Raw genomic sequence first — 60,948 nt, forward strand, 5'->3', positions numbered from 1 at the left:
AAAACGCCCATTGTATGAAGTCATGGATCATTCTTCACTCGCCTTTGTATTGTCATTTAATCAAAATTGATCTATTTTGGTATTTTACAGTGAGCTATGATGTGCTGCAAAATTTAGATTTTTCTATTTCTATCTAAATCAAATTTTTCATTTGATTTAGATAAAAAAGAAAAGGATAATATATTTCTACATTTACGAAAGAGAATGATTTCTTTACAACTAAAAACACACCATATGCGTATATCTTTCAATTTTTATTTACTGAAAACGGCATGTGATATATAGGAAATATATTATTAAATAATTCTAAATCGTGGCTACATACGTATCCTTGACATACTGAAACAACTACCATTATTGGTATCGAACCAATAGCGATTCATACAAGCTAAATCATGTAATTGGGCCAAAGAAATAATTTATATTTAATTAATTTATTTAAATCCGTATTAAGACATTTGTCCTCATTTAAAAATTATTCAGAGTTTCTTATGTTGTTTTTGTTGCAAAATACTATATTTATATTCATAATATCCGAATTATAAGAGTTGAAACAAATTAGAATTCTCAATTCTCTACGATGTCTAGAAGATAGAATATTTTTAGGAACAAAAAAATTATAATGATCTTGATCCCCATTCATAAATATATTGCCATGTCGTCCAATGGTTTTTTTTTTAATTCTTCTTATCAATATTTTTTTTTCTTTATATATTTTCTATTAATTTGGTGTTTTCTTTATATATATTTGATATAGAATGAAATTTCCATCCTTTCTTAAAGATAGACAAATTGGTTTGATAATTAATATTCCCCTTTTTATTAATTCTATAAGAGCTAGATCTTTCAGAATCAGCATTACATTTAGATGTATCTCTCCTCTTTGAATCGAGAATATAGCAATTTCCCTTATATTTATCAATCTAAGTAAGAGACAATATATCATAACATTATTAATCATTTTTTTATTCAAGAGGTCATCCCATCTAAATTGAAAAATAAAATATTTTTTCAGGAACAAATCTAGTTCTCTTTCCTTATTTTTCTTAGATTATTTTTTTTTACCTTTTTTAATGTTTGATATCGTGTAATCCTCTTCAGGATATTTATTTTGGTTTTGTTTTTGTAGATTTGGTACACGATTTTATTGACCCTCTTTTTCTTGGTTAGAATTTTGAAATTCTATTTTAACGAAATCATTGATGTTTTGATTTTTACTATTATTATTTTGTTTTCATATTTACTAATATTTTATTAATTTTTATTTTTACTAATATTTTTTATTTTGATTTTTACTAATATTTTTCAATTTTGATTTTTACTAATATTTTTATTTTGATTTTTACTATTTTTTTTACTAATATTTTTTTATTTTGATTTTTACTAATATCATTTTCATAATAAATATTAGAAAAAAGTAAGTTGATTAGTATGATCCACGGTTTAATCTTATATGCATCAAAAGGTAACACAAATTCTGGGAAGAACCAAGGTTCCAGATTTAATATGGTAGAATAATTTGGATTCATTCTCATCCAATCAAAATTTTTTTTTGGATGAGTCTTAGTCTTAGTATTTTTATCCATTCCTTCCCATCCAATCAGAATAATTTCGTGCGCCACTAGCTCGACTCCTTTGATGAGTTCATCAAGAACACCATGCAAGAGATCATAGACGAGTCCACCGACATCGAGATACACCCCAAACGCCAGCACCAACCCGGTCGCAAGCCCGACTCTGACAAGGTCCCCCTCTCTTTTCCTCGTTGATTGGAAGTGGTCACGATTGATAAGTACACATGTTTCTTGGTCGATTGATTAGGAACATCGTGCTTTGTCGCTTCTTGCTGTGCGATATATCAACTTGAATCGAATGATCTTTTCTCTCGAATTTATTTAGGAAAAGAAGTGTTTCCCTCTTTTGAGTTGTGGCCCTATTGACATCCTCACCGGACAGCCAGCCCAAGGGCGATCTCGATATGGTGGGCTTCGATTTGGCGAGATTGCTCATGGTGCTGCACACTGGCTCAAGGAGTTGCTGTTCAACCAGAGTGATGCTTGCAGGGTTCATGTGTGGTCTCATAGCTATTGTCAATCTTCAGACGAGTTCTTTCGAGTGGAAAGGTTGCAAGAACAAAATTGACATTGTTCAGGTAACATTTTTCCATCTTCTTTTATTGTTCTCTCTCTTCCTACGTGGTTGGCAGTTTAAGAGCTTAACCAACAACATATATATGCTTATTTATTCAGAATAACATTTCGTAATATTTTCAGACATACCTAATGGTAATTATCAAGCCACTCCCGTCATCATTCAGTCTTGTTTTGATCCCTTGCTTCCCTCGAACATAAAATGCCATGCATACATCTGTCCGTTCCATTATTTTGATATGTCATGCCTCAATTTTTTGAAATGATAACACCGCTAACATGTAATGAAATATCATCATTTGTAATTGACATAGGTGCACATTCCATTTGCATTTAAACTGATGTTATAGGAACTGATGGCTATGGCAATTGCTCGTAGACGATCAAAAGAAGTGATGAGAATCAACTTTTGCAGTTGTAAAACATGCAAGTTTTTAGCTTAGAAGCACTGCCCTTGGATGATCGAACCATCAAGCCTTTGACTAATATATATATATACCTCTTTCTTTTCTTTTTTTGTTTTTTTGGAAAGGAAGGCTGTGCTCCCTATACAGGCGTAAGCTAATGAGCAGCAAAAACTTGCCGAGGATAGAACGTCTTTTAACCCTTCATAAAAATCTCTGTAATTGTTGGATGTACCATGGTCTTGAAACTTTAGTATGGTAATTGTTCATGATGATTTGTTGTACTTGATAGAATTTGAAAGCTTCTTAATTCCCCATTTGTAACATATGAAAGAGAATCGAAATGTGTGGTGACAGGAAAAGTATGCATTATATTATCGACTCACCCAATCACGATGGTCTATGTTTTTTTAACTCATTTTCTTCCTCCCAGAAAACCAAGTATCCTTCGTTGTGTTAGCTCATCTTTCTATAGTGGGATCTAGTCATTGGAACTGTTAAAAAAGTGCAACCGAGACCAACTCACATGAAGGATGAAAACGATGGAAGACAACTTCTTCTAAGTCAATACTAACTAAACATTAGTACAAGGTGTCAGCGTCGTGGGAATTCTAACAAGAATCAAACTTATAGTGCTTATCAACAACTACTATGACGTCCCAGGTGAAGCTGACTCCTTTAGGAATCACAACAAGGTCTCCTGCGCCGAACTCCACGCACTGAGACGAACCCTCGTTGTAGGCTTTCACCTTCCCTTTGAGAAGATAGCACGTCTCTTGTGCATCAAACCTGAGAAGATACCTACCCGGAGAGCAACCCCACCTATCTAACGGCGATACGATGAACTATTTATCCCTCAGAAACAACATCGACCCCAAGATGAGCTTGACGGTGGAGTTGTGTACTCACTTGGGCCATGACCTGATTCCCAGCTCTAACAAGCGCCACTTGGGTGGGTCTCTCTCCACGACGATGGCGAGGTTGGCAGCGTCTGTTCACGGCGGCGCATCCCCTGTCGATGACGTAGCCATGAAAGAAGAAGTCGCAGGTGAAGTAGTAACCTGCAGAAGCACGAGAGAACAAAATTGCAGCAAAACGAGAATGGCCAGCCTTAGAAGACAAAAAGGATGGGTTGTTATATAGAAGAGGAGCGCAAGTCGGTTGGTAGAAAACTTGCGTGATTGCAGCATTTGGAGAAGACAGATTCCAAGGCCGCTCAAGGGGGGGGGTGCCATGTGTTTGCTCTATTGCTGGTCTCGTCGACCTCAGGACGTCTTGATGTGTTCTAGGAATAGATTCCCTGTTCATATTTCTGGCACCTGCAACACTAGTTATTATCTGAAACTATATAACAACAGCAGCAGCAGCAATAACTATTATCTGTAACTATATACTGACAAAAAAAACAAAAGGAATACGTAAGGCTCTATTAGTCTTCGATAGCAGAACCAACAAGAAGAAATATCAAGCTATGGAGATGTGTGCATCAGTCAATTAACATGAAGAACCTTGTGCGTTTGCAATTGCATCTTTGCAATCTCGTGACCTGTTGTGGGTGAAATTATGTTTATTTTGGATGCTATTGTTTCTTCTTTCTTTTGGACATCTACTTGCATTTCCAAGTTGCTTCGTTCTTGTCATTCTTGTTAGTCGTGTTTCTTAACACTGGAACAAAATGCTTCCTGATGTGTTATTCTCTTTTTCAGCTTTATTAAGCCGAAGCTCAATGCTTACAACTCTGTAGCTGAAGGAAAAATACCTTCCTAATGGCAACTAATGGGGAAAGAGGATGACAGATTTAATTTATGTGATGTTCTCGTCGTTCATCCTGGATGACGGCAGTTGGTTAAGTCTTAGACATCTGTATAGTAAATTCCATTGGGAGGTTTAGTTTGATGCCATTTGTTTCTACAATAAATTGCTGTTTTCTTTGTTCCTGTTTGGAATCATTTAAGTGAGAAATAGTGCTTCATTTATTGTACCAAGTAACTAAGCTTCAGTTTCTTTGGATCAAGAAACTGGACCGGATTAGAATCCAAAAACTATGACCATTTATCATTAGTTGTACATCTCTTTGTTCAGATATATTCAAATTGCACGAGAGATGCGGATGCTGTTTATTTTTCCAAGTTGTTTTTCAACCAAGCAGAGGTTGAATGTGCAAGTGGGGATTCCACCACTTGGAGACGACCAACGGCACAAATCAGCTTCTCCATTATCATTGAAGCAAAATAAACATTAGATTTCTTTTTTTCTTTTTGCTCATAATTTGAATGCAACATCAATCAATTTCGGGTGCCGAAATGTGTTTTCTACAGCTGATTTCAGTTATATGGCCATCTTTCTGGTTATATTATCTTGCTTTTAGTTGTGTTAAGGTTTCTAAATTTCGGACATACTATGATATAAATGCTGCCATCCGTAGAGACTTTGCGATGCGAGATGGGATTGACCATCCATTCTGACTCGTGCTCGCCAAACTCGGGACTCGGGTCTCCACCTTAAAATTTTCCCACAATGAGCGGACGAACAAAGAAGGAAGCCAAAAACACAAAAAGAGAGTCTTTCGCCCCCCTCTTCCTCTCTCTCTCCCTCTCTCTCTCTCTCGCTCTCTCTCTCTCTCCCATCTGTCTTGTTGATCCAACCAATTCAACGTACGCTTGTCCACCATTCCCCCAAATCTTTATGTCATTTGATGTCATTCTTCTTTCTTTCGTTATGAGTCCGAGAGAAGGGAGGAGGCCACGGATCGATCGGTGGTTTTGAAGGTGGAGCCTCTCTAGTCTTTCTTTCCTTTCTTCTTTACCCTCCTCGGCGGTGATTGATCAGGGGTGATGAGATCGGAGAAGGAGCGGCAGCGGCCTTCTCGAGGAAGAATCGGAGGAGGAACGATAGGGGTTTGATTGATGTTAGGTGAAGACGTCGGCGCCGGCGTGGGCTGGGAGGCGAATCATCATCTTCTCATCGATGGAGACGTGGTGGTTGCCGAGGAATGCCGCTTCTGATGCTTCGCTTCCTAATTCTACCCGACTGTCCTCTCAGATGGAATGGCAGATCCGGTCAATTATGGGAACCCCGACCGTGACATACAACAAGTAGGTTTTGTAGATTGAATTCTAGCTATTTTCAATCCCTTCCGGTGGGCACCTTTAGTATTTATTTTAATTTGTTATCTTATTATTATTCGCTTGCTTCTTGTGTCGTTTCGATGTAATGAATATTTGGTTTATGAAGATAATATCAATTTTATTTTCTTTGTTCACGATTCCGGGATGCATCAATGTGTGTGAGAAAAAATAGCACTATGTTAGTTTTGGTATATGTCAACTGTGAGATTAGACGCTGAAAAATTGACGCTAGGCAAAAGAGAGATTGATGAATGATATATTCTGCATCCAAAGTTTAACCATGACTGGATTGATAGTTCTGTTCATTTCTTCAGTTTTTTAATAAAGAATATTAGCTTGTTTTCTTTGGAACTTTTCCACTACACCTTAATAATAATAATAATAATCCTAGGTCTCCATGAAGGTGGTTCCTTTGTTCTGTTTTTTTTTTCTTTTTCTCTCATTAGGTTATGTCTAGACATTGTTCATTTGCTTCTTTACAGTATGCTCCACATAGTCTTCATATTTTTGGGTCCATTTAAGATTTCTGAGTTAATATAATAAACATCACAATTATAGAGTTACTCCTTCCTCTTTTTATTTTTCGGAAGTTGTTTAAATAGCATGCGTTTAGAATTAGAATAAAACACTTTATGCATCTAGCTTCTCATTAGAATCCTAGTCCTCCTCTTCTTCTTCTGAGAGCTAGCTGAATGCTAATTGGGTGTCGGTGCAAGATCATCTGGCTTTATCAAATAGTTAATTATATTTCCAAAGTGTTAATGTTCCTCATTGTCATGCTTGTCCCCTAAGTAATTAGTAATTTAGAAGAATAAATACTTTTTTCGATGTTAACCAAATAGGGATGATCTGTTGTGTGGAACTGACATCTGAATTCTTTGCATCAAGAAGGCTTTTACTAAGCTGTGCTAAGCATCTTTTTGTATCTTTAATCTATTTGTAGTACATCAACAGCTCATTTTTGATAAATGAAATTTGAATTACTTATTTTTGTTGGATAAATTATGTGGATGAATCGTTCCACCAGATTTCTTATGCTAGAAACACATGTAAGTAAAAACTATATGAATATCATCCATTCTTCACAGGTAATTGATATTTTGAAGAGGCAAGAGTGTGTAGTACGACAACAAGAATTGTCATCATAGTAATTATTACTATTTGATGGAAGGGGAGCAATGCCTCAATTCACTGCATATGATACAACATCAAAGCTGTAGATAGGATACAAATACATATCCAGGTCAACTGCAATTGATGATCACAACTATCAACTAAAGGTTGATATTAGAGCTGGAGTAGTGCAAAAAGTGTAAGACACTTTAGAACATGTGATGTTTGGTGCTAGTCATTTGCATATATAAGTTTTATCTAATTTTTCTGATATACTGGATCCACCTCGATTTTCTAGATCCTAAACCTTTTTCCCTGAAAGATTGTAGGAGATGCATTCCAACAGAAGCATAATATGAACAAATAAATATTTTCACATTTATGTATATGGTAGATGCATTGAATCTTTAGGTTAACAAAGAGCACATAAATGCAGCTCTGGAACCATTTTTTTCATAACATTGCTACATCTAGAAACAATATTTGCTATCCCAATTTTGTAGGCTACTACAATTACTTTGTTGATGTTTCATCATTTTGTTTTAAAGTTGAAATATTTGCAAGCCAAGGTTGTGTTGGTTTATTCTATCTTCTATTGCACCGACTTGGTGGTAAATTGACGTTATTGTCTTTAGCATAATAATGATTCTAAATCTTGCCTTATGTTGGAGATATAATGCATGTATCGAGAAGTTTTATTAAAAGAGTATTTTGTGCCTTGATTTTATATTTAAATAACAAGTATATGCCAATAGGAGCTTAACTGTTGCTTTTGGTATGAATTATTAAAGAAGAATGTGTATAATTAAGATCATAACTGATTTAATTATGTAAATTTTACTTTTTTTGATTGATTTTTACATGATTCAACCATGATGTTTTGAAAATTCTATTTCCTTAGATCTGTATTGCAGACATTTCTATAAAAAGATGTCTTGATAGGAATGGTACTTTCTTATTCATAAGTTTTTTTTTTAAGGCACTCGTTGCATTGAAGAAAGGCACCCAGTTAATTAAGTATAGTCGGAAAGGAAAGCCTAAACTCTGCCCCTTCAGAATTTCTAGTGTGAGTTACTGTGCTATCATGTTATGTATGATTCCTGATATTTATTTATTTTTATCAAGTTATGTTTTTGTACCAGCACTTTATGAAATGGAGTTCGGGCTCTGTATCCCAAACCTTGCTAATAATTGGATGCTGAATTTTTGCGGAAAATATGTATTATTATTAATTTCAGACTAAGCTGAAAATCCTTGCATTCATCCTTGTGTACATAATCTGGAGTTGTTGGAGCATGATTGTCTAGTCAATTGTAGTTCTTATATTATTTGCCCATTACTATATGGGTATACAGACATCAGAAACAAATTTACAGTATTTGTGACTCTCACATTACTGTAGGATCTCCTCTGGTACATAAAAATACTTAGTTGGATTCAACCGTAGTTAAAAGAAAAATAAGCACTTTATACTAGTTTAGCATCAATAATATTTATCATCAAAATTATTGATTTCAGTCATTTACCTTTTTCTTTCATCTATGTTTTGATTCCTGTTGGATGGTAGAAGGCATCATAATCTTCTAGGTTTTTGGAAATCAGGAAAAGAGAATCATGTTTTCGGCATAAACCAAAGGAAAATAAAGTAACTCTTTATTTTCAATTCAACTTATACAAAAATAAAATTAATTGCCAGAAAACTATATGCATATAATTAACTTTCACTAAAAAAGATACAAAAAAAAAAATCTGAACCCTTATCCTTGACATTTTAAGTGATGCGGGCTCCAAGTAGGAGCCATTAGAGGATACCTGCTCAATGATAACATCAACTCCCATACAGCAGCCTTGTCCCATCCACATGAGTTTGGCTACATAGACTACATGAAATCAAAATATTCCATTATTTATTTTAAATATTCATGACCAATTGTCATGTCAACCATATTGGTGTCTGTATACTTGTCCAAAACCAAAAATTTCAAATAATGAGAGCAATTTAGATTCATAGACTTGGTAGCAGCCATCAGATACCATCATAATTACAAGTTCTGACATAAGAAGCAAATTGTATTTAGAAGGCATAAACATCCAGTGAAAATGATTCACCAATTCGAGAAGTGGCAATAGAAAAAAAAACAAATAATTTACAAAACATTGTAAGACTCCTATCCTAAAAGCTATGTAAAGGTTTAAGGAAGCAATAAAGGTATCATAAATGATTCTAATCTTATGAGGAGTTTGCATGGAAGTCAATTTCAAAATTCTGAAACTTGTATGGAAACTGAGCTACATCGACGGTGACTAGATTTTATTACTATTTCTGGATTAAACTGTTAAATCATCCATTTTAGCATGATTTCAATTTTGATTTTAAACTTGTGGCCAATAGCATGAGAACCTTAGACATACTACAGTATCAAATTTATTCGTTGTGCTTTGTTCAGGTATGTTGTCAGTATTATGTTTTTCTCATCATATGTAGTTATCCACATTCTGCTTAGCGTTTATAATTGGCATCTAAGATTTAATTACAACTAAATAGAAATATGAAAGTTAAGTGAAGTTTACTGTTCTAATTAAGATAATATGATGTTTAGATATTTTGCAGATAGAATACATTTTATTATCAGATGTTTCAATTGTCAAACACACAAACACACATGTATATTTGTGTGTTCTGTAATTTTTCTCATCTACTTCTTCAGCCTTTAGTTGTTTCATTTTACAAATTTACTTTTTGTGATATATGTTTAGAAAAAATTCCTGATATTATTAAGCATTCACAGGACGAGACAACACTGGTTTGGTTTTCTCATAAGAAAGAGAGGGCTATTAAATTGGCTTCTGTCACACGAATTGTTCCTGGACAGAGAACTGTAAGTTTTACTTAGTTTGGAACTGAGTAATATTCCATTAGTGTTCAAAAGATGAAGCAGAATTTGCTGGCAAGAAGTCATCATTACCAAAGTCTAATTTTTCTTCATTATTGACTTTAACAGGCTGTTTTTAGGAGATACTTGAGGCCTGAGAAAGACTACTTATCATTTTCTCTTATCTATAACAACGGTGAAAGATCTCTTGATCTGGTTAGCATACAAGACAATCACAACTTTTCGATTGTCATCTGTTAGCCTGTTACGTAGAATGTGACTCTACTATATATCTTCCTTCTGCATAGATTTGCAAGGATCAAGGTGAGCTAGAGGTGTGGATTACGGGCCTTAAGGCTCTGATATCTACAGGACAACATCAACATTCTAGAACTGATAGCCACAGTGATGGGGTTTTCTTCTCTGATGTAAGTTTGTATCTTTACAATAAGCAAAAAGTCAGGCCTGACTCTTTTTTTTCTGGTTTAATATTGATTTTTCATTATAAACAGGTTTCTTCAACTTATGCTACCACAACATTTTTACTTCTACTTTATATGACATGAGAGCTATGTACCTTTAGCTACCAATCCTAGTGCCTGTCTTTTGACTTTAAATTGAAGAAAAAACCAATTTGTTTGGTTTTCAAATAGTACTCTGTATTATGACAAGATTCAAGAACAACCACACTGGAAAAAAATACATTGATTATATTTATTTTGTTTTTATTGATTAGATGGTTAGCTTTCTACCTGTACAATGTTAGCCAAAATTTTCAACAATTTTTACCCACACAAAAGTGAAGTGGTTGCCTCTAGCCTTTTCTTTTTATAACACTTTAGCTGTAAATTAGATCAAAGCCCAATTAAATTAAGTCAAAGTTCTGATAATTACTTTTGGGATGCAAACTTAGGTACATATATTACCGGCTTGATTTTAGACTATATAACTACAAAAGAAATTCTTATGATATGAAGAGTAGATATTCTGTTAAGTGGACTAGACTTGCTCTTATTACTATCAATATAGCTTTGGCAAAGAATAGATAGATCTTTTTTCTTGAGGAATCATAACTAGAACTATGCTAACTGTTTCTTTTCTTCAGGATGGAGACTCTGTTTCAAGTGGTCATCCTTATGGTGTAACAGTAGAAAGCACTTTGAGCATATCCCGTGGCTTTAGCACAAAATTTCATAATCGTGATACTTCAGCGAGTTTACCAAGGTCAGATGTGGGGTCAGATAATGCAAATATGCAACTAAGAGCAAGTAACGGAGATGGTGTACGACTTAGTGTTTCAAGTGCCCCTAGTTCTTCCAGTCAAGGTTCTGGACCAGATGATATTGAATCTTTAGGTGATGTTTATGTGTGGGGGGAAGTATGGTCTGATGGAGTTTTGTTAGATGGATCAACAAACTCAATATGTTCAAGAACTGATGTTTTAATTCCAAGATCCTTAGAATCGAATGTAGTTTTAGATGTTCATCAAATTGCATGTGGTGTTAGACATGCTGCACTTGTTACAAGGCAAGGGGAAGTATTTACTTGGGGTGATGAATCTGGTGGGCAACTAGGCCATGGAAATGACAAAGATGTAAGTCGGCCCCGTCTTGTTGAGTCGTTGGTACTATGGAATATGGATTATGTTGCATGTGGTGAGTATCATACTTGTGCTATATCCACTGGTGGTGATTTGTTTACATGGGGAGATGGCACCCATAATACTGGACTTCTTGGTCATGGCAATGATGTCAGCCACTGGATACCAAAAAAAGTTTCTGGCCCTCTAGAAGGACTTCAAGTTCTATCTATTGCATGTGGTACATGGCATTCGGCACTAACTACTTCCAATGGAAAAGTATATACATTTGGAGACGGAACGTTTGGTGCCCTTGGACATGGTGACCGAGAGACTGTAGCATGCCCTAGGGAAGTGGAATCTTTGAGTGGATTAAGGACAATCAAGGTTGCATGTGGAGTGTGGCATACTGCAGCCATCGTAGAGGTAATGGGGCAGACTGGTGTCAATGTCATATCTCGTAAATTATTTACTTGGGGTGATGGCGACAAATATCGTCTTGGTCATGGTGATAAGGAAGCACGTTTGGTCCCTACTTGTGTTCCTTCACTTATTGACTATAACTTTCATCAGCTAGCCTGTGGGCATAACATAACTATTGGCCTCACCACTTCTGGTCATGTTTTCACACTGGGCAGTACGTCTCATGGTCAGCTTGGAAACCCACAATCTGATGGCAGGGTTCCTTGCTTAGTACAAGAAAGACTGGTTGGTGAATTAGTTGAAGAGATTGCTTGTGGAGCTTACCATGTTGCAGTACTAACATCACGCAGTGAAGTATACACATGGGGCAAAGGTTCTAATGGCCGACTGGGACATGGTGATACTGAAGATCGGAAAACACCTACCCTTGTTGAAGCTCTTAAAGATAGGCATGTGAAAAGTATATCATGTGGTTCAAATTTTACAGCTTGCATTTGTATCCATAAATGGATATCTGGTGCTGATCAGTCACTTTGCTCAGGTTGTCGACAAGCATTTGGTTTTACTAGAAAGAGACACAACTGCTATAATTGTGGATTGGTACATTGCCATGCTTGTAGTTCCAAGAAAGTGTTGAAAGCTGCACTAGCACCAACTCCAGGCAAACCACATCGTGTATGTGATTCTTGCTATTCAAAACTTAAAGCTGCTGAAGCTGGTACTTTCTTGATAGGTAACAAGAAGAATGTAATTCCTCGTCGATCTATTGATATCAGGGAAAAGTCAGACCGAGGGGATATAAGACCTTCAAAATTCCTATTATCATCTAATACAGAACCACTCAAATATGTTGAAGCTAAATCAATGAAGACTGAGACTAAATTAGATCCTTTGTCAATACTGAGAGCTCCACAAGTTCCCTCGCTATTGCAACTGAAAGATCTCTCTTTTACTAGCTCACTGAGCGCACTTCAAACCGCTTTAAAACCAATTGTAACATCGACACCTCCACCTCCTGTAAATTCCAAGCCTACATCACCCTACTCAAGAAAGCCAAGCCCTCCACGCACTGCAACTCCAGTATTCTCCAAAAGCATTATTGATAGCCTCACAAGGACTAATGAACTACAAAACCAGGACCTCCAAAAGTTGCAAGCCCAGGTATGCTGCAAAAGCAAGCTTTTAATTAGTATGAAGATGTTATTTCATTTTTGTTCTTTGCAACCTTAAGAACATCTTTGTGCCCTTTTCCAGGTCAAAAATTTGAAAAAAAGATGTGAAGTACAAGAACTTGCCTTGCAGAATTCAGAAAAGAAAGCTCAAGAGGAATCTGCCAAATTCAATGCTGCAATAGAAGTCATCAAGTCTCTTGATTCTCAGGTACCCTTATAAATAACAATACATAATATTTTTGTAAAGATGAAAACATGTACACCATTCTTTCTGTAACCTATACTCTTTAGAAAGTTGTAAATGTTCCAATGTTTTTATTGATATCACTGTCTCATGGTATAATTCATGGTATTGGATGCAAATTCACTTCCATGCTCTCTTGTTATCAGCAGTCAATTCTTAGTAGGCCTTTCTAATGACTGCAATTTTCTATGGTTACCTAATTGATGAACAAAAACCCTTAAGAAGTCTGAATTCACATTTGTTAAATGACTAATTTTATTATCGACATATTATGTCATGGTTAACTAATAAAACCCTTATCAAGACTTCTCAGAAAAGTTGTTTATTAACATGCCTTTGGTTTGCACTTATCTATAGCTTCTTTATTATGTGAGGGAGTTTTCTCAAGGAGAAAGGAGCTTATGTTATTTATGTTGTCCACACAGAGATCATGCATGCTATTGATTCAAGCTTTCACAACCCCCATCTAGCTAGTCATCTATGAACATTTCACTCATATGCTTCATATTGTTATTAGACCACAAAAAATTGATATATCGAATTGCAAATTGCACAGAAGGATCTAAACTTAGTGGTTATATCTATTTTGCTTTCAATAGAACAGTTTTGGCAAATTCCTATCTCTTTACAGCCAGACTGTTAAATAAATAGTTGCTAATTAGATCACAGAATGTTGTAACTTATCTAGTTTCCACCAAATTTACTATTTTTAAAGAAACCACATGTTTATTGTAGCTTATACAAAATAATCACAATACTTTGTTGTATTTATCATTGTTATGGTTTTTCTACTGATTCTTGTTGTCATTTTTATTGGCTACTATTTTCATTTGAAGCTGATGGACATAGCAGAGAAACTACCTCCCGAGTTTCGTGACAGCTTGGGCGTCATGCATGGTCAAGCAGAAACATTCCTTAAGCATAGTGAACATGTCAGATCAGACTTTTCATCTTCGACAATGGATTCTTCATCTAATTTTCAATCTCACCTGACAAATGAGGGAATTGACACTAGGTATGTGTTGGAATTATCACAGAGTGCTATTGAAGGTGGTGCTCAAAACAATAGTAAGTTAGGTGTTCCTGATAACAGAGAATCTACTTCGCAACATAGCATTGACAATGGCTTAAAATCACCTCCAAGCTCTAGGCAAAGCACTGATGGAGAAGCCGAATTGGTTGAGCAGTTTGAGCCTGGTGTATACATCACTTTCATTCAACTAAAGAACGACATCAAAATGTTCAAACGGGTTCGATTCAGGTACGCCTTCTTCGCATTGGAAACCATGCAACACTATTTAAGCATGTCACAAAAGACACATATCCATCTCGTTATTGTTTTAGAAAAAATACTCTTCAACAGTTGTATACTCATCAGCGAACATTTTTTTCTTTCTTTTATGTTACAATTATCTTGGTAGAAAACGTCAAAGGTATGTTAAACAAAAAAAAAAAAAAAAAAACTTGCAACATGGTGTAATCGAGATGAATGAACAAGTATAACTTTCATTCTTGAAAAAAGAATCCGAAGAAATTCTCCATTATTGCATTCACATTTAGCATATCTTTCATGATTACTTAAAACATGATTGATTGTTCTAGTCTACTCTCTCTCTCTCTCTCTCTCTCTCTCTCTCTCTCTCTTTGTGGTTTCTTGCTGCATTCTGACTTTTTGATCCTTGTGTAGCAAGAGAAGGTTTGCCGAGCAACAGGCAGAAGACTGGTGGAACAAAAACAAAGAAAGAGTATTCAAGAAATACAGTTATCCAGGGCAGGCCACTACCACATTACCCACGAGTGCACCAAACGAGGAGGAAGATGCAACACCATCCTCCTAGACTTAGCTGTTCTCGTTGATAGTAAGGAGCAGTGGTGAGAAGAGACAAAAGGCACGAACTGACAGTGCAAGCTTCATGGCTTATGGAAGACTTCCTATTTAGTTGGCAATATTCTACTGCTAATCAAGGGCTAGAGCTTGTCAAGGGATAGAGATGGCAATCTAGACAAGAAGCTTTGTTTAGTCATATTTTTCCACCATTGTTCTTTGTAACAAATCTTCTACTCGTGGGTTGTATCATTGTATAGGTTCATTCAACTTATCATCCAAAAGTTGCATTATATGCATCACAAAAATGTAATATACTGTATTCTCTCCCTTAGGGCAATGAATGATGATAAGAATGTGCATAGAATGTCATAGATTATTTGATTATGTATTTTTTCCCTTTGTAGAGAGGACCCTTCATATAGTGATCGAGCATAATGATGTTTTTGATGAGGCTGAGCATGTCAAACTAAAACTACTTCCCTGTAAAGGAACACACGCACTTCTCCCTAGGAAATCGATAAACATTTTGTTTTTGATATAATTTTGTCTTTTCTAAAGGTCTATGCATTTATTATTTTCCTTATCTTGTCGTGAATGCTCGAGTCTCCACACTTAATGTATCCCTAATTGTTCTTTTCTTTTTCTTAGATTCTTATTCTAAGGACGAGAATAGAGCTTGGAGCGAAAATGATGTGAGATTACTTTCGTTGGTGCTTTATTCATACGTAACATATACATAATTGTGGGTGGTGAGGACCCATATATCCTTGCATGTGAGATATATTTCCACCACATGAAAAAGGTGATATGTGAAAAGTCCAAAAATACAAACAAGAGTTGATGTTACACCCGAGAGTATGAACAACAATATGTGCATCAACATTCATACTATGTTCATTTACAATCCACACATCATCATCTTATTTGAAGGAGACTGATGTTTGCAAGCTTCAACAATAAACACGGATAATCCATCCCATAACAATGGAGATTTAGCATGAATGCCCAATTTATCCTAGTTCATGTAGATAGATTCATGAATGCTTTTTGTCCGATCCCCTCGTTCGGACTATGCAAGTGACTTAGGATATGTTGTGCTTGTAAAGCAGGATATGTCACAGCCCGAAACTCCATTTTACAATGACAAATTTGAATAATCATAGAAGAATGAGGTTAAAGATCTCATCCAAGAAATGTGATAAATTTGACATTCATCTTTTCTTTCAAAGAAAAATACTCAACCAAAGACACAAGACAGCAATAAGAAGCTCAGATTTCGTATCTTTTCCTTTGTCCTGGGTGTTTCAAATTAAGCAAGTGCAATGAGAGGTGGCATGACACCTTCTTGCAGTACTAGACTATAAAATTTCTGACTACTCAAACACAATTGCAACAAAGTTGATGCTATGTTTTCCCTTCCTCTTGCAGAGCCTGTCTCGACGATATCTAACGAATAATGAGCTAACGAATCTCCTTCTTTTTGCTATTGGACTTCCCAATCGAATTCATTGTAACACTCATAATTATCAATTTTACGAATATCCTATTGTGTTCCAGAAGCTCGTAACATCGATCCTGATAAACCCCAATTTATTGCTTCCTCTCCACCAATAATGCCCACTCCTTCGACTCACTCCAAAAAAATGGGATTTCGCATAATGAGTTTTTGATATTCAACAATTCCTGTTAAAAAAATAATCATAAAAATCCAAGCATTTATCTATCCAGCCATAAGGTAGATCGACAGCTACTCCTCTTATGAGAAAATAATTATGCATCATTCACATACTTGTGGTGGCTTCAAATAAATCATATATCAATTCTCTCTCTATGAAAATATAGAAAAAGGGAGTTTGCATACTAATATCCGCCATAAAAGGCCCAAGCCATAACAAATGAGAAGCTATACGGCTCAGCTCCAACATAATTACTCTGATATAGCTAGCCCTTTTAGGTACTTGAACATTTTCCAATAGTTATAGTGCATTTACCATTATTGCCACTGTGAACATAGTAGCTAAATAATCCCAATGTGTTACATAAGGCAGATATTTATAATTGTTCGATTTTTCACTATTTTTTCCATCCTCTATGTAAATAGCCCAATATAGGTTCACAATCAATAACATCTTCACCATTAAGAGTAACGATCAGTCGAAGAACACCATATGGGTGGTGAGGACCCATATTAACTATCATGAAATCTTTTTTTAGCCGATACAGTCATATATTTTCTTCCTTAATTCATTATTCCATGAATTCCTCAAAAAAGTAGGAGGTTCATCAAAATAAAAAATCTAATAACTACTATACTAATTCAAACGATTTAATTAACGATTTTTCGACGCCCAAATTTTCAATTGGTCAATTAATTTCTTATAATGCGCTCTATTTTTCTTTGACAAATAAGCCAACAAATGTTGATGTTTTCTCAAAAAAATTTGTAGACCTCTTTGTGATAAAAAAAAATCTCTTTTATGCAATTCCAAATGTGAAGTAAGTCTTCGTATCTTATTGGTGAAACTTAATACTTGAAATTTAACAGAATCTTGGTTTTCATCTTTTTCTTCTTGTGGAAGAAGTGAAATGAATGAATTTTTTACTAGAAAACTTTTTTTATCTTTTTCTTTTCTTTCTTTTCCATGCCATGGATATTACCGATCAGGAAAAATAAAATAATTATTATTATATTATATCATTTTTTAATCTAGTACACGTAAAAATTTAGATATATTCGTTTTTATCTAAATCAAATTTTCCATTTGATTTAGATAGAAAAGAAAAGGATAATATATTTTTGTATTTACAAAAGAGAATGATTTCTTTGCACCTAAAAAGATTTTGTAGATTTCTTTCTAGATTCAATTGAATTGATACACAAGTAAATACGTATCATGTACCAAAACATAACACATCATATGCATACATCTTTTGATTTTTATTTATTGAAAACAACATGTGATATATATGAAATATACTATTAAATAATTCTAAATCGTGGATACATACGTATCCTTGACATGGCACCTTGAGTAGCTCAGATTTCAAACAGTTTCCTTTGCCCTGGGTGTTCCAAATTGAGCAAGCATAATAAAAGGTGGCATGGCACCTTCTTGCAATACTAGACTTCAAAATTTTTGACTACTCAAACATAGTTGCAACAAAGTCGATGCTGCGTTTTCCCTTCCCCTCGTAGAGCCTATCTCAATGATCTCTACTAATGGTGGTATACCACATTGTTGAGTAATCACTAGGCATCCTTCAGGAATTATCGATAGATTAGCCAAAAGAGTCATGGATTTGTCAATCATTCATGAGCTTGGATCCATCAGCTCAATAAGGTATTTAACTTCACCCACTTGAACTATCCTCACCTTATTTTCTATGGTTACCTAATTGATGAACAAAGACTCTTAAGAAGTCTGAATTCACATTTGTTAAATGACTAATTTTATTATCGACATATTATGTCATGGTTAACTAATAAAACCCTTATCAAGATTTCTCAAAAAAGTTGTTTATTAACATGCCCTTAGCTTCTGAATCAGCATTACATCCAGATGTATCTCTCCTCTTTGAATCGAGGATATAATAATTTCCTTTGGATTTATCAATCTAAGTAGGAGACAATATATCATAACATTATTAATCATTTTTTTATTCCAGGGGTCATCTCATCTTAATTGAAAATTAAAATATTTTTTCAGGAACAAATATAGTTCTTTTTCCTTATTTTTCTTGGATTATTTTTTTTTACCTTTTTTAATGTTTGATCTTGTGTAATCCTTTTCAGGATATTTCTTCTGTTTTTTTTTGTAGATCTAGTACAAGATTTTATTGACCCTCTTTTTCTTGGTTCGAATTTTGAAAATTTATTTTAATAGAATCATTGATGTTTTGATTTTTACTAATACTATTTTGATTTTGATTTTTTTTTTACTTAGATTTTTACTAATATTATTTTGATTTATATTTTTACTAATATTATTTTGATTTTTATTTTTACTAATATTTTTATTTTGATTTTTACTAATATTTTTTTAATTTTAATTTTTACTAATATTTTTTTATTTTGAGTTTTATTAATATTTTTTTATTTTGATTTTTACTAATATTTTTTATTTTGATTTTGATTTTTACTAATAATTTTTACTAAATATTAGTAAAACATTATTAATCATTTTTTTATTCTAGGCATCATCCCATCTTAATTAAAAAATAAAATATTTTTTCAGGAAAAATCTAGTTCTCTTTCTTTTTTATTGGATTATTTTTTTACCTTTTTTAATGTTTGATCTTATGTAATCCTCTTTAGAAATACTATTGGTTTTTTTTTTTTTTTAAGATCTAGTACAAGATTTTATTGACCCTCTTTTTCTTGGTTCAAATTTTAAAATTTTATTTTAATAGAATCATTGATGTTTTCATTTTTACTAATATTATTTTGATTTTGATTTTTACTAATATTTTTTTAATTTTTTTACTAATATTATTTTGATTTTGATTTTTACTAAAATTATTTTGATTTTGATTTTTACTAATAATTTTTTATTTTGATTTTTACAAATATTTTTTATTTTGATTTTTACTGATATTATTTTGATTTTGATTTTTACTAAGATTATTTTGATTTTGATTTTTACTATTTTATTTTGATTTTTACAAATATTTTTTATCTTGATTTTTACTAATTTTTTCATTTTGATTTTTACTATTTTTTTCATTTTAATTTTTACTAATATTTTTTATTTTGATTTTTACTAATATTATTTTGATTTTGAGTTTTACTAATATTATTTTGATTTTGATTTTGATTTTTACTAATATTTTTTTATTTTACTTTCAATAGAACAGTTTTAGCAAATTCCTATCTCTTTACAGCCAGACTGTTAAATAAATAGTTGCTTATTAGATCACAGAATGCTGTAACTTATCCAGTTTCCACCAAATTTATTATTTTTGAAGAAACCACATGCTTATTGTAGCTTATACAAAATAATCATAATACTTTGTTGTATTTATCATTGTTACGGTTTTTCTACTGATTCTTGTTGTCATTTTTATTGGCTACTATTTTCATTTGAAGCTGACGGACATGGCAGAGAAACTACCTCTCGAGTTTCGTGAAAGCTTGGGCATCATGCATGGTCAAGCAGAAACATTCCTTAAGCATAGTAAACATGTCAGATCAGACTTTTCATCTTGGACAATGGATTCTTCATCTAATTTTCAATCTCACCTGACAAATGAGGGAATTGACACTGGGTATGAGTTGGAATTATCACAAAGTGCTATTGAAAGTGGTGCTCAAAACAGTAGTACGTTAGTGGTTCCTCATAATAGAGAATCTACTTCGCAACATAACATTGACAATGGCTTAAAATCACCTCTAAGCTCTAGGCAAAGCACTGATGGAGAAGCCGAATTGGTTGAGCAGTTTGAGCCTGGTGTATACATCACTTTCATTCAACTAAAGAACGACATCAAAATTTTCAAACGGGTCCGATTCAGGTACGCCTTCTTTGCATTGGAAACCATGCAACACTATTTAAGCATGTCACAAAATGCACATATCCATCTCGTTATTGTTTTAGAAAAATACTCTTCAACAGCTGCATACTCATCAGCAAACAATTTTTTCTTTCTTTTATTTTACAATTATCTTGGTAGAAAATGTCAAAGGTATGTTAAACAAAAAAAAAAAAAAAACTTGCAACATGGTGTAATCGAGATGAATGAACAAGTATAACTTTCATTCTTGAAAAAGGAATCCGAAGAAATTCTCCGTTATTGCATTCACATTAAGCATATCTTTAATGATTACTTAAAACATGATTGATTGTTCTAGTCTACTCTCTCTCTCTCTCTCTCTCTCTCTTTTTGTGGCTTCTTGCTGCATTTTGACTTTTTGATCCTTGTGTAGCAAGAGAAGGTTTGCCGAGCAGCAGGCAAAAGACTGGTGGAACAAAAACAAAGAAAAGGTATTTAAGAAAAACAATTATCCAGGGCAGGCCACTACCACATTACCCACGAGTGCACCAAACGAGGAGGAAGATGCAACACCATCCTCCTAGACTTAGCTGTTCTCGTTGATAGTAAGGAGCGGTGGTGAGAAGAGACAAAAGGCACGAACTGACAATGCAAGCTTCATGGCTTATGGAAGACTTCCTATTTAGTTGGCAATATTCTACTGCTAATCGAGGGCCAGAGCTTGTCAAGGGATAGAGATGGCAATCTAGACAAGAAGCTTTGTTTAGTCATATTTTTCCACCATTGTTCTTTGTAACAAATCTTCTACTCGTGGGTTGTATCATTGTATAGGTTTATTCAACTTATCATCCAAAAGTTACATTATATGCATCACAAAAATGTAATATACTATATTCTCTCCCTTAGGGCAGTGAATGATGATAAGAATGTGCATAGAATGTCAGAGATTATTTGATTACGTATTGTTTCCCTCTGCAGAGAGGACCCTTCATATAGTGATCAAGCATAACGATGTTTTTGATGAGGCTGAGCATGTCAAACTAAAACTACTTCCCTGTAAAGGAACACATGCACTTCTCCTGAGGAAATCGATAAATATTTTGTTTTTGATATAATTTTGTCTTTTCTAAAGGTCTTTAATTTCTTATTTTCCTAATCTTGTCGTGAATGCTCGGGTCTCCACACTTAATGTATTCTTAATTGTTCTTTTCTTTTTCTTAGATTCTTCTTCTAAGGATGAGAACAAAGCCTGGTGTGAAAATGATGTGAGATTACTTTCCTTGGTGCTTTATTCATATGTAACATATACATAATTGTGGGTGGTGAGGACCCATATATCCTTGCATATGAGATATATTTCCACGACGTGAAAAAGGTGATGTGTGAAAAGTCCAAAAATACAAGATGTTACACCCGAGAGTATGAACAACAATATGTGCATCAACATTCATACTATGTTCATTTACAATCCACACATCATCATCTTATTTGAAGGAGAGTGATGTTTGCAAGCTTCAACAATAAACACGGATAATCTATCCCATAACAATGGAGATTTGACATGAATGCCCAATTTATCCTAGTTCATGTAGATAGATTCATGAATGCTTTTTGTCTGATCCCCTCGTTCTGACTGCGCAAGTGACTTAGGATATGTGGTGCTTGTAAAGCAGGATATGTCATAGTCTGAAACTCTATTTTACAATGACAAATTTGAAAAATCATGGAAGAATGAGGTCAAAGATCTCATCCAAGAAAATATATATTAATTTTTATATTTTTATATATAATATAATGACAAATTTGAAAAATCATGGAAGAATGAGGTCAAAGATCTCATCCAAGAAAATATATATTAATTTTTATATTTTTATATATAATATAAAAAAAATTAATATATATATATATATATATATATTTATATATATATATATATATGTGTGTGTGTGTGTGTGTGTGTGTGTGTGTGTGTGTGTGTGTGTGTGTGTGCAAATATGCTACTTACTGGTCTGTTATGTTTCTCCGTTATAAGCACAAACATCCAAGTACTTGTGTGTGTGGATGTTACTGCTCTCAGGGTTCATTAGGCCAAGACATTACTCTTACATATATTCGGGGCGAGATCCCAATAATAATTATCTTTTGAGCATTAGGCTTTGTTGCTGACAAAAATATACTAGAGCATATTTGTTATGCTTTCTTAGACACACAAATGATGAAATTGTTAAGATCGTAATATTTGTTATGAACAAGCAAGCTTCAACAATAAACACGGATAATCCATCCCATAACAACGGAGATTTCACATGAATGCCCAATTTATCTTAGTTCATGTATATAGATTTCAAGAAAGTGACATTGAGAAAAAGGTATCAAGATTTTACTTTTCGTCCAATCCCCTAGCGTTGACTGTGCAAGTGACTTAGGATCTGTTGTGCATGTAAACTTCATTTTGCAATGACAAATTTGAAAAATCATGGAAGAATAAGGTCACAGATCTCATCCAAGAAATGCGATAATTTTGACATACATCTTTTCCTTCAAAGAAAAATACTCAACCAAAGAAACAAGACAAGAATAAGTTGCTCAGATTTCAAACCGTTTCCTTCGCCCTGGGTATTCCAAATTGAGCAAACATAATGAAAGGTGGCATGACACCTTCTTGCAGTACTAGACTTCAAATTTTTTGACTACTCAAATACAGTTGCAACAAAGTCGATGCTGCGTTTTCCCTTCCCCTCGCAGAGCCTATCTCAACGATCTCTTTTCCTTCCATACTAGACTTGAAAAATAATATATTTTTTTAGGAACAAATCTAGTTCTCTTTCCATATTTTTCTTCTATTATTTTTTTGACCTTTTTTAATGTTTGATCATGTGTAATCCTCTTTAGGATATTTCTATTGGTTTTTTTTTTTTGTAAATCTAGTACAAGATTTTATTTACCCTCTTTTTCTTGGTTCGAATTTTGAAAATTTATTCTAATAAAGTCATTGATGTTTTGATTTTTACTAATATTATTTTGATTTTGCTTTTTACTAATATTTTTTTAATTTTGATTTTTAAAATAATATTTTGATTTTTACTAATATTATTTTGATTTTTATTTTTACTAATAATTTTTTTATTTTGATTTTTACTTTTACTAATATTTTTTATTTTTACTAATATTATTTTGATTTTGATTTTTACTAAGATTATTTTGATTTTTACTATTTTTTATTTTGATTTTTGCTATTTTTATTTTGATTTTTACTAATTTTTTTTATTTTGATTTTTACTATTTTTTCATTTTTATTTTTACTAATATTTTTTCATTTTGATTTTTACTAATATTTTTTTATTTTGATTTTTACTAATATTTTTTTATTTTGATTTTTACTAATATTATTTTGATTTTGATTTTTACTAAGATTATTTTGATTTTTAATTTTTTTATTTTAATTTTTACTATTTTTATTTTGATTTTTACTAATATTTTTTTATTTTGATTTTTACTATTTTTTATTTTGATTTTTACTAATATTTTTTTCATTTTGATTTTTACTAATATTTTTTTATTTTGATGTTTACTAATATTATTTTGATTTTGATTTTTACTAATATTTTTTATTTTGATTGATACTAATATTTTTTTGTTTTTATTTTTACTAATATTTTTTTATTTGATTTTTACTAATATTTTTTATTTTGATTTTGATTTTTACTTTTTTCATTTTGATTTTTATTAATATTTTTTCATTTTGATTTTAACTAATATTATTTTCATAATTAATATTAGAAAGAAGTAATTTGATTGGTATGACCCATGGTTTAATCATATATGCATCAAAAGGTAAAAAAAAAATTAGGAAGAACCAAGGTTCTAGATTTGATATGGTAGAAAAATTTTGATTTATTCCTATCCAATCAAAAAAAAAAAATTGATGAGTCTTAGTCTTAGTATTTTTATCCAATTTGGTACCGATATACCTATCGATCCAGTCCTCAATATTACTATTATTTCTAAGGCAAAAATGAAGAATTCTATAATCCAAATATTTTCTATCCAGATTTTTATGGGTATCAATTAAATATCCTTTTTTAGGTAATCATCAATAGTTATATTTAGTAATACATAAAACGATTCAGGTTTCAGTGTGTATGAGTCCTTACTATCCTCATAATTTATATATTCATATGATAAAATATTATATATGTAGTGTTTTTTAATTTTTGTTTTTAACTCGTCGATATATCCATTTCATTCATGTAATGAATTAATCAGTCTTTTTCTTTTTAATTAATACAATTTTATTAATTCTTTATTTTGAATAGTATAATGTTGATTGACTCTATTTCACCATTTTTTTTATACTAATCGAGAACATTTGCTCCGAGAAAAATTATATTGATAATGACCCTTTATCCAGCTTCTCCATTTATTTATTCCAAACTTATTAATTTTCGCATGCCTTGATTTGTAATCAAATATTCCTTGTGTCATACAATAATACTTTATCTTATCTTTAATAAAAGGATAGGTCTCATGATCGTGCTGTCTAAATAAACGGTAAGATGATGTTTCTTTCCATATATGGAAGCATTGATATTTCCCGTGCAATGTAATTATTGTAGCATAGAATAACAAACGTCATTCATCTCAGAACTCTTTAAAACTCCCATTGTATGAAGTCATGGATCATGCTTCACTCACCCTTTGTATTGTCATATAATCAAAATTGATTTATTTTGGTATTATACAGTGAGCTATGATGTGCCGCTAAATTATTTTGGTATTTTACAGTCATACAAGTATTTTGGAACTTTAAGCGGTACATGACTAATCAATTCACAAAGGAGATAGATTTGTCAATGTAAAATATAGAATTAGGAAAGAATCTCCTCCGGTAAACATAATTAATTACGCTCCTTAAGTAACATAACTAAGAAACTAAGTCTTTACTTCGTGAACCTAGTCTTCATGGAAGATAGATTTAGCTCTTTCAAGTCATATGTACAGGGGCAATGCCATTGATGAGCTCAGAGAGCTATAGAGGGACACTCTCTTGGCTTCACAAAGAGCATCAAGTGTGAGAAGTTAAAAGGAGAAATAATTGACATTCATGCCACATATGTCCAAGGTACTATATGATAAATGTAGTACTAAGAGGATGCATTTTAACTTATTCAGTGAAACTATTTGTCAAATCTGTGGCTAAGGATGGAGAGCTGTCATGAGATGTCTGAAGTGTGTAGACCTCCAGTTACTACTCTCCACATTGCAAAAGATGGTCATGGAGGAAACCATTATCAAACGTCTAAGAGTAACTGCATGGATCATAAGCAAAGCTTGTCGACCTGTGCCACAGTTGCATCGCCATGCCTCTCAACTCCGACCTTAGCTTCCAAAACACTTGCTTCATCGACCTCCAACACTCCATAGACGCCCCTCACCTTGAACCTTCTGCAAATTCCTCACCTTACTCCTTCAATGCCACATGCTCGCAAACTTATTATTTATAGCCAATGTCAAGCGTCACTGTTCATCCTGGGATGTATTATCTCACAAACTTAATATCGGTGAACGCATCGCTTGCAAGACATACATTTTAGGGATGTATTATCTTTCATCTTTTTTTTCCTATTATGTTGTATATATAAATTCATCTATTTCTTCTTTATTATGTTTCGACATATGACTCAAGTTGAATGTGATTCTGTTTGAATTGGGTTGAGGTTATGGTTCCACCAGGCCGCATTGACTCGATCTGGGCTCGCCCATAACAGGATTGAGCTCCGTTTAGGTTCGTTGAACCCGCTCCCCCCGCAACAAACCCTTCCAGAAGCTCTGTCAGCCTGATGAGCACACTTTAAAGGCCATATCTCGCCTCTTCCGTGTCGTTCACTAATTGCCTCTTCCACTGCCAATGCCTATTCTCTCTGCTCTTTAGGGCTTCTCCCAAATCCTCCTCCTTCGATCGTATACCCATTCCTCGAACCATTATTTTGGAACCATGGCGAACGACCATGCCACGATGGAGGACGACGAGATCACCCAGGAGGACGCCTTAGCAGCCATCAGCGCCTACTTCGAGGAGGACGGCCTCGTGCACCACCAGCTCGACTCCTTCGATGAGTTCATCAAGAACACAATGCAAGAGATCGTGGATGAGTCCGCCGACATTGAGATACACTCTGAGCACCAACACCACCCCGATCGCCAGCCCGACTCTGATGAGATCCCCCTCTCTTTTCCTCGTTGATTGGAAGTGGTAGCGATTGATATGTACATCGGTTTCTTGGTCGATTGACTAGGAACATCGTGCTCTATCACTTCTTGTCGTGCAATCTATCAACTTGAATCGAATGATCTTTTTTGTCGAATTTGTTCTAGAAAAGAAGGGTTTCCCTCTTCTGAGTCGTCCTAGTTTGTCTTCGTGCAGACCATTCACAAGATAAGCTTCGATCGGATATACTTTAGCAAACCTATGGTGACCGAATCAAATGGAGAAATTATAAAATTATTCCCCAAAATACAACATTGAGGAACTTGATTTATTTAGCTTCGTTATAAGTTGATGTTACTAAAATCCTCATCAAGAAACGACAGGATTGTGAAATCGTTGCAAAGACTCAAGACTTACTAAAAGTATTTATTGGAAAAGTAATTGATTCTTTTGAGCTGTATAATTGCATTTTTCTTTGTATTTTATTCATTGTGTCCTATAATGTTCTACTCAAGTTATTGCAATTTGTACTAGAGGTATGAGAAGGATTGATAGTGAAGAGTGTCCTTATGATTAAGGAGGATATTTTATCATTAGTGGAAGTGCAAATGTACTAATTGAACAGAAAAAGATGAGTACTAGTCATGTATACGTTTTCAAGAAAAAATAGCCCAACAAGTATGCCTACATGGCTCAAGTTTTATTAATGATGGAGAACAATTACTGTGTAGCATAATGCACTCCATTCTGCATGTCAATTTGTCAAACATTTGATTTGGAGGATGTTCTGAACAAAAAAGAGTGGCCAAGCAAAAACGAAACGACTGCTGAAAACATATTTTTATTCGAAGTGAAAAAGTAAACCTTTGAACGGAGGTCCGAAATCATCGATGACACCTATTTTACACCTATAAGAAAGAATGAGATGCATCCTGTCCGCAAGTATAAAAATTAAAGAAAGAAGAACAACATCCGTGTGATAGAACTGTTGTGACTGTCAATCTCTTCTTTGATGAATTGACCAATCATATACAAGTTCCACTTCCTGGGTGGCTATACTTGGCAATTGGACCAAAAGGGATTGGTCAAGGATTTGCGTGAACAGAACTCAACCCATATAACCTGTCCAGAGGACTACAAAATTGAATCACCTAATAATGCTATCATAAGCATCATCATCACCATCTCGATCATCAAGATGTATCCTAGTGTCCGCACCACTCCTGTGATGTTCCAAGTGGTGGGATGTTTAACATAAGAATACAGTGAATAGATAATGAATCATTACATAAAAGCAGCAGATAAATTGGAAAAATAGTTAACAGAAATAAATAATCACTTAAGCGTCCAAGCTTCTTCGGATCACTGGTTGATCCACTACAACAATTGATCATATTACAGATTTAACAAATATATTTGAAAGAATATTATATTTTATATAAACAATAATACTATATATAACATCATTTGAACTTGGATCGTACAACTAGGCGACCAACAACCACACATTCATTATTCCTCAATAATGAAATTAAAAATAACAATAATAACCAAAACAAAAGATAAATTTCACTATAAATCTCAAACTAACAGGATGAACATATGCCATGAAGTATAGTCTTAAGCCTTTTTGTGTCATCAAATTGTTAGGAAAAGTCACTAGGCGATCAAGTTGACTACAATCAATTCTTAAAGCTATTCGAAACCCCGATATGAGATTCCTAATTCAATAACTGAGCAAACCAAAACAAGAAAAAAAATAATGAGATACAAAAAGAAAACAGCAAAATTATAAGAGAAGAAATGGAATTTACCAAGCCATGATTGGAATACCAATATCATTGTGCACCAGATACACCATCAATAACAATGAAAAACTGTAAGATCACAATTACCTAGGGCAGGCTGCATGGATCTTTCCCACCACGGAGTTATATTGAGGCCAGCACCAATGTTCTAAAACAAGGGGCCCAGTTCCCAGTTTTTCTGGTAGAGACCAACCAGTCTCATCTGTTTCTGAATTAAATAACAAGAGGAAGGAGCCATAAGGTCACAACTGTTTTAAGTCAGTTGCACGAATCTTTACCCACCACTAAGCTATGTTGAGGGTAACATTACTGTCTTAAATTGTCAAACAATTGGCTCAGTCCAACATGCTACCGATTCATTATAGTAGCTATGCAACTCTTCTGTTCAAAACATAATCAGTTCTGAAATTGTTTTATAGCATGACAATCGATACACATACGTACACATGGCAGCATGATACCATGACAGACTCCATAAGAAACATTCCACACCAACTAATCTGACAGAATTCCATGTCACCTTATTTCCACCTCGCACCAACTCAGCCGAGGCATCACAGAACAATAACACATCAACCTGTGTGAAAAACAAATTCTCCAAAAGATTCTAAACTCAGGAGATGAAGATGTATCGTGAAAGTTTTTAAAATTACTCTATGATATTACGACAGAAATTGATAATAAGTACGATAACGACAATCAGCTACTTTTTCCATCATTTACTCAGTGAAATGCAATATATCTAATTCGCCTAAACTCTAGAAAACTTTTGTTAGGTCAACCTCATTGCCAACTCAACCTTAGCTTTCCTCGCACCACAAGTTCCAATCAACTCATCTTATCTAACTAGAACATTTCTTTCATTTTATCCTCTAATTGGGCCGGCCTAATTGTTGGCAAATGATAAAATTTATTTTTCTCTCTTTTCTACTAGTCACATACATTCATCTATACATTTACATCTCATCAACACTAAATTTTTGAACATGTTACTCATACTTGTCCAACACTCCAATTTATAAAGCATGGCTAGTTATAACTATCTTATATAATTTTCATTCAAACCTAATAATTAAACAAAGATCCAGCAAAATAATAATAGCTTAGGTAATGAGAGATCCATTAAGTGAATCTCTACGCACAATGTAGCACAGCTTCATTTGTTCCATTCTTCTATGTTCACACTAGCTTCTTTTTCTGGAAAGACAATATGGCTTGTTGACATGGATAACAACAAAATTTCCAAGTGTTTAGAATCGGTTAAATGGATCTTTTGCCATCATTGAACTATGTAAAAAGGCAGTATTTTCGCAACCCAAGACACAAAGAATACCAGAAAAGAATGTATAAATAGGTGCAGAGTAGAATGAATTTATATATATATATATATATATATATATATATATATATATATATATATATATATATATATATATATATATATATATATATATATATATATATATATATATATATATTCATTTTCCATGGAAAATTATATCTATATCCTGATATTGTGATGTAATATCAATGGATTGGAAATCATGCAATACAAATAAATGCATCTCCGATAATTAAACAATTTCAAATTTCCCCATGAGTGCGTACTCCTCATTAAATCCCTAACAAACAAACAAACAATAGAAGAGGTTTCACGTTCAAGGAAGAGGGGAGGGGGAGATGGTACCAGAAGAGAACGAGGAGGAAGAGCACGTGCCTTCAAGCAAGGTCTTGGTCGTCGAAGTCATCGTCGAAGGAGTTGAAGAAGTCGGCGTCGACAGGGGGCTGCTGGCGGTCGAAGTCGGAGAGGATCTCGATGGGATCGGCGTCGTCCACCTCCATCCCCACGGTCACCGCCACCGCCTCCTCCATCTCCTCCTGCTGCTGGTGGTGGTGGTGGTGGTACAGATACGACGACGGCGGCTGCTTCATCTTTTCTTACACCAAACCCTTTCCCCGTCCAATGTGACTGCGACTTGGGAATTCCGGCCACATCGCCAATGCGTGCAACAGATAGTCCTCAAGTGGTGGCTTTGTTTCGGCTTCGTATCGGTCAACCGGACCCAAATCAGAGGTGGACCGGTCCAGGCTATCTGGAATGGGCCAATTTTGTTGCAAAGCTATATAAATTTTTTTTACCAAAAATAAAAATGTATTTAACTCGAAAAGGGGTTGCCTATGCTCCGGAGGTCAGCACATTAAAAATTAAAAATTAAAAATTAAAATCTCGGGAGGGGAGGGAGGACGTAATCTGCCCTTGCAATAATAATAAAATTACAATAGGAAGAAGCTATCTCCTAACAAATTTAGTTAGTCAATTTATACATTAATTATCAGATTTTACCGGCGAAAAATGAGAAATGATACCAAGAATATTCTTTATAAGATTAGGAGCTTGTCAAATATGTCTAATATGAGAATAGTCATCGATACATATGACTCTTATAGTAATATAAAAATTTCATATAGGAGTCATTCATATTCAATTTGACTATTATGGATGGAGCAATCCTCGTAACGTCTAAGAATATGATAATAAAAAAATTAAATTATATCAAAATCCTAAAAATAATTACCAACGGAGTGATTTTATTGCCACTATAACTTTCATCATCATGAGTTTTCACACTAGTCAAAATATCTATATAATAAATGCTCTTAGTGATATCAACATTGCTATACAAATAGTAATTTAAGAGTGGACCAAACTAAGTTTAGAGAGATTTTTAGAAGTAGAGATTAGGCAACATACCATAAAAACAAAAATTCGACAAAAATAAAAAACAGAAAACATAGCACAAATTTTTCAAGAGTTAATTATCATTTAGGATCAAGTCTCCATATCCACTTAATATCATTAAAGAGAATCACTAAATCCATGCCAAGATCATATTGGCAATATCACAACCAATGAAGTGTGATAAAAAATTCAAAATTTTAGCAGGTATCGTTATTGAGAAAGCTGACAGTATTATCCATATTAAGTAGCAATCCCTTTCATGCTGAATAAATTTTGAAAGATAAATGTTAGGAATAGCAGGAATAAATTTTGAAAGATAAAAATCATGAATATGAAAATCTTCCAGATATTTAGGTTTAATAATTATATCCCAATTAATAAGATGAAGATGATGCTGAAATTGACTTTTCTATGAGAGAAAATCTCTAATAATTGGACTTAGGACAGTACATAACATCCAAGTAATTGATAATGTGTGTAAATGAGTAGCAAAAAAATCAAATTTATCAAAAAAAAAAAAAACTACCGGCTTGGAAGTGGTATGAAATTTGCCAACTTCCAAACTTTTGGTGTTTGAAATGAAAAAGGCTTAAGCTTTCTAAAATTACAAGATTGGTTAAGCATACAAATAAGCATATAAAGGTAATGGGATAAAAGGATTTTCTATTGGATATCTCTAGAACCTTGAAGATCATAAAATAATTTTATCAATACCATTAAAGATGCAAAAGAAATTTGAGAAAGAAATAATATCAAGAAATTAGAAGTCTCTAATTTTGCTAAGCAGGAAGGCTGATAGTTGTATCAACAACAACCAGATAGTTGTATCAACAACATGGGGTAGAAGACGGTAACTATTCTAAAATAACTTGAAAGTTAGAATGCCATGGTATGGTATCAAATAGAAAAGGACATCGCCTCAAAATGATCATGCTCCTTCCATCTAAATCCGGATAGCCTCAACTTCAACTTCAGTGAACAACTTGGAAATTAAAAATAATAAAAAAATAAAATTCTCTAATAAGATCTATTACCACATATGAAAACACTTGCGTAGTCTATTTATTAATCATCAATCGCTTTATCGCTTTACCTCTAAATGAGACAGGATTTCTTAGAAATTGAACAACCATTCTAAATTAGTAAGGTGACTTGACTCTTAGAAACGGAGAGATGACGAGATGGACGAAGGGAAAGGAGTATATATATATATATATATAATTTGTGGCCTATCGGGAAAATCGATGACTGCATCTTTGATACATTGCTAGTACATCATCTGAAAATTCTGAATTGACTATTTACAAGGGATCAAAGGTTAGAGCATCGCATTTGTAATGCGATGTTCATCGGTTCCACTTCGATAACTGACTTTTTCTCTATCGATTTTTCAATGATGGATAATCTCTCTCCTCTGTAATATTTACAAGGGATCAAAGGTTAGAGCATCGCATTTGTATTCTGTTATTTATAGTGAAACAAGTTGGGAAGTCACAAATTGGGAGAATCCCTTCCCGCATGCCACAAATGCCCCACAAAAAAGAAGAATCCTAGAACAAAATGTAAAATGGATACAAATTTGTGACTGCTACTTAACAAGGGTTATCCGAGTTCAAATTGACTCCTCCTTCGAATCGGTTGGTTGGATTGGTTGGTAAGTCTTCATGAGTCGCGTCGAATCATGCCCGTGTGTTGCGCGCACGTCACCTAATATTTAGTATCGACACATGATTCATGTCATCTCAATTCACGGATGTGCTGATCATGCTTCCGGCACGGATAATATGACCTCGGATAATATATTCGTGTACAATATACGTGTCGAGAAATAATCGCTCACCAACTGTGTTCCGGGTTTGCGTTGCACCTTCGACGCGGATGAGACCTCAAACGGTTCGTTCCTCCAGCGGAATCAGACGGCAGAGATCCATCATGATCTTTCGTATGGGAGATGAGACTGGAGACGGAGCGCGCCAGCCGCCGGCTCTTCCCCTTTCTCCGCCTATAAATGCGCCATCCTTCTCGAATCACCCCCCACCATTTCCCCCCTCTTTTCTTGCCATCGCTGCCATCTCTCTCTCCTCTCCTCCACCACCTCTTCCTCCCTCGAAACGTTAGCCCCGTCCGTCGCTCTCGCCTAGAATCGGTCCCTAGAGGCGAGATCCACCGGATCTCGGCTTCGCTCAGGGTGTCACGTCGGTCGCCGCGCCAGATCAGGGTGGCCCTCCCCGGAGATTGGCCTTCGTGAGGCGTTGCGTGGCGGATCGGTCGCCCTCCTCGGCTGGAGTAACCATGGCGGTGCTGGCGACGGCGGCGACCGCTGGCGAAGGTTCGGCTGCCAGGAGATTCTGGATCAGCTCCATCGAGGAGGCCATCTTCGCATCGTATTCTCCGTTCGTGGTGTGCCTGGCGTCAGGGAAGCTCGACATGGAAACCTTCCGCAACTACATTGCGCAGGATGTGCACTTCCTCAAAGCGTTCGCTCAAGCGTGAGTCAGTGTTTCCTTTCTTGTACTCTATTGAAAGACTGGAATCTAGTCACATATCCCTAACTTCTAGTTTCCTTGCAGTTACTATGGCTGAATTTTATTAGATTTGTTCGTCCTCCTGTTGCTGATGGTTATAAAAGCGTGTTGATTGTGTTTCCTGGAATTTGTTAGCTACGAGATGGCGGAAGAATGTGCAGACGATGATGATGCCAAGGCTGCAATCAGTGAGTTGAGGAAGGCTGCTCTTCATAAGCTCAAAATTCACGATTCAGTAGCCCAAGTAAGATGTTGAACAATATTACCCTTGACTACGTGAAGTTCTCAGTCCATATATTCCATTTTGTCAATGTATCTTCTGTATTTGATCTCTATATATGCTTATCTTTGGTTATCTATACACTATTTTGTTACTGACTGATCAGGGTTTTGCAAATAATGATGCAACTTCTAGGTAAATTGTCCTGGTATTTAGTTGGCTCTCCTGTTAGTTCCTATTGTTCCCTTTGATATTGGAAAGGATAATGTGCTTAAAAGCACACAATACTTCTGAACACTTTTACATTGAAATCTCTGGGCTTTCTTTATATCAGGTGTTGATATATAGCTTCATGGATCACATCAGAGTCAGGATATTCTACTAAACAGGACCAACAAAAGTGATCCAAATGAAAACGGACCAACATCAGAGTCAGTTTTTGGTTTCTAGTTCCTACTAGTCATTCTTACTGTTATCATTTACTTATATTTCAGGAATTTGTATTTCATGACCATACTGGTGTGATCTTTCACTGATCACTTTTTAATGTTTGCGGATTCTGTACTTTTCAACTATTAATTTGATGAAGTAGGGTGATTTATATTCCCTAGTATTTGGTTTATTCATCATAAGAATTATGTTTGAAATCACATGCTGCTGAGGTGGATTACATTGAAATTTAAGCGATGGACAATGCAATTATTTTATTCATCTTTGACTCCTGGAACGTGCTTTTAGATTTGAGATCATCTAAGTTTTACACTGTCTTGATACCTGTTTTTTTTTTAATTTTTTCTTTATTTTTTTGCTAATTTCCTGCCATTTACCCAAAGAAGGGAAAGGATCCATGTGGTCATCCCCAAAATAGTTATATCTACCCAAAACAGATTGTTCATTCTTGAGCTAATAAGGGTGTGAATCCTTGTGCTATATACGATTAGCTTATCTTGTCACTCTTTGTCTCTGTTCTGTCTAAGGTACATGTTACTGCAGAATCATACATCGCTTGACCATGTGAATACCTGTGTGTATATAAGTTTCTAAGAGACCCAGTTATGCAGGAATGGGGAATTGACACGACCAAAGAGATAATTCCCAATCCTGCAATACTAAAGTACACTGAGTTCCTGCTTGCAATAGCTTCTGGTAAAATTGAAGGAGGGAAAGGTCCTGGAAGGATAGACACCCCCTTTGAGAAGACTAAAATTGCTGCCTATACAGTAGGTGCCATGACCCCTTGCATGAGGCTTGATGCATTTTTGGGCAAAGAGCTTCAACTGCATCTACAATATGAGGGAAATGGTTATCCATACAAGAAGTGGATCGAAACTTATTCCTCTGCTAGTTTTGAGGTATCTTAATACTTCAAACAGTTAACAGCTGTTTGTCCCTTTCATCTATTATTAAATCCCTTCAATTATTATTCCAATCTTATGTGCTCTTTTTATAGTGTTTGTCTTTCTTCTCTCTTTTCTTTTATGCAGGCATCTGCTGCACAAATGGAAGAGTTGCTTGACAAACTGTGTGTTTCGTTGACTGGCGAGGAGCTTGAAATCATTGAGAAGCTTTATCACCAAGCTATGAAACTTGAAATTGAATTTTTCAATGCCCAGCCAATTGTCCAGCCAGTGGTAGTTCCATTCAAGAAACTTCATGATGCCAGTAATAACCTGGTTATTTTTTCCGATTTTGACTTGACGTGCACTGTGCTCGATTCCTCTGCTATATTAGCGGAGATTGCAATTCTAACTGCATCCAAGGCTGTTCAGAGTGGGACTGATAATTTGAGTGCGCTGAGGTCACCGTCAGATGTGAGGGACTCCTGGAGTGCTTTTTCTAAGCAGTATACTGAGGAGTTTGAGAAATGCATAGAAAGCTTACTTCCATCGAAACAAGGTAACTATGCTATATATTTACAAGTATGTTACTTTTAATAGCAATTTTAGTGGTAAAGATTATTATTTTTAAAAAAAAATAAAGAAACTACAAGTGTTAATTCTTATACATTTTCAATTCGTCGTTCATGTGCAGCTGAGACTTTTGATTATGAAAGTCTGTGCAAAAACTATGAGCAGCTCTCCTATTTTGAAAAGCAAGCAAATTCTAGGGTTATTGAGTCAGGATTGCTCAAGGGAATAAATTTAGAAGACATCAGAAGAACTGGGGAGCGATTGGTCCTCCAAGATGGCTGTAAAGAATTCTTTCAGAAGGCTATAAAGATGAAAGGAAAACTGAATGCAGGTTTTCATATATTATCATATTGTTGGTGTGCAGACCTCATAAGATCAGTCTTTGGCTCAGGTAAGTCCTGCTGTTGTCTTTCCCTTGTGATTTTTACAATCCAATTTAAAAGTTTTCTGGTTGATCTTGCTGTTCTTGATTTGATACTTATAGTAATGAAGTGACTATTTTTACCTCTTTTTTCTGAAAAGGAAAAGACAACTATATTATTCTATTGGCATCCAAAATGCCATTCGTGAAAGTTGATCAGATGACTATCTTTTTCCTCTTAGTGACCAGAATCGATTGATGCTAAAGTTATAAAAGTTTGTCTTTTTTATCTATGACAAGTTGAGTGTTTTGTACACAATTCAGGCAATTGATTTGACATTTGGAATTCTTAATGGACAAAAATGAAAAAAAAAATTCATTAGTTTGATAATATAATTTGTTCTGGTGTTTCTCTCTTTGTAGAGGCAGCAGTATGTATTAAGGTCAATTTCTTGCCTACGAACTAGTCTGATAGGTTTGAAGGCAATATATCCTTGTTTAAGTTTGCGTTGATTAGGAATTTGTTCCCAACTCTTGAGGATTGACATCGTGTTATAAATTTCATCAGGCCATGTCAACCTTCAGTTGTGTTTGACATCAAACCCAATATTAGTGGAATAAGAGTTTCATGTGATCTGATCTTTCTTTTCTTTTGCGGAATTGCCTTTAGCAAGACAGTTTTTGTGTTCGTATGAAGGTTCTATAGCACAAAAGATGTTGTGGCACATGACTTCTCCGTTACTTGTAAATGACACAAAAGAGTGGAATATTACTTAGTGGCTATCTGAAGTTGCATACTAGGTTTTCTCCACGATGCCGTGGCAAATCCATCTGAATATATATGTCTTTGAACTTATTTCTATACAAGGTTGTGAGGCGACACTAGCACTATCATGATTGTTTTTCTCCATGAAGCTGTGGCCAAGCCATCTGAATTTGTCCTTATTCTGTTTAGTAGGTTCTCCAAATGATTTGAGCATACACTCGAACGAGTTCAACTATGAGGGGTCTGTTTCAACAGGTGAAATCGTCAGAGCAATGGAGTCTCCTCTGGACAAGGTTAAGACATTCAGAAGCATCTTAGCTGACGTTGGTAGGGAAAAAGAACATATGTCTGTCTATATTGGGGATTCAGTTGGTGATATGCTCTGCTTGCTGGAGGCAGATGTTGGTATTGTGATGGGATCAAGCTTAAGCTTGAGGAGAGTTGGGGAGCAACATGGTGTATCTTTTGTTCCGCTCTATCCCGGTTTAATAAAGAAACAAAGGGAAGTTCTAAGAGAAGATTCCCGTGTTTGGAAGGGGTTGTCTGGTGTTCTCTACACAGCATCTAGCTGGACAGAGATACATGCTTTTGTTTTGGGGGCATAAGTTTTTAGATGGCTCCTTTTTGTGTTTTTGTGACGAGTTAAAGAAGTCGAGTACATAAATTTCAATCCGTTGTTGGTTTTCTTAAGCTGCAGGTACTTAAGGGATCTGCAAAAGTCATGCCTTTACGTATGTTCCATTGACGCCGGCGTAGACGCTCAGGTACTTGAATTTCCTATATTATTTACTGAGTCCATTCTTTACATAATTAATTAATGATGGAAGTTTTATGTTTTTCATACTTTTGCAGGCCATTTGTGTCGATTTAGTTGATGATGGAGCTTCTTAGTTCTCTGAAAAATTTTTGGGTTCTAAGAATAAGGTTGTAAAACCTATCATTTTAGAATCCAACACTTAATTTGATTGATGTACCAATTTTAGCTTAGGATTTGAGGATAACATACATCATAAGATTTGTGTGGTAAAGACTCCTTTATGACAACTCGAGTCATTGGAGGTGCCAATTCTCGAGTCTCTTCCTTGAGATGCACATTGTGACTGTAATTATTTCTGTAAATTCTGATGATGAGACTTCATCAAAGATCAAAAGCAACCCTCACTCATCGGTATGACTTAACATGTTTCTTGCAACCGTCCTATAACAATGATCTTTCCCTTTGCTTGGCTTTTCATTCTATGGATTGGGGTGTGACCTCTACATACTTTTTTTTTCTTTTTTTCAGGGGCTGGACCTGATGGGGCTGCACGGTGATTCGAATCAGCGTGTGTCAGGTAGCCACTTGGAATTTTCAATCTCGGCAGAGCTCCGTTGACTTTTTTCTTTTCCTTTTTCGTTTCTCTCTCTCTCTCTCTCTCTCTCTCTCTCTCTCTCTCTCTTTCTGTCTGCACGGCAATTTAGATCAGCGTGGCGACTTTTGTTTCTCAGTTTTGGCAGAGCTTTGTCGACTTATCTCTCTCTCTCTCTCTCTCTCTCTCTCTCTCTATCTATCTCTGTACCTAAGGTTGCAGATCTTGAGGAAATTTTAATTGGTCTCAGAACATTTTGAGAATCCGCGTGATTTGTCAGTTTGCGAAGGATGGCAAGTAGGTGCATGCTGTGAACCCTTTCAGGCTCCATGAGGTGCTGCGCTCTAGCTGACCAACGAAAACCCCACTCCATGCTTCCCAACTTTGTTCAGCTTCCAACCGAGCATTATCTGTACTTGATCCATCTTCCCTGTTCTTAGTGTAATACCACAGTACGTACGTGTTGTAATTTTCCCATAATTTGGGATCTTTTGGCTAATTCCTGTGCTTAAGCATTTCCAGTCAACCATGTCAAAAGCTTTTACAGTTTCAGCAAACTCCCATGATCTTCCCTTCCCTGTTAGGACGATGACAGAGAATGGAATGGTAACTCTGATTGTTATAGGGCACTGAATATAATAGCTGAACTTTCATGGATAAGATCCTACATTAATGAGAAATATTATTGACATTTCACGAATGGTATAGAGAATGACTAATTATGTTAAGATTTAAAGAAAGAAAGAAAAAAAATCCAAAAGTACCAATTTTGCCTCCATAGCACGCTCGATGTTTTTTCGGTAAAGCAGTTCCGTACACTTGAAGGATGTTAAGATTTATTGAGCACTGAATGTTTGTCTCCTGTTAGGTTTGGACACATGGCTATCGATCAGCACAAGGAAATCAAGCTTCTTAGTCATCAACTAAGTCATATCAGAATATAAATCCTTAGAAATATTCCTCCCACTCCACACAATACATTATCTAATTGGATCGACTATGAAAGGTCAAGCAAAACATAGTTATCGAGTTCAAACATAGTTGTTCACTCTCATTTTCTTCTATTCTATTCTAAATACTAACTTCACCCGATCTCAATTTTCTTGCATCAGATCAAGTGTCTCAAGTCTTCTTGATCAGACTCTGAAAATTTCTTTCTTGGTTCGAATCAATTTGGACTAATGCAGTTATCACTGACATCTTCCCTATCAAGTATAGATTTCTATAAGGGGAACAAGTTTTGGCATCAGTCGAGGAGAGAAAGGTTCGGGTAATTCTGTTACAGTAAAATCAGAAGCATGAGCGGAAAGAAAGATCTGAAGCTATCTATATCAAGGTCAGGGCCAGGGTCAGGATCAGGATCATTTGCTATGCCAGTTAATTATGTTTCTGTTCGAAAGCTAAGTTGAAAGTTACGTTTGAGTTGGAGTTGAAATAACAGGATCAGAAAAAAGGATTAGATGAAACAGCAAGCACTAAAAGGAATGTAGTTCTAGGAAAGTAAACAAGAGAAGAAGGATGGATGGTCAGTGGGGAATCCAATCGACTCACCACCACAAGCAAAAAAATTGAGGACACAAGTTAAAACATTTTACAACAGGTTAATTATTTTATAAGGCACTTTCCCACCATAAATCCAGGCTTTCTACTCTTCGCCCTAAGAATCATTGGACATACTACGTCAACCAAAGAGTGGAGAGAGAGAGAGAGAGAGAGAGAGAGACTCGAAGGATATCAAATTAAACCATGTGAATAGCATTCATGGTGGAGTAAAATTCACCCTAAACGCGATGGTGAACCTTCTTCACCTCTTCATAAACATCTTCGCTCTCCAAACTTGCCTGCTTTCCAAGGAAGGAAGCACTCGTCGACCACAGCTAATTAACTGCGCAGCGGAATCAACAGCTGTGCAATACACATCATGCAATAAAATAGTGGTCGTTCCTGCAAGAACCTCCTCACATGATGATACTGTCTCGAGCTTTGCTCTCTCTTCCTGTGATCGTGAACTCGTACATTTCTTGTCAGTAAAGCCATGTCCTTCGCTGAAACCTTGATGCTGACTGCCCGTCCTAAGATAGATCTGAGACTTCCTCAACTATGGCTTCTGCTCCTCGGTTGCGTTTACTTCATGCTGGTGCAATCATAAGGGCCTTTTTGTCTCCTTGTCCTACTCAATTTGCTTTACTAGAAAATCGATCCATGTAAAGCAAAGTTATTAATAATGCTTAAAACAGTGTGTGTGTAACGCCAACAATCATAGTAAAAGCCTTTTTTACGTCACGTAAATTTAGATATATGCTCATTTAATACAAGTGTTGGGGGCATCTCTCTAATAGAAAAAGGATTGCCGTAACATATTGATTCATCGGTCTTAGTCTCATAAGATCAGCAACATCATATTGATAGAGACATTGACTCCATTATGATAGAGAATAATTACAAGTACAAGATAATTTATTATTCCATAATCCTAACCCAATCATTCAACAAATGATCTCTCATTTATGGTATTTATTGAAACTTTTTAACATTTTTACTATCTTATTATATCCTCTATTAACTTAAGTATTAAATGAATATTTATCGAGTATGTCCTCCATATAGTTTTAATAGGATCATCATCTAAATCTAGTTTTAAGATCTTAACTTATATGATAGAGCTCGGATAACTAGAATATACTCTTATTTTTAACATATAAAATTTAAATTTATAATTTATAATTTGAAATTAAAGATTCAACAATCATGAATTACATAGTGAAAAGACATAAACTTTATGATATTTTAATATTATATATAATTATAATTAAAGTGTGTCATATATTTTTTTGTTGTTGTGATATGGACGTGGTGCTTATTATTAGACTTTGATTCTTGGATTCTAATGTGAGACTAAATATGATGTTATCGAGGCCCCAATTGGTGAGCCAATATCTTTTGATACTAACGATAGATACTAAATCAGTATAAAGGAAATAAAAAATAAAAAATAACTTATAAGCCTCCAAATTAAAAATAATTGTTCACCATCCATTATATATATATATATATATATATATATATATATATATATATATATATATATATATATATATATATATATATATATATATATACTCCTCTGTTGTGTCGATCCATACCCACTGTATAAAACTAAACCCAATTAATCTTCCTTTCCATCCATGTCCTCTCCCTCTCCCTCTTCTCCTCACTCCCCTCTCTCTCCCCGCAGTGGTTGAGTGAGGCTGCCAACAGCGTGCAAGCAAACACCTGCGAACGCAGCGTCCGACGGCGGGCGTCGGAGGAAGCGGGTTGGGCTTGCGCTGTAGGAGGAGGAGCGTAGTATGGTCGGTCCTGAGCCTCCAACACCCTATAGCGTTTCTTTGCCTTGTTCCCAATCTTTCTTTCGTTGTTTCTCGTCTTCGATTCCACTATGGTTCTCGGTACTGCCTCTTTCGCTCTCCCGTCCCTCTCGGACTCCGATCTCGAATCCTGGAGTTCGGCAGATCGCGGCCAGCGGTGGAATGCAGCTCTCTGCGGCGCGCTGGATTTGGTTTCATTGGCTCAATGTTGGAGCTTCTTGTGAATCTTCTGGTGCCTATTGTGTCACTGATTTTCCTTAATGATTTGGTTGATCGATTGAAGTGCCTTTGTAACATCATTTGCTTACGTTGAGGAGAAAAGTGCTCATTTTTCTTTGCCTTGAACTTAAATAGGTTTATGTTTCGTGAAAAGATTGGAGCCTTTTAGGCTTTGAAGTCGATCTTTTCCAGACATTGCAGCCTTTTGCTGTGAAATTTCTTTCTTTCTTTCCACCCTGTTTTATTTTTGGTTCATATTATGCTATTTATCTCGCCATTCTGCTTCCTACTTTTTGCATCATGTTTGATTCTTTCTTGTGCTACAGCTTGAGCTTGGCATCTCTGGCTAATCTGCTCCCGGTGTTTGCATTTTGTTGAAGGTCATTTTCCTCCGGAGACTATTTTTGAGAGATCTGGTTACATGCCCATTTTTCGCGTTAAAATTTGGGGGTTTTTTTCCTCGTGCTTTAATGATATATCATCGATCGTAAATGCAAAACCTTGGCTTTGTTCTGCTGCATTGCGTTAAACGCCTGCTGCTATCGTCTAGTCTTCCCATTTATCCTAATTCTTATTTCCTTCTCTTAGCCTGGACGGGGTGCCATAAGCTACTTTTCTGTTTTGTACCAGTGACGATGTTGTTCTCTGTGGCCCTGGTGAGTGATCTTAGATCTTAGCTTTTATCTCTATGATGAGGATAGTTGACGACACTGGTGTTCGTCTTTGTTTCCTTCTCAGGCAACTCGATGAACAGTTTCCAGTGGTAGCAAGGGGATGGAGCTGGCGGATTCTTTTCCAGGATGTATGGGAAGGATGATGAGCTTATTTGACTTGAGTGCCGGCATGGCCAAAACCAAACTGCTCACTGAGAGACCACATAGTGATGGTACTTCTCTTACTTCATCATACTGAACTGTGGATTCTTTTCTAGCTTGTTCAGTTCTTTCATGGGAGAGAATGCCTATTTCTTGCAACCTGCATAAGCTCGAATGCTTCACTTCTATTCAACCGTTGGTGTTCTAGAATTTTTCAGGTTATATCCTGCTTTTATTGTGGTTTTTTATTTTTCTAAATCATTTCCTTTTTATGATTGATTGTTTATCAGCTGATTTCATCACTTATATTTTGTTCATCCGTTTATCTTTGATCTATTTTCTTTGTGCACATCAATTTTTCAGGTTATATCCTGCTTTTATTGCCCTTTTTTATTTTCTAAATAATTTTCTTTTTATGATTGTTTTTCAGTCGATCGTATCACTTGTATTTCGTTCATCCTTTTATCTTCAATGTATTTTCTTTGTGGACATCCATTCTGTGGCTTTCTGTTCATGTTTTCCAAAAATGAATATGCTGATCTAGTATGATTCCATTCTCCAGCTGCTATTAATATGGAGTAAATTCATTTGTTGGTTTCTGCAGTTGTTAGGAATTGTTCTGATGTGGTAAAGAAGCCAACATATCCTGCAGTAGCCAAGACAGAGGGCAAACAAGTATCACTCTGGACTTTCTTTTTTTCCCTACTGTCAAGAAATCCATTTAGACAAACCCAACTATTTATACAAATCCTTGGTCTTGCTACAGATGGTAAACGAACAAAGGAGCAGTTCCCCGAACAAGAAATCAGGTCGAACACCGATTAAGTCGCTTATTTCACAAGAGATGTGGGATGATACAGAGTCTATACAGAACCCACCAAGTGTTGTTGCGAGACTAATGGGGCTTGATTCCTTACCAGTGCAGCAATCAGTCAAAACCGATATAAAAAACAGTGACAATAGTTTAACAGGAGAACTTCGACATTATCGACAGCAGGAAGGTGACTATCTTGATGAATCAAGTGCATGTGAGGGTCAATTTTTCACCCATGAAAATAAAGATTATAGGGATGTATATGAAGTGCAGCAACAACCATCAGAGAATGTCAGGGTTAAAGATCAATCTCCACCAAAGGTCAGATATGAAGAGAAATCATATCAAATGAGAATGGCCCTTGTTCGGCAAAAGTTTACTGAAGCAAAACGCCTGGCTACTGATGAAAAGCTTCTTGATTCAAAGGAGTTCCAAGATGCAGTTGAGGTTCTGAATTCAAACAGAGATTTATTTATTAAATTTCTGGAAGAACCAAACTCGTTCTTCACAAATCATCTCTTTGAGCTCCAGAGCGTCCCTCTACGTCCTGCGAAAACGTGTATAACTGTGCTAAAACCTTCGAGTACCATGGAGACAAAAGGTGACAAAATCATCAGAAGACAACCGTTTATAGATTCTGCTGAACATGTATACAAAGCTGATAAGCATTATTGGAGCTCTGGTTTCTCTAAGCCAAGAATTCAGAGTATATCTCAAGCAACGAGAATAGTTGTTTTAAAGCCTAGCCCTGGGAAACCTGACACCATAACGACCACACTCCCAAACAATTTGCCAATGTTGCTGGGCAGGCGAGTTTCTAATGGAACTCTGACAACTGATGAACTGGTAGGTTCAAGAGAAGTAGCCAAGGAAATCACTCGTCAGCTGCAAGAGAGCCTGAGCAGCAACAACGATGAAGCCTTGTTATCCTCAGTACTATTAAATGGATATATTGGGGATGAAAGCTCGCTCAATAGGTCAGGACGTGAGTGTATGGAAAATGACGATGGCAGTACAAGTGACTCTGAGATTGCAACTACAGCAACGGAGTATTCTTGGGCTTATGCCAACATAATCGGTAGTCCTTTCTCAGCCTCATCCTTGACTCGAGTGTCCCATTCTCCTGAATCATCAGTTATTAAAGAAGCTAAGAAACGACTTTCAGAGAGATGGGCATTAGTAGCATCAAACGAAAATGGTCAAGAGCAAATCCAATTGCAGAGGACTTCAAGCACCTTAGGTGAGATGCTTGCCATTCCCGAATTAAAGAAAGAAGAAGGAACCAAAGAGGAGCTTATTCATTCTGATGGCAAGTCATGCAATGGAGGCCCAGTGCTCTCATCATTCTTGTCTACATTTGCGACGAAGGATGAACATACTGGAGAGAATTCCCATAGGAACTTGTCAAGATCAAATTCCATCCCACTTTCTTCATCAGCTTGTGAAGTTGATGAGTTGAATGTGGGGATCTCCCGTTCCTTGATTGGCAAACCCGTTCTTCAGATGGAGGTTCCCAAGTCAAACAGCAGGAAGTCATCTTTCAAGGATAAGATTTCTAGTTTTTTCTTCTCTAGAGGCAAAAAACCAAGTGAAGAAAAGCCCTCCAGATTTCCCTTGGTATGTGACGATAGAGTACAATCTGGCAGTTCTGGCAACAATGGTACAATTAGTTATGATTTATCACAATCCATTAATAATACTCTCACGGCACAGACCTCTCTATTTAGTCTTGATAAAATTTGTGATGGAGCAACTGAGAAGACATGGCCTACTGAGGTGACACATCTCCCTCCAATTTTTCCTTCTTCTTTTGTTGAGCCTTCACTAGATTGTTTAGTAAACCTTTTCTTGTTTTGTTAACTTGTCTCATGTCCCACATTCTGTTTTCTTCCTGATCCATTTAACTATATACATTTTTATATTGCTCACACTCTGGGGATTAATAGAGATGACCAGATCATGGTGCTCCTTGGACATTCTGGCTGCACTCTGCTGACTATATTAGTCCTTTTAAATTGTTAGATCTTGTTTTTTTTCACTCTGAAAATTGCTGTGCACATAATCTGCAGGGTGCCCTTAGCCTCGAGAAACCTGGGATATCAGGGAACATCATGCAGAACCAGGATCGGTCCTGCCCAATTTCAGTTTCAGAAGCAAAATCAGTGGATGATGTCGATTATGGTTTGTCTCTGTCATCTAGAAGTATCATTGCAGGACGTCCACGTAAGTCTCATCTACCTCTTTCCACTGATATAATGTGTTCCTTAAAGTGACTATCATGTCTTTTACCTGTCTTCAGAAGCACTATTTAGATCTCCACCGATCGAATCAGTTGCTCGTTCCCTGTCAAGGGGTGACTCCTATTTGGACATAAGATCAACAAAACCCTTAAGGTCTTCTATGATCATCTCCAAGGTGGACGAAGAACATGAGCAGTTCGTCTTTGTCCACAAGCTGATATCATCTGCTCAAATGAAGAAAAATAAGAGCATGAAGTTCAGTGGATGGCATTCGCTCGATAGTCCTTTAAACCCTTCATTGCTTTATGATTCTTGGCACACGGATGACGAGGAAGGGAAGCACGGGAAGAGGCAAACAAGCCGCAGGCTCCTATTCGACGCTGTGAATGCAGCACTCTTAGACATTAGTCAGTCTGCATTATTTGCTGCGTATCCATGGACCAAACCGTGCTGTGGGCCACCAAAGGATGATACGGTGGGCACTTCAGCGGCCGATGAAGTATGGGCAATCATAAGAAACTGGTTGTCGGGCGAGAAATGTGTACCGAATGAATCCACCAGCAGCAGCAGCAGCAGTAGGATGGTAGATGGGTTGGTGATGAAAGAGGTGGGGGGAAGGCAATGGACTGAATCTAGGTGGTCGGAGCTGTGTGAATTCAGCAAGGAGATGGGTGGGAAGGTGTTAGATGAATTGATTGAAGAAGCATTGGCAGTATTATTTGATCAGTGATGGAGCTAAAGGTTCTTTCTCTTGTCGTTTTTATTCCTTTTAGTGACACATGATGTTCAGGGTTGTCATTATTGGCACTGCGACGCCTCTGGTGGTGGGTATCGCAGCCCTGACAAATACTAAATTACCCCCCCAAGTTGTGGTTTGGTGGTTGATGTTTATTCGTTGATGAAGATGTATATGTTTCTTGTGCCATCATGATGAATTCATCAGAATCTTGACCCATCTTCTTTCCCCACTGCACCCATGTGGTTGCGTCTCGTTACGATCCATCGTTTCACCGTTAATAATTGAAGGCCTTTTTTTCTTTTGTGTGTCATGAAAACAATGAGAAAGATGCAGTGAGTTTGTGATTGATTGGGGCGGGTGAGGCGTCGAATACCGCAGCGCGCGTCAGGTCGTATCGGCTGGCCAAGTTGGATTCTGTAATCTTGCAGCATGACGCCGCAAAAGGATAAAAGCCGGCACCGCTGTGGGTGAGGAGGCTACTTTCTTTTCCGGTGCTTCCCGTCCGGCTTAGAATGGATTATGTGGTCGATTTGATGGAGCATGCTGACTTGACGACCTCTTAACGGAGTAGGCATTGGAAATTTTGGTTTCAGTCAGATCCGGTGCACGGGGAGAGTAGCTTTTAGACTGCGAATCCTATTACTCAACGCGAGTAGAGCAGCGCATTGCACTTACGATTCTTTATAACTAGGCATCGGACAATGGTAGGTCAACGGTTCCATATTTCGTCTGATGAATTCGACAGAAAATATCTCTCCCTATACTTTTTTATGTCAAACTTATTTGATCGATTCTCAAAATATATAATTTGTTGTGTTCCTATATTATTCGACGAAAGAGACGAGGAGGTTGATGACGAAGAATGTGTTGAAGTATTAGAAAATTATAATAACTTAGATGCATAGTTTTTGGCTGTTTTTGAATCATTCTAACTCCAAGTTAGTTATATTTTCTCACAAGCTTTTATAATAACCTAGAAAATATAACTCCAAGTTATATTTTCTCACAAGCTTTTACCCAAACTAATAAGCTTACCTTTTGTAGAAATATTTATTGAGCACTAATTAATCATATCAAACAAAACTTTTTAAATATAGTTAATTCTCTTACAATTCGTAACACACCCGTAGTATGAACAAGAGTCCCTTCAAAATTATCATCGAACAATGATTCTCTCGTGCCTTGATAGTTGGATACATCAAAAGTGGTCCATCTTCGTATGACTTTACATAAAAAATTAATAATACCAAAATATAAATATTATATAATCTTATTTGGAGAAGATAATTAAGAAGATGAAGATGTAGACAAATTTAAAGAGGTAATTTTATAAATTTTTTGGTCGATGATCAATTTAAAAAAAATTAAAATTAAATATAAAATCATGCATAAGCTTACCGATCATCTCCAACTTGCTTGAACGATCGTTATTGATCTCATATCTATCTTTTGTAAGTGCTTAATCTTTTTATTGAAATTGAGTGTTGGACTTGTTTTTGAGACGTGAAGAATCATCCGTCGAATCAATTTTTTCTTCTTCTTTAATATCTTTGATACAAGAACAAGATTACATTTAAGTTGATTCATTGCGAACGAATATCTCTCATGAATTAGACAAATTTAACTAAGTCAAAATCGGCAAATTTAAAAAGAACATATAACCAACATCTTCGTTGAGAGTAACACTAAAAATCCAAGTATTAAGAAAATTATGACCGGTCATCACTCAAAAAGAAAATTATAACCAGTCCTGCCTGCAACGAGGCACGGACGACAACAAACAGGTCCGGGCCGAGTTGCCATGCCACGCTATGCCTACGGTGAGCCCGGAAATGACAGAAAGGACATGAATGACGACGCAGGGACGCAAAAGACCTCAACTTCAAACTGAGAAGGTGGATGATACCTGCAATGGAGAAGCGCCTGTGGGTGCCGTTGGACCCAAGCACAGCCGACGACGACACAAGTTATCCTCACGATCCAACAACAGTAGCTAATCTTAAGGACGAGAGAGAGAGAGAGACACAAGTTATCCTCAAGATCCAACATTAGCTAATGTTGTCAGAGAGAAAGAAAGAAGGAAAGGTATCCTCAAGATCAAACAGTAGCTGGTGTTGTCAGAGAGAGAAAGAAAGAAAGAAAGAAGAGAGAGGAATCTCACAGTTGTCGGAGCCGCAGCCAACGCCCGTGACCAGTCTAATGGTTGCAATCAGAAGCTCACCGTGCACAATATGGGTGCGTTCCCGAGGCAGTGAGAAGCTGGATGGAGCAGTAACAGATCATCCATCAGCCTTGCTGTTCCGTGGGCATTCATGTCTTGGGGTCCGCAGCATTATGTGACGACTCACTCTCTCTCTCTCTGGGTATCCAATCCTATCATAAACATAAACATAAACAGTGTAGTGTGTGTTAGTCATGGATATCCACCGCCAATAAATATAAATATAGCAAAACACAGTAAATTTTCGAGAACCCATAATGCCTTTTCATGGAACACAACATATTTTTATATGTTTGACGTCGATGTAAATGATAATTAATATGTAAGCATAAAAATTTTATATTATATTATTTTTATATTAAAAAAATATTAAATAATAATAAATTGAACTTATGTTATGTATTTATTGTATTGTACATTTCTTCTATTCTTACTCTATGGGGATGTTCGTATTGTACAATTCGAGGCTCCCCGTATGATGCCAATAATTTTGATTATATTTATATTTGTTCTAATTTATATTGATTCTAATTAGTTTATGTTAGACTCATCATTTAATTCTAATGTGAATATGAGAAGCAAAAAAAATATTATTTTAATTTATTATTATTTAAATGTTTAATCTTTGCGTTAAACATTACCGTAAGATATAAGATATATATATATATATACCCGATGCTTTTTTAACACGTGAAAACCGTCAAGACAGAGTGGCCGTCGTAAAACCTCAGCAGCAGCGGCAGGAGCAGCCGCCATCCGAGCGTGTGCACTTCTCCCACGGGATTGGATGCGGTTGACGTTCGCTATTCCTTCCGATACATCGTATTGTGTAGCGTTGCATTCGTACAAAACGCTTTCGTTCCTCTTTCCTCTCCGGTGCTATACCGGTCTCTCTCTCGGTGCTGTTCCGCAGCATTTAGAAATCACCTCAAATTGGAAATCAAATAATCGGAGCTATTTCTCTTAATTTCCATGGCCAAACCTCCATCGCCACCGCCCGTAAAGAAGCAAGAACACGTGAAAGAGGAAGAGGACGAAGATGAAGAAGCCCTTCTTTCCTCGCATGGAGCATTTTCCTGTCCTTACCCAAACCCTAATCCTAGCCCTAAAACCCCTTCCTTCCCCCCCACCACCTCCTGCGTGTACCAACGCCGGGTCCGCCGTCGCACATTTCGCGACCCCCGCTTCCCCCTCTCCAAGAAAGCCCGCTGCTTCCTCAAACCTGCCGCCGCCGCTTCATCCTCCTCCGGCGGCTCCGCTGTCTCCTCCGGAGGACGTGCCAAGAAGTCGATGGCCGACCTGGACGGCGTCATCCTTGCAGCCGAGCGGCGGGCGCCCCCGGCGTCGGCGATGACGCGGGTGGTTCAAGGAGGTGGGGAACTGACGGTCGGCTTGGTGGCCGCCGCCAAGAAGCGGCCGCCCCGGTCCGCCGAGATGGTGCGCGCCACCTGCAAGAGCAGCGAGGACCGGCTCGGCTGCCGCCTCCTCGCCCGCCGCGCCCGCATCACCTTCCAAACGCTCCTTGCCCTCTTCCTCCGTAGCGGGGAGTTTCGGCGCCCCGACCTCAAGGCGGCGGAGGTCATGTGTGACCGCGGTCTCTGGCTCCATCGCGACCGCCGCATTGTGGGCCCCCTTCCCGGGTCCCTGATCGGTGACGTCTTCTTCTACCGCTCCGAGCTCCAGGTCGTCGGCCTCCACGGCCTCTGCCAGGGCGGCATTGACTTCATACCTGCCATCCGGTCGTCCTCTGGTGAGCCCATCGCCACCAGCATTGTCGTCTCCGGCGGATACGAGGATGACGAGGACCACGGCGACGAGCTCATCTACACCGGCCAAGGCGGCAAGGCCCGCAACCGCCCCCACCTCTCGGCAGACCAGCAACTCACCGCTGGCAACCTCGCCCTCGAGTACAACGAGCAGTACGGTATCGAAATTCGTGTCATCCGTGGCCTCACATACGAAGGCAGTCCCTCCGGTAAGGTCTACGTCTACGACGGCCTCTACAAGGTGCACGAACACTGGCGCGAGACCACCAAATCTGGCTTCACCGCCTACAAATTCTGCCTTCGCAGGGTTGAGGGCCAGAAACCCATGGGCAGCTCAATGCTCAAGTTCGCAGAGTCGCTGAAGGCCTGTCCTTTACCGAAGCAGCCCAAAGGATACCTCAGTTGGGACATCTCCCGTGGCGAGGAGAAGGTCACCACCATTCCTCTGTTCAATGACATCGATGATTGCTGCGAACCTTTATCCTTTGGGTACCTCGTCAGGCCCCAATATCCTACCCATGTTCTTGACCGGGACAATGCCATCGGAAGCTGGGGGTGCAGCTGCACCTCGATTTGTTCGTCAAACTGCCATTGCGCAAAGAAGAATGGGGGACAATTTGCTTATGATGCAAATGGGATTCTGCTTAGAGGAAAGCCACTAATCTATGAGTGTGGCTCATGGTGTCGATGTCCTCAGAGTTGCCCGAACAGAGTGAGCCAGAGGGGAATCAGACATCGGTTGGAGGTTTTCCGTTCAAGGGAGATGGGGTGGGGGGTGAGGTCATTGGATTTGATTCGTGCTGGATCCTTTGTCTGCGAATTCAGTGGAGTTGTGCTTCCAAATGAGGTGATTCCACTGGGTGGCAGTTGTTTGCTCCGGTCCAATCAATTCCCAGCGAGATGGTGGGAGTGGGGGGATGTCTCTGATGTGTTTCCAGATCACAGGCCTCCTGACTTCCCTCCCCTGCGTCGGTTGAGCTTCATGATGGATCTGTCAAGGTCGAGGAACGTCGCATGCTATATCAGCCATAGCTTTTGCCCAAACCTGTTTGTGCAGTTTGTGCTCTATGATCACCACAATGAGTTGTATCCGCACCTGATGCTCTTTGCTATGGAGAACATACCACCCCTGACAGAGCTGAGTATTGATCATGGAATCTGAGATTACGGGGTTGTTGGTTCTCGCATTTTTGAAGGTGTCAATCCACATATTTTTTGAGCGCCTGCCACAGCTTTTGTTGGATGACAATGGCACTGCTGGTATGCTTCTGAATTCTTCATGCTTAGGTGTAACTCCTCTGCCACAGCATATCTTGTTCTATGGTGTTTCTACAAGCATTAGCCCAAAAAGCTCTCTTTAAGACTACAGCGAGCTTTTACAGAATATTGTGTCCATGGCAGCTTATCACATGGCTATGTAACTTGGAAAACATCCTAGCTTGTTACAAAGGTGATGTGTGGTTAATAATTAATATGGCTAGTCTTTCTTATCCAATACCTTACAACGGCAATTAACTAATCCGTGAACGGGTGTCATGAAGGATTTCTTTTTATAGAAATGGTAGCTTGTTTTCTCTTACATAAGCTTTGTTCATAAAGCCACATTGACATTGGTTCTAGCAGTTAGGTCTTACTGCTGCCGGAGCTTTTACCGTAAAGCTGCTTTTGTGTTATTGCATGCAATTTCATTAGGGTAAACTTTGTCATGTGCCAGATCGAGGGTGAACTCATGTTTGATTTGAGAAGTTTGTAGTCCAGTGGAACATGTGCACTAGGAAATGCATGCATTTTGTGTCCATAGAACAAAATAGTCAAGATACATGGCTTTTTGTGTTTAAGCTCCTACAGGTTCATGACTGTATTATTTGTAAATTGCTTGTAGATGTCCAATGGTACATTCTTTTGTTTGATTTGACGAAACAAATACTGAAAACTGTATTGTGTACTGCCAAGGACTAGGAGATCAAAACGCGAGCCATTAAGTGTAATGTGATATTTAGATTTGTAATTCTAGAATGAACTGAATAATGAGTCTCATGCATTTGGTCCTCTCAGATCTTTGCCAACACAATTCAGTTCTGTTCGGATTCTGAGCTAGTCATCTTACCTGAATATTCTCTTTTGACAACGAATACATAGGTTTGTGATATCTGAAATGTTTGGTCATATGTTTTAACAATTACATAAGACATAAATTTGCTGAATGCTTGCCAAGGTTCTCTACTGAAGCTTTTGAATGTGATGTTTTCCCCAGCTAATCTCGACTCTTCCAACCATCCTATCAGTGGAGGGATTCATAGAAGTTCTGTAAAAGGCTAGGTAAGACTTGGGAAAAGTGCTCACAGTGATCAGTAATCATCCTATGGAACATGAGGACTTGTTTTGGGTTGTAGAAAAGGCTGTTCTTTTAAGAAGATAACAGGAACACTGGGAAATAACATTGTATTACTTGTGTAATCTTTTGACATGCAAAGCATGTACATAATATTTGTTCTTGATGGACAATGGACGTACATGCATGTTCTCAAGGATGATGGTCGTGAGGTACTGTCTTCCAAATGATATAAATCCCTCAAATATCTGCAGTTGTTTGCCCCAGGCATCCCTTAACCATCCATATATACTGTGCTTTAAATTGAATGCTCTGCAGTTTGATGAACATGCGTGGAACTCAACCAGCTTCTTGCTAGGTGGCCAAACAGATGAACAGTGTGATGCGGGTGGAAGAAGACATTCAACGATTAGTAACAAAGCCATCACCAACAAAGACTCTCACATGTCGATCATTAAGGGTCTGCATTCATAGAGATGCATGCATGACTGTGAGTTGATGTTTTCAGTGCATTGCAGAGATGATGATGATTGATTGATTGATTCAGAAGATTTCTTTAACTACCAACAAATTCAATTACTTGGAGACATACTTGCAATTTTTACACCATCAGGACCACACATTCACATCCAGCTCAAGAATAATTCTTGACACATTCACATTCCATTCTGTGATAGAGTTTCAGGATATGAAGGGACGACGACAGCTGAAGAAGAAACACCGAGCTACCTGCTATCATCACATTTTCCATCATTGTCCATAAAGATAAGATGGCTATAAAAGTTGGAACTGTACCAGACCTTCAGTTTGTCCATGCCTTAGTCCAAAGGAACTATCCAACAAAAGACCATGGAGCATGGATGCAGCGCAAGCATTGGCAAGTAGCTCCTTTAGCACTTCCAAGCTGACACTGATACGAGTTCCCTGCGCTGCCAACAGAGGGAAAGGGATGTTTGGCGCTTCTCCACATGGAAGCCCCTTGCCAACACCCTCTTTAGAAGACACTCTGCTTGTGTCTCCGTGAAGTTGCTAAAGCGCATGGGCACAAATCCAGCTGAGGCGAAGAGAGTTCGCCATGGTAGTGTCTTGTCTGACGACCAGCGGCGGCCCAACACGGCATTTTCAATCCTTGGCTGCACTAAGTATCGCTCGATCTTGCTCACTACATCCTGATTGGTGCCTGCTGCATCAATCGAATCCAGGAGCACCGTGCATGACTGGAATGCATGGAGGACGTGATGGGCAAAGGGTAGGTCGACGCGATCACATCCATGATCCACTGAGACCACAATCTTGGGGCAGAGCTGCGTCACGAAGCGTAGGAGAGTCGAGATGGGCGGGCAAGCTGCAGACCCTACACGGAGGTTGACGGCAACGGCAGCGTCGAGAACAGAACACATTCTGAGGAAATTTGACGGCTCGAAGTCGTTGAGGTTAAGAACATCGAATTCGAAGGGGATGCTTAGGCTGCTGGCAAAATGGCACAGGTTTTGGTGGATGAGATGGAGCTCAAGGGGGTGGTGGGAGCTGGGCGATGTAAACGCTGTGATTTTGAGGTAGGGAACGGCAGCCATTGCCGTGGACCAACGCTGGGCAAGCTCCTGCATGAAGGCTGACCACTGCACGCCGATCCCGATGTCAAAATCGATGATGTAGATGCGAGTTGCACTACCAAGCGCCTCCAATAGGGCCTGGATGCATGTGAAGCTTGTGAATTGGACGATGGGTGAGACGTCGGAGAAGGTCTTGTAAGTTCCGAGCTTGAGCACGACGTCCGATGGTGTGGAGATAGCGGATGAAGAAGGCGGAGGTGAGCGGTGTGATTTGGCGGCGGCGACGAGGTGAAGGGCCTCCTTGAAGTAGAAGACGGACCGCAGGAGTGGCTTCCCTACAGGAAAGGGGAGCTGGTGATTGAGCCGCGCCAATATCCCACGGGCGCTGACGATGTTCCCTGCTTCGATCAACTCCGCCGCCTTGAAAAGCTGATCGACCAATGCTTGATGCTGCTGGTGCATCGCTGCCGCTGCAGCGTCCGACTCATTTCCGTCAGCTAATTTGGGCTTTGCCGGTGTCGGTTGAAGCTGGAACGCGGAGGCATTGAGGTGCTGAGGGAAGCCCAGCTGCTGGGGCTGGTCGCCGCGGAGGAAGAGACCAGGGGTACGGGAGTCAAGGAAGGAGTCGACGACGGCAGGTCGTTTCTGCAGAGGAGAGGAGAAGTGCTGTGGCTGGTGATCCTCACGGTTGCCGGCAGAAGTGTGCAAAGGCAGGAAGAAGGAAGGGCAGTTTGGGGGTTGGGTCTGCTGTTGCTGGGCTAAGAGCTTGTTCATGCTGAAAGGGAAGGGCCTCTCCTCCATGGATTCTTGGAAGAGGGACCCCGGCGGAGGAGGGAGGCATGGATTGAGGTTTGTATTCCCGCAATCGACGGCGGCACCTTTGGATTCAAGTCGACCGGCAGAGTTAAGAGAGGAAACCAGTGGAGGAGGATTTATGGCCTCCGCCGGAACCGAAGCGCCTTCCAGTGCAAATGCCGGATCGAAGAGGCCTCCGAGCGGGAATCCGGTGCCATTAAAGCCGGCAGCAGGGGTATCGTCAACCTCGCCAACGTTCCACCGGAGAAAAATCTGGTCTTGGCCAAGGGAGGCAGCCGACTCCGAGAGCAAAGCCTCCCAAACATCAACGCCTCCAAAGTTGCAGTCCCCTCCCGCAGCCAGGGCCGCGGGGGTGGGCGGGAGCTCTGCCGTCCCTTCCTCCCTGCGGATCTCTTCCAGCGCCGCTGCCGCCGACGGGATGGCGGTGGCGGAGCCGTCAGAGGAGGCCGGTTCGCCGCTGCCGCTGCCGCCGCCACCCACTAGGGACGAAGACAGGGTAGGGTAGAGGAAGCGGAGCTTGGTGGGCTGAGGCTCCGCCGGTTTTCCAGGACTGACCGCGGCTCCGACAGCAATCCTTCCTCCCTCGCTGCTCCCTTCTTCCTCGTATTAGCAACACAAGCAGGAGGAGGAGGAGGAGTAGCACACCAAAAGAGGCCTTCTTCTCCTTCCGACAGCACCTGCAGAGGAGCCCTCTTGTCTCGGACAGGAAAGAGCATCCCTCCTCCTCTCATCTATGAAACTGCAACACCTTACGGAACCCAACAAATATCCCACGTCAATTCCAACAGTGGCGCTCACCCGATGGATCCTTGTCTGTGCACTGTGCTGCGGGCTCGCGGAATGGTTGGAGAAGAGAGAAAGATCTGCTCTTTGTTTCCTTGGGAGAAATGACTGTGCCACCTTAAACTCTAGTGTGCACTTGTAACCCAAAAGGAACCACGGAAAAGCCCCTCTTCTGTCGCCAGTTCTTCCTTCTCACTCTAATTCGCCAACTTTTTCTTGCTTGCCCCCCCTCTCTCTCTCTCTCTCTCTCTCTCTCTCTACATGGGAGAGATTGTGGGTGGGAGGGAGAGGAGGGAGAGGAGGGAGATGGAACCGTAGTAGGAACGCCCTGTACTCACCTCCTTTTTGTCACTGCACCTCTCTTGTCGTGAAGGACGCACGAACCATAAAAAGGACCCAAAATTATATACATGTATATTTCAACAAAATAACAGATTTAATTTTAATTTTTTTAGAACTACTATAAATATTTTAAAAATGGTTTATTTGAAGCAAGATATTAATAATTAATAATTTTGATTTGAAATGATAAATCGGAATTTTTAAATAAAATTTAATGATGATGACTACATATATAATCTTAATATTAGTCATACTAAGAAATATGTCCAATGTACTTTTGGGACCATCCGTACGCACAGGGTCAGTTTTGCCATTCCAGTGAATCTTTCGTCAACGGAAAACATACAGATCAGATGGTCACGAAGATATAGTCGAACGGCGTCAAGACCGTCGGATGGTCGACGACGTTGGTTCGATCTGCCAGATGGAAGGTTGCGATCGCACAAGCGAAACCGATGGAACACTGCCAGCCTGGACCTGTTCTGTGGCCCCCGATGGCGACGGAACGCGTCAGTGGCGGATTTATCTGTCCGTAGTGCCCCTGCTTGTATGATTGTATTACTGTCTCAGCCCAAATCAATGTTAATAGAATATAAACCACTGTTTTGGCAGTAGTAATGGTTTGATTGTTGTTACCGTCTCTCGATTGGCTGATTTAATTAGACGGAAATTAACAATATAATAATTATTTTAAAATAGATGGACCGGGTCGAAATGACTTGCGATTAGACCAATGCCAATTTAATCGACCCACCATGGCTCGACTGTATAACTAACTTCTTCGTGAATCAAATTAGATCATCCCAATGGTAATATTCAAATTCATTATCGAGATGGATACAAAATAGTCATTATAAATTCTTTAAAAAATAATACATTCACATGTATTTAAATTGAAATCGATTGGTATCTTCACTAGACTTAGGGAACATATTAAAATGATAATTCTCTGCGATGCTATATATTAGTAGAGCAGGTGGAGTTGATTGATGAGTGTTGTCGCAATCTTAGGATTGCCTCTTGTTCCAATATGTGGCCATCGATCCGATGGGTCTTATCCATGATCTACTACTGCATGTCTGGTCTGCTTTAGTGCAGAGATGGATGTCAGACAAAAGGGACTCCCATAACTAACACAAACAACACATCCTCAATCAACGTAACAACCGGCGAGTGGGCTAAATTAGTTTCATGAATTTTTATATTTTAAAATTTTATATTAAGATTTTTATGATTTTAAATTATATATATCTCGCGTATTGAATTACTGATTTTGTGAATGATAAAATGATCATTTTAACGGTTAATTAAATAGTAGAAGATCCCCTTTCATCGCTCCATTAGATTAAACCATAAGATCCAACAAATTTGTATTTCCCCTTCGTGTGTTCAACAAAGAATGGGATCAGCATCCCTTTACAGTCAAAAAGGCAACTAACTTCTTGAACCGGGATGGGCATTTCTTTTATGCCTGGTTGCAATTGGCTCCTCGAATTTGAACTCAAATTGTTAATCGGTACCGTTAGAGTTCGACTTCGTCTCTATGTCCACTATCGAGCATGGGTTGTTGCTAACGGAGAGCCCGTTCCAAGCCTTACAAGTTACTCGTCTTGCTTAACAGCTTGAGCTACTCCACCACATCTTCTATGGAAGTCCGCATCTCCTCGAGCGACCGCATGTAGCTAAGCTGGCAGCAAGCGACACGAGCTACTTCCTCACTAATGGGTTCTCGGCTATGTGATCCTCGAATCGAACAGCATCTAGACCTCCTTGCCTTTTCGAGCCTTGTTTTTTACTCGACCACCGATGGCGGGGAGTGGGCGACATCGATCACCTTCCAGCCGCTCATGATCTCCTCGAGAAGCAGGAGCCAAACGATCCTTTTCTTCTACCACTTAATTAACGTCTAAAATGATCATTTTATCGTTAATAAAATCGATAATTCCGACGTCACGTGCAGTGATTTCCATCCATCGATCGATATAGTAGATGACAGACAATAGAAAGAATAAGATGAATCATTTTTACTTTTATAATATTGATATATTTTTAAAATTTAAAAATTATGATGTTACGAGTGAGTGTCCAATTACTACTACTACGAGGAATAATATATAATTAGTTCAGAAAAACTTTTTTAACTTGTTGTGAGAGAAGCAATGTTATTAAGTGTCAAAAGTATATATATATATATATATATATATATCTTCCCCAGCAGATCAAAAGGCTAAGCTTCAAATATACAGAGTTTGAACTTTCTTGAAGGCTCCTATTGCACTCTTAACTTTTCTCGTGGATTGGTGGTCGGGAGTGTTTTCTTTATATGAGTTGAGTTGCTTTGGCAAGTTGGTGGCCCAGCACTGATAAAGGGACAGCGACGACATGGCACAGACCAAACACAATGGGGTTGGTGTTCTTTGTCGATGCCAAAAAGGAAACAAGGAACATCAGCTTAATTTATATGCAGATTTGGACGACGACTCATGGACATCAGCTTAGTTTATGCCAAACCTCCCTTTTTTTTTTTTTTTTTTTTCTTTCCTTCCTTTCGAATGGTTCAATCCATTTCATTCTTTTGTGTCTTTCTCCTCACCACCTCTTTCCCTTTGTGAAATCCAAGTCTGGAGGAGGAGGATGGAGACACGTTCTTTCCTCTCCTCCATGGACTTGCTGCACTCGAAGCAATATCCCAAGGCGAATGAATGCATGCCTCCTCTCGTTTCTACCCAGTGGTGAGGTGATGAAAGCAGAGAAAAGAATGCATCAGGACAAACATCCTTGTCGTCTCACACGAAAAAATCTCGTTCGTTTGCTCGTTTGACAGAGACGTCAATCAGTGCTTGAGCTCTTTTTCTTTCTTTCTTATGCTGATGGCTTGTATTTTTGACATCTGTTGTTAACTTAAGTTGACATCATTCATTGAGAAGAAGAAGAAGAAGAAGACATTACATAAAAGCATGTATGTTGTGCATACAGACGGCTTGAGAGTGAAGATTGCTAAAACTATTATTAGTGCTAATTAATTAATTAATTAATTAATTAATATTACGTGGTCTCGCTCATAATTTAAAGTGGTAGGACGCAGCAATGAGAATTAATTAAACTTTTTTAACCTTTATCTTATAATACATACCACACAAAATGATTATGTAGAAGATGTTGTTTAGCTTAGCTTAGCTTAGTTTAGTTGGTAAAAAAATTTGATAGTTTATTATAAGCTCCCAAGCTCAAATTTTTTTATTTCTATCATTTATTCTTTGTATAAATAATAATAATAATAATAATAAATAAAGGGAAAGAAAATCCAAGCTTAGGGCTCTTTTATCTTAGAAAAGATATTAAATTTCTTTAAACCTTTTTCTATGTTGACCACATTTCCTAATTACATTTAGATTGGTGCAATCAATCACCAGTTCGGGCTCGAAAGCTGGACCTCAAACCCACCAACAAAGTTGGGAAGGTTCGACCCACTAAAGCGAGAGATTATATGCATCGCAACCGAAACCCCCACTCTCTCTATCCTTGTATTCTTCTACACTTATACTAAGACCATAAACCTCAAATCAATAATATAAATACAAACATGTCATAACATAATTAAATTAACAAAAATTTACTTGATCGATTCTACACTGTTATATACATCCAAAAAGAAAAATCTAAGTTAGTTATTCTTCATGTGAGAATAAACTATATGTTTCATTAAGTTAACCTAAACCTAAGTTCAAATCTCATCATATACTCTCTTCTCACATATAAATCGAAATAATTTTTTTTTAATTTATCTATTTCTACTACAAACGAATTTATATTCTCCCTATACCTACTACAAAGAAATTTCAAGCATTCGAAATATCACCTCTCGTATTTTCTTCATCAAACTCTAAAATATTTATAATTAATGTTTAATTTTCAAAAATTTTATTTCATGTAGAAGTTTTTTCGAACTTCAAATTTTTTTATCCTCCACGAACTCTAGTTCTAAGATCAAAAAATTACTTGACAATCCTAACATAAGTTTTTGTACTATGTTTACATGAAGAAATATTTAAGGAGATTACTGTTTATAATTTTCTTTTAAACATTATTATTAGTATTTTAAGATAATTCCTTGAACATAAATACCCTTCCTCTTCCTTCTCCTGGGTGGCAACATGAGAGAGCGACAAGTGGGGTTAGAGTACAGACCAAGTGAGCATGGGCTAAGGGCACTGGGGAGCATCCATTTAATCCTTTCCTCGGTCATATCCACTATGATTTGATTTGTCTTGGACAACATGCATGCAGGACAAATCCACAGCTCGATTGCCACTTAATTTTTGCATGCATTGAAATGGACAAATACATGACTAAATAAATGTTAGGAGTGCACGTTGGAGATGCCAAAATGAAATTGTTCGACCGCTTCATATCATTACAATTTAGCTGACGAATTCAAAGCCCGATAATAATAAGATAACTTCATTGCTCACGAGAGTATGCAATTGTTCTTCTAAGATACTGTTGAAGACAAATACGTGTAGTAAGTCAATTGCAAACGACAAAACAATACGGTGATTAAACCCGAATAATGCATGCACAAACTTTCACTTCTTTATTCATGCTGGTGTTCTAGTAAGTAATTCCCTGATTTGATTTGAATTGATTCATGG

General features: G+C 37.4%; 4 protein-coding genes, 1 long non-coding RNA gene and 1 pseudogene across 15 annotated transcripts; 4 read left to right on the plus strand and 2 right to left on the minus strand.

Moving 5' to 3' along the window:
* The first annotated feature begins 5,017 nt into the window (after positions 1-5,017).
* LOC135640791 (PH, RCC1 and FYVE domains-containing protein 1-like) lies at positions 5,018-15,278 on the plus strand. Of its 2 annotated transcripts, XM_065155532.1 has the most exons (10): positions 5,018-5,649; positions 7,775-7,861; positions 9,585-9,674; positions 9,798-9,884; positions 9,977-10,096; positions 10,774-12,831; positions 12,925-13,050; positions 13,923-14,101; positions 14,180-14,347; positions 14,774-15,278. In XM_065155532.1, exons 1-10 carry the CDS (start codon positions 5,602-5,604, stop codon positions 14,922-14,924), a joined length of 3,114 nt encoding a protein of 1,037 aa, XP_065011604.1. In that variant the 5' UTR covers positions 5,018-5,601; the 3' UTR covers positions 14,925-15,278. The 2 variants fall into 2 exon arrangements, with proteins under 2 accessions (XP_065011604.1, XP_065011603.1); XM_065155531.1 differs by having other exon boundaries at positions 13,923-14,347.
* A 13,436-nt stretch (positions 15,279-28,714) lies between these two features.
* LOC103989931 (uncharacterized) lies at positions 28,715-30,497 on the minus strand. Its single transcript, XR_672082.3, has 2 exons — positions 30,108-30,497; positions 28,715-28,997 (listed from the first exon to the last, which is right to left on the minus strand). It is a non-coding gene; the product is annotated as an uncharacterized LOC103989931 (long non-coding RNA).
* Positions 30,498-33,100: 2,603 nt separating this feature from the next.
* Positions 33,101-38,817, plus strand: LOC135581661 (bifunctional TH2 protein, mitochondrial-like). 10 transcript variants are annotated; one of them, XM_065155539.1, is made up of 9 exons: positions 33,103-33,649; positions 33,821-33,929; positions 34,967-35,257; positions 35,390-35,801; positions 35,937-36,206; positions 37,132-37,706; positions 37,795-38,110; positions 38,228-38,276; positions 38,542-38,817. In XM_065155539.1, exons 1-6 carry the CDS (start codon positions 33,453-33,455, stop codon positions 37,545-37,547), a joined length of 1,695 nt encoding a protein of 564 aa, XP_065011611.1. In that variant the 5' UTR covers positions 33,103-33,452; the 3' UTR covers positions 37,548-37,706; positions 37,795-38,110; positions 38,228-38,276; positions 38,542-38,817. The 10 variants fall into 10 exon arrangements, with proteins under 10 accessions (XP_065011614.1, XP_065011611.1, XP_065011610.1 ...); XM_065155538.1 differs by having other exon boundaries at positions 37,795-38,276; XM_065155537.1 differs by having other exon boundaries at positions 38,228-38,817.
* A 2,635-nt stretch (positions 38,818-41,452) lies between these two features.
* Positions 41,453-46,712, plus strand: LOC135640792 (uncharacterized). Its single transcript, XM_065155533.1, has 7 exons — positions 41,453-41,641; positions 42,464-42,531; positions 42,614-42,761; positions 43,295-43,365; positions 43,457-45,280; positions 45,574-45,727; positions 45,804-46,712. Exons 3-7 carry the CDS (start codon positions 42,650-42,652, stop codon positions 46,472-46,474), a joined length of 2,832 nt encoding a protein of 943 aa, XP_065011605.1. The 5' UTR covers positions 41,453-41,641; positions 42,464-42,531; positions 42,614-42,649; the 3' UTR covers positions 46,475-46,712.
* Positions 46,713-49,449: 2,737 nt separating this feature from the next.
* Positions 49,450-53,001, plus strand: LOC103989928 (histone-lysine N-methyltransferase family member SUVH9-like). The gene is made up of 2 exons (XM_065155534.1): positions 49,450-51,730; positions 52,725-53,001. Exon 1 carries the CDS (start codon positions 49,677-49,679, stop codon positions 51,630-51,632), a length of 1,956 nt encoding a protein of 651 aa, XP_065011606.1. The 5' UTR covers positions 49,450-49,676; the 3' UTR covers positions 51,633-51,730; positions 52,725-53,001.
* A 313-nt stretch (positions 53,002-53,314) lies between these two features.
* Positions 53,315-56,317, minus strand: LOC103989927 (scarecrow-like protein 6; annotated as a pseudogene).
* Between the last annotated feature and the right edge of the window lie 4,631 nt (positions 56,318-60,948).

This window comes from Musa acuminata, chromosome BXJ3-6 (assembly GCF_036884655.1).
Source record: "Musa acuminata AAA Group cultivar baxijiao chromosome BXJ3-6, Cavendish_Baxijiao_AAA, whole genome shotgun sequence".
NCBI classification, from domain to species: Eukaryota; Viridiplantae; Streptophyta; class Magnoliopsida; order Zingiberales; family Musaceae; genus Musa; species Musa acuminata.

Bases quoted from the DNA above. Each gene is read 5' to 3' on its own strand.
- LOC135581661 (XM_065155535.1), top strand. From the start codon at position 33,453: ATGGCGGTGCTGGCGACGGCGGCGACCGCTGGCGAAGGTTCGGCTGCC. The intron at 33,930-34,966 runs GTAAGATGTTGA...CCAGTTATGCAG, and splicing joins TTCACGATTCAGTAGCCCAA to GAATGGGGAATTGACACGAC. The intron at 36,207-37,131 runs GTAAGTCCTGCT...TATTCTGTTTAG, and splicing joins AAGATCAGTCTTTGGCTCAG to TAGGTTCTCCAAATGATTTG.
- LOC135640792 (XM_065155533.1), top strand. From the start codon at position 42,650: ATGGAGCTGGCGGATTCTTTTCCAGGATGTATGGGAAGGATGATGAGC. The intron at 43,366-43,456 runs GTATCACTCTGG...GTCTTGCTACAG, and splicing joins CCAAGACAGAGGGCAAACAA to ATGGTAAACGAACAAAGGAG. The intron at 45,281-45,573 runs GTGACACATCTC...CATAATCTGCAG, and splicing joins AGAAGACATGGCCTACTGAG to GGTGCCCTTAGCCTCGAGAA.
- LOC135640791 (XM_065155531.1), top strand. From the start codon at position 5,602: ATGGCAGATCCGGTCAATTATGGGAACCCCGACCGTGACATACAACAA. The intron at 9,675-9,797 runs GTAAGTTTTACT...TGACTTTAACAG, and splicing joins TTGTTCCTGGACAGAGAACT to GCTGTTTTTAGGAGATACTT. The intron at 12,832-12,924 runs GTATGCTGCAAA...GCCCTTTTCCAG, and splicing joins TCCAAAAGTTGCAAGCCCAG to GTCAAAAATTTGAAAAAAAG.
- LOC103989928 (XM_065155534.1), top strand. From the start codon at position 49,677: ATGGCCAAACCTCCATCGCCACCGCCCGTAAAGAAGCAAGAACACGTG.